Source organism: Homarus americanus, unplaced genomic scaffold, assembly GCF_018991925.1.
Source record: "Homarus americanus isolate GMGI-L3 unplaced genomic scaffold, GMGI_Hamer_2.0 scaffold31037, whole genome shotgun sequence".
Classification (NCBI taxonomy): Eukaryota; Metazoa; Arthropoda; class Malacostraca; order Decapoda; family Nephropidae; genus Homarus; species Homarus americanus.
The window spans coordinates 4,220,959-4,293,047 of record NW_024722227.1 but is presented as its reverse complement, the minus strand read 5'-3'; the positions used below and the strand labels follow the sequence as shown (position 1 = coordinate 4,293,047).

General features: G+C 40.2%; 3 protein-coding genes across 4 annotated transcripts in view; 2 read left to right on the top strand and 1 right to left on the bottom strand.

The window, feature by feature from the left end:
• The window catches only part of LOC121862318, a 144,174-nt gene extending 141,423 nt beyond the window's left edge, over window positions 1–2,751 (bottom strand). For both annotated transcript variants that reach the window (XM_042360484.1, XM_042360485.1), the window contains exon 1: window positions 2,289–2,751. The gene's annotated coding sequence lies outside the window, so the exon portion shown is untranslated. The remainder of the gene's footprint in view (window positions 1–2,288) is intronic.
• Window positions 2,752–10,381: 7,630 nt separating this feature from the next.
• LOC121862317 (2-oxoglutarate and iron-dependent oxygenase domain-containing protein 2-like) lies at window positions 10,382–23,591 on the top strand. The gene is made up of 7 exons (XM_042360481.1): window positions 10,382–10,424; window positions 14,023–14,070; window positions 17,796–17,906; window positions 19,508–19,729; window positions 19,937–20,122; window positions 21,871–22,046; window positions 22,172–23,591. Exons 3-7 carry the CDS (start codon window positions 17,853–17,855, stop codon window positions 22,317–22,319), a joined length of 786 nt encoding a protein of 261 aa, XP_042216415.1. The 5' UTR covers window positions 10,382–10,424; window positions 14,023–14,070; window positions 17,796–17,852; the 3' UTR covers window positions 22,320–23,591.
• Window positions 23,592–35,063: 11,472 nt separating this feature from the next.
• On the top strand, window positions 35,064–71,548 carry LOC121862316 (protein mesh-like). Its single transcript, XM_042360480.1, is given in 22 exon segments — window positions 35,064–35,578; window positions 44,215–44,292; window positions 44,828–45,063; window positions 47,659–47,849; window positions 51,391–51,574; window positions 52,197–52,334; window positions 52,570–52,738; window positions 53,044–53,301; window positions 53,949–54,142; window positions 55,241–55,386; window positions 56,977–57,115; window positions 57,447–57,593; window positions 57,919–58,050; window positions 58,240–58,387; window positions 58,760–58,948; window positions 59,157–59,294; window positions 60,453–60,589; window positions 61,019–61,151; window positions 62,036–62,171; window positions 63,330–63,481; window positions 63,744–63,926; window positions 70,060–71,548. Coding segments are annotated over 22 exon segments (3,942 nt in total). The 5' UTR covers window positions 35,064–35,415; the 3' UTR covers window positions 70,611–71,548.
• The last annotated feature ends 541 nt before the right edge of the window (window positions 71,549–72,089 follow it).

Below are 72,089 nucleotides of genomic sequence, written 5' to 3'. Positions count from 1 at the left end.
TAATACTTAATGCTGTACTAGTACTAAAAATAACAATCTAAATCATAGAATACATTTCTAAATCTAAATAACATAATTATCCTGACAGATTGGTAATTTCCATTTCAGATATAGATGCATGCAATAGTGTAAATAATTTCTGGGTAGGAATGATGAGTTTAGCAGGGGGGGGGGGGTAGAGGTTGATGGTGGCAATACGCCGTCAGCCAGAGCCAATATTTAAACGTCAGGACAGTGCCAACGATGTGAGGGGTGGCGGCGAGCATCAGGTGGTCGGGGGAGGGGAGCGGCAGAACAGTACTGTGTTCCCTAGGTTCATTGGTCTGAATATTAGTTTACATTAAGCTGGGTTACGTTATGTTAGTCTGAAAAATTTAAGTTGTGACACGTTAGTTTAGGTTACGTATCGCTCATTAAAATTAGTCTTTTTGGCTATGCTAGTTTAGGTTAGGGTTACGTTACGTCAGTTAATTCAGTTGGGTAGTTTAGCTTACGTTACGTTAGATTTGGTGAGTTGTTAACAGTTAAGGTTAGAAGTTGTGACCAATATACCGTCTTAAGATAAAGTCATATCTGGTGAAGCATGGAAAGATTGACAAGGAACGTAAGAGATAGATGATGTTGGACGTAAAGGAGGTAATGAATAAACGAGAGATCTAATACTGAGAAGAGGGAACTAATGTGAGTTACTGGGAGGGAAAGACGGAATAGGTAAATCAGAATGAATGGTGTGGGGGGGAGGGGTTAAGGACGAAGCCATTGACGTGTGAACGAGGTTAGCAATGACAGGCAGAAGAATCTTGGCAGTGTGTGAGATAACAAGGAGGAGCACGTAGCCTAGGCTATAAACACACGAGATATATCTGGGTGGTAGCTATACACCTTATTAAATACAACGTCAATATATGAATATTCCTGGTGTCCAAAAACACTGTATTTACATACACTATTTAGTTTATTTAATTTTATACGTGAAGACCTAGATATGTTTTCGTTATAGAATCTTAAATATGTCATAGGCGAACAATTGTACGCATAAGAGTTGATACATTTCTTTCTCATTAAGTACAACGACTACGTTTCATAAGAACGAGCGAAGGATGATACTGAAATACTTATTTAGCCAGAAAACATACAGATACAGAGTGGATAATAATACAATATTAACATGGCTGAGCCAGTTGAGAGCCTGAGCTCTCTTGAAGTCACCTGATATATACTGTACATTTATCTCAAGGAAGTATTATGTAACATTTAGCATGGTGTTAATAAGAACATATCAGAATGTTACCACGGTTATCACTTTGTTATTTATTTATTATATTCATTTATTTATACATTTTTATTATAAGTATATTCAGTATATTCAGTATATATATATATTTACAGTGGGGTTGATATACAATAATATGATAAGGGAGGGAAGCAATACAATCTGGGTTGCATTAAGGTGGAACAAGAGGTCAGCTGTCAGTATTATGTCCTGTCGGCAAATAATAATTGCAATGGTAATTTCTGCCTATATAAATGACAATTTCTGATATAATTGCTTTGGTAGAACAATAAAGGTAGGAATATAAAGTAGATATGACAAAAATATTAATACTTAGACATTAGATATATTTTTTAGAGATGATTTACAGGAAGGGAGCGTAGTCTTTGCTCGGATGGGTGGGGGTAAGTTGTTCCACACCTTCCCACCATATTTTATTGAGGTCTGGGACTGAGAGGAGCGCGTGGGGGGTGGTCTTAGTAGCTACGGGTGTCTTAAGTTGTATCTCTGATTATTCTGGAACTGGAAATAAATATTGTCAATCAAGCGATTGACAGATTTGTAAACAAATAGACCTTCTGTCTGTTTTATCTTCACACACGTGTTATTACTGGGCAAGGCTGTAGTTTCTGGGGATAAGTTATGACTTCACTTCATTAACATAAACAAAACTACCCTAACCTTAATTAATCCAAACTTACAGACACAGGGGTCAGCTGCCTCACGGAGTTGCATAGTATACCTCTCAAATGTGGGGGCGATGATGAAGCTTTCCACATCATGAGATACGGTACACACTTTACACCTAATCTACCCCTTTGGGCGAGCTGGCTGGGAAAGCGTAATGATGCAGCGCTTCTTAAGAATTACGTAACTAATCTAACCCCTGAGGAACCGGGCGAAAACTGATTATTGCAACATTTCCTTACAATGTATGAGAGGACGAAGCAATTTCTACCAACAACTGAGTGAGAATAAAGCCTGTCCTAGCCAGGATGGCCAAGGTAGTACTCACCGGTGTCCTTGACTGCTAGACCACCAGTGTGGCGGAGGGTGTAGTCGAGGGCGGCATCCAAGTCGTCCCCATAGAAGAGCCTCACCACCACCACCCAGCGGGAAGTACGCCTCACCACACAGCTGTTTTCCATCACCACTACCACCTTACCACACCTCAGTTACCGCCTCGCCAACTCACGGCGTACGTCACCACCGCTTCCTGAGTCATCACCACATAACTACTGAAGGGTCCACTGAGCCGTGTTTACACATGTTAACTGTGGGAATGTTTTCGTGTAAACCTTGTTCGAGGTTTCGACGCAGTTGTAGCCACAGCCGAGTGAGGCCGCGGCACAGATGATGATACAGCCACTACAGCACCACTAGCAGCAGGTGCAACAGACCCTCGAGATGGTAAATCTACTGGAGGAGCGTCGTGCGGCCGCCACCACCGCTACCACACTAGTGAGCAAGTAACCGCGTGCCGCGTGGTGTGCCAGACACTATTGGCACAGCTGGGGAGCCAACGAGGGTTGTCACCTAGTCAATTACCACTCTCGCAACACTACTTCCATTAACTAGCTATTTTCTATCAATGTTTGTTATAGTAAATGATAAAACGAGGTCATTAATCACGAAGTCAGAAGTAACGGGGTAGACGACACAATAGGCACTGAACATACAACCTCGGTACAAAATGGGGTCAACTCCCTGAGAGACGGACACAACATGTGCTGTGGCTAGTGAGTGCAACATTGGTAAGCATAAGCATTAATTATCGTTATTACAATGACGTTTATTACAATGGCAGGAATGGCAGACCTCCCTGTGATTCAAAGAGTTAACGCCTTCCAAGTACTACCCTAGAGGTCCATTACAACTCTGGGGTATTATCATGAGACTTGCAGCCATGCCATAATTATTTAGGCGGACTTTCAGGCCTAGACAAGTCTTCTGAAAGACTTTCGTTTAGATCGTCGGGTGCTTAAAACACTTTGCAAACTATTGTCTCTATTTCAATAACATTTATAATTATAGTAACATCAATACTGATAGTAAATAGTAATAGAAATGATAGTAATAAAACAATAAAGTAAGTATAACACCATAATAATGATGATAACACTGATAATAATAACCACCACCAACAATAATGGCAGTAATAATAACAATAATTACTTTATCACAGTTGCACGTCACGGACAGTTCAACTGCATGCTGATACAAATTAAATTCTCGTATATAAGCTCAGTCTTGTGACACTATAACGAAGAAGCTGTTAACTCGGAATTCGCCACAACACCACCAACAGTAACACTCCCTCACCCCCCAAGTTCACTCTAAGTGATTATGTCATGTATGATGTTTGAATCATTTACGAAACACATGAAGCAGTTCTTCAAGTTAGAATTCTCGTCAGTTGAGTAAAAATTACATCTCTCCTCCTGATAACTTTTAATATTATCTCTATCTCTACTGTTATCTTTTCTGTTTATATTAATTTATTGCTTAATTTGTTTCCCTAACATACGAGTATATTGTTTGTCACTGTGGTAAATATTACCATGGTCATGAAACAGTCCATATTCATAAAGAATCGTACAATTCCTTTTAATTACAGATATACGAATGTACCAATATTGTAAATTTAAACTTAAAGTATAAAAACGTCAAATCATAATCCAAAATTAAACTTAAAATCTACGTTAAATCGAAACCTTCAGCCAAAATTATGGTAACAAAATATTTTTCAACACTTTACCTTAACTTTACCTGGTTGAGGTTGCTGGTGTAATTGTGATGCTGTTATTATAATTATTTTTGTTAGCTTAAGTCAACCTCTTACGAGGAATATTCAATTATAACAACGAATGAGAATCTGGAAGCAGGCGCAAATGTATTACGAGTTATCGGAGGCGACCACAGAACCCGTGGCTCTACTAGGTTATAAACAGTCATCACCTCGGGCGGGATATTTGTGGCCGGCGTTATATAACCTCACCGACCAACACCTTCCTTAGAGTGAGAGTCGATTATGTTATCCAGGAAGTGGTTGAGGATGTGGGGCCAGAGTCACACAAGTTCCTACGATGAAAAATCCTCGTAAGTGAAGATACTGTATAAGAATACACCTACCTGAACGACTTCAGCTATGAAACAAAATTGAGGTACATAAATATGATTACACTATGATTCCACATAAGTTAGATGCGTTTACTTTGCACCAGTTAGGGGGAAAATTTAAAGTAAGGAATAGTTTTAAAACATCGTCTACCGTAATTTATTTGGTGTAAAGTAAACATATCTATACTGCAGTTAAAGTAGTGTCGGCGTAATTTTAGCTTAACCGGTTAAGTGCACTATTACTTCTTTGGTTACTAGGAAACTTAATTTAACGGTAAGTCTCCCCTACAACACTCCTATGGCCAATACTGGAGGAGTAAGTGCCAAAATGTTACATCAGATCAATAATTGTAGTGTTAAAACCCCAATCACTTACATTTATTCATTTTTAATAGTTGCTGTGTACTGTAATAACGGACTAATTGAACGTGCACAAAGAACTTAGTTGTTGAAGTTCAGAAATATGTAAAAACAAGGAACAACCTCCGTTTAGTATTCACTCTCCTTACATCCACCTTCAGTTGTCTGACTCACACTGAGGTACCGTAACTTAACATAAAACAACATTAATAATAATATGGTAACTGTATTTCGGAGTTAACTTCTTATATAACAAAGGTGCAGTACATCGTCCATTTTCGAGCTTATTATAATTACCAATGCTGTTTTCGAATATATTTTGTTTTCATCTTGTTTCCTGTTTCTCCTAAAAGTACGATTTAAACAAGTGGCGACTTGTATGCGCTAGCCCCAAGTTAAGCACGCGATGTGTTCCCGAACCTCAACCTCTTGTTAAAAAGTGTTTTTTGTCTTCTAGTCGCTCGGGTGTGTGTGGGGGGGGGGGATTATAATGCCGCTGCCAAATTTCCAAACTTCAAGAATATTTGTCTACTGTAAAAAAAAATATGTAGTTCACTAAGACAGACCACTGACACGATACCCTAATATAATTTCGATACATCCATTCCAGTGATATAACAATAAAGGACGCATATATTTCTCTATATAAACTAAAAATGTACTGAAACCTCACAAAACGTTAGTCCTATGGTGAACATTAAATCGATAACATTTTCCTTCCACTGTGTGGAAAAGATAAACGAAACATGTAATAAAGCTCAAAAATTAGAATATGATTTAACTGTCGGGGATACGTAATTTACAATTAGTTTTAACTTAATGTTAATGTACGTTTGAAAATCTACAATATTTTGACGTATCCATTTAACAGTAGCAAGCTCCACTGGCTATCATGTTCATTATCTTCTAAAAAAATCATAAGGGATTTTGAGAGTATGTTGTAATATACACTATAGATAACAGGTATCCCTTACCGGAACAGTGGCATCTGATTGACTGATTCGCTTTCCTTGAGACGAGGCGCAATCAAAACAAGCCTCACGAGATTTTTTTTCTCTAGTACACCAATCATTTTGCCTTGCCACTCGCACTCAATGGTTAGCAAACCATACGCCGTTGTTCCACTAATGGATCCTTATTGTTTGCGTAGACAACCACGGGACCAAATTATAGCCCAGCTTCCTTAAGCCATTTTACTTAAAACGCCGCAGAGGAACAAGACACGTAGAAGAAATTTATATCATAAATTTAAATTTTTCATGACTAGTGTAGTTACTAATCAAGTAATATGTTTAAAGACATTAGTTGTTGAAGCACAGCAATTACATTATAGAATCAGCGTCAAGAGACAAAACCACGCACAGCAGATTACCTGACCAATCACACGTTCAAACAGACGGAGAAAGATTTAACGACAGCATACCAACAAGTTATTACCAACGCAGTAGTGTAAACTTTCCGTTCTGTTATTAACATTCTGAGACTACAAGCCTAACATTACGTGCGGTTTGTCGCTGGTTGACGAGCACACTGCCAAGCTTATGACGTACAGGATGACACGCGCCAATATGGCAAAACTATAAATATGAATCTTCCCCTCCCACGCCACTAAACTAGGGTCCCCTCACGCCACAAGGGGGGCACGTGATGCACATCTCACGCCCATGTACACATACCAGTGTCCCCGTCTCACTCTTGCCTCATAAGAAACACGTGCAGGCGCTCACACTCCACCTACAGTATATACTTACTGTACAGTACATCAATCCATCCGAGTACAGTCCTCATCTGAGGGATGGCAGCCAAATAACTAAAATTAAGCAGTTGTCTTTCCGCCTGTGATAAGCCGCGGGGCGTGATTTTCATACACAATAGTAAAAGGGTCATTGTCAAAGGCAAATTTAAATTATCATAAGTTTACTCTCAGTGAAACTTAGCAAACCCAGGCACGTTGAGGCTATCAGACATTTGGCCACACGTTGTTTATAAAGGCTCAGGTGTTCAGGCCCTCAGGGGTTGTTGACTGAGTACGTTCCAATGATCCATCCCGCTTGCATCAAAGGCTTTCTGATCAAGCACTTTTATTGTAATACCATGTACAGTTATTTTATTCTTCAACATTCTGTATAATGTAAAGGAGTTTTGCGTTGAAATATATTACTGATTAATGTTAATAAGATACATTACTTGTTTAATAAAACACATTCTGTTGTTTTCCTGATTATTTTTACTCTAAGTTAGGTTAGCTAAGAACAGTGGACTGATGACGACCCTTAAAACAAAAAAACCTTACAAGAAGTTAGTTTTAGTCACAAAGTATGTTTCGTCGTAATTTAGTTCTCTGATTTTTAAGCCCATAAACTAATTCAACGTATACAGTACACTAGTGTATACGTTGAATTAGTTTATGGGCTTAAAGACTACTGAAGACTATTAAAATTACAGAATTCTGTTGTGGTATATTCAGTAATATATAAAGAACATTTGTATTGTAGCTGCCATTCTCCAGACGGTGGGATATACAACCCTCACCTGAAACTAATATTTACAGAACACAAAATTCCACTAACCAAAATGGAGGAGTAACTTGATCTCGTCGTTTGGAAGATGTGCGAACCCCTGAAGCCTTACCAGACTCGTGTGGGGGACCAAGCTCGTAATTAGCGGCTAGGGAACTGATTATCCACTCTTCGCTAGGCTTTTATGTCTGGTTCTCGCATTGCTTTACCGTACCAAACTTAAGGCCGTTATTTGTTCATTGCGTGTTTGTTTCAACCTAATTCAACCTAAGATAAGAAGAGTCGGCGACACATTTTTCCTTAAGTTTTCGAATTTCAGTGCTGGCAAGTTGGTTGAGTTTTTGTATCAAGTGGTATGACGAAATACGAGTGATATTCAATTGCGTATAACAGTCAATTTGTCGTATCTTTTCATTCATAAACAAAATATTTGCAGATCTGCAAACGACTTCTTTCTGTTAGAACCAACCGCAATCCTGCAAACTGTGTAACAGTCCTGCATATATTCATTAACACTAACCAGATATTCCTATATATCTCATTTTTTTAATGTTGGCAATTAGGGTATTTACTAGTAATTTTGAACGCGCGCTTAATACCGCCCACCTTAAGTTGTACGTACTGCACTGTACAGTACATACACATGACAGGGGCGGATCCAGGAATATCAAAAGGGAGGGGTCCAAGAAGATTTTTTTTATAATCTAGCCAATATCATGGACATTTTTAGGCCATTTTGAAGCCATCTGCACGTGATATTAGGAGATATTCTGAGGTCCATAGTAACTACCTTTTACTTTACAAAAACGCCTGAGTACAATACTGCATTAAAGAAAAAAATATTGGAATATTCTGATGAAAAGGGGGAGGAGGGGGTCCGGACCTCCTTGGATGACTACATCTTCTAATGAGTTTTCCGTCCCCTGGGCCTATTCAATTAAAATGAAAAGTGTATCCTAAGATAGCGGAATCCTTACGCTGGAGCGTCTCAGATTAAGCTAGAGTTAGGGAAGTTTTTAACATGTTCAGAGAATATCTACGGTAACACATTTAAACTGTGCATTAATATATGTTGCAGTACAGTATAATTTAAAAAAATACCTTAATTTATGGTAATATGAACGTAATTAAATGAAAGTGTGGTTGAATACTGCACAACACATATATTCTACAAGTAAACGCTAAGGAGTCATATACAGGTGGACTCCGCAACACGGCATACACGTGGAGTACAAAGACCGTCAGTGGACATGGTCACTTGAGCACAACACGGGCCACAAGTCCAGTACTATTCACATGGCATTTGTAAACTTCTACTCACAAAACAATAGCTTTGAACATTGCAGTTCACAACACAGTCAGTTATCCATTGCAGCTCACATGACACAATCAGCTGAACAGTACAGCTCACAAGTGAATACAGTCACCTGTACACTATGGAACACCACCACTGAAAACCGTATGTCGAGTTGCCTGTTCACGGAATATTCGTACGTTTACTAATCCTATATAATTAATTCACTTATTGCCTGCATACTTTTTAATGTATGCAATAAGGTCCAAATGGTTACACGTATCAAGTGTGAAAGTATAGAGTTAGGATATCCAAGGAAAATATTGGTTTTTAAAGGCATATATTTTTCCTATTTGTTAATCAACCAGCGAGGGACTATACTTCCGCCAACGGTCGGTGTTCCTCACATTAAGCTGACCTTTGGTTTGGCGACTGCCTCCTCCCCCCCCCCCCCTAACAAATACAGCATTTTTTCCTCGTGCCTAATTTAACAATAAACAGAAAAATCTGTGATTAACGATAAACCGTTTTGTCTGATTTATTTGGATGGCCAACACGTCTTTTTAGTGATACCATGTGATGTCATTAAACACTTCTATTAACAATTGGATGATAGGTTATACTGGCAATATTTATATATTTCGTATAAGTTAATAAAACCTTAAAATATAACCTATTGATTGTATACTGTGGTTGAAGTCACGATGAATAAATTGCTTATTGCTTCTGTATTTGCATTTTTGTTATAGGGGAAAGTAACAGATTGACATTTTCAGATTATATAGTTTTAGTTTAATAAATTTATTGGCAGAGCTTGTAGTTGGTGATCGTTTGAAATTGCTGCTACAATTCTGAATATTTCTAAGCAAACCTTTCTCGGAAATAATGTGTTTATAATAAAGTTCTGCATGGAAGATAAAGTTTCAAATCTCACCCCGCCACATGAGCGGCCATGTGTTCAGATTTTTTTTACACATCTGTTTACAGTAAATACATTAATAAATCATTCATATTGACCTATATGATAAGTTTTGTAAGGAATTTAAAAATTATTATATATATATATATATATATATATATATATATATATATATATATATATATATAATATTAATAATAATAATAATAATAATAATAATAATAATAATAATAATAATAATAATACGAGAAAATTATCATCAACGCACTCAAACAAGATCACGTGTTGTAATGTAAATAAACATCGTTGCCCCAAATCCACGCTCGAACCCTCAAATTCAAAACCCTCTTAAGAGACAGTTGAACTATATATTTTTGAGAAATTTAATTATTTTTCTGGTGCTTTAGCACTTTCTGTAAGTTATTATTATAATTATTTACATTTAAAATAAAAAAATTCGACTGAACTTATTTTGTTTTTACTACACCTAAAGTCCAGTTGAATTTGTATAGTTTCATATGATGTATATAAAGATGATAATAAAAAATTATACAGATATAATATAAAAATAGAAAAGCCAACCTCATTTATATGATTATAATAATATCACTAAGGGGATTGCGTTTCAGGGGTTCGGTGAGTTAACTGATGTAAACAAACTTCTCGCCTAGAATTAACCTCATGACATAACAGTTGTTGATCACTAAGCAATATGTTAAGGACGCAGTTCTGTATTTGCAAATGCTTCTTTACGAATAACATGTTCTTAAAGGATTATAATTTGCATGTAATATACCGTGACAAAGCTCAGTTCATACAAGAATACGCACAGGTATGTGAACTTTTTGAGTGGTTTTACCGTAAAAAATTTCGGTTAATATATAGGACTAATCCGCCGTATCATCTCACGTCCAGAAATGCCTCAAATTTCACCATATAGTAAGTTTTTTCTGTTTAATATACCGAGGAAGTTTGGTAAGGTTAGGTAGGTTAGGTCTGTTCTTCATAACCACAAATGTTAAGTAGCGTTTGTTTTTAAAATATCAAATTTTTAACATATTTCCACAAACTACAACAGTGTCCACTATAATATAACAATGAAAATCTGGCATTTTTATAATTGTTTTCAATCAATTTCGCCCGCGGGTTAGTCCTATATAATTACCGATTTTTTTCTTGTTATTTTTTTTTATGAAAAGTAAAGGTTTAGACCCAGGACAGGCGTTTTTGTGTGTGTTTGTGGAGAGGTGGGGGGGAGGGGGCAATATTGTACCTGGTTGGCAATTCAGTACAATTCTTTAGTTAGATAAAGGTAGGTATTGAGGTCGCCATCCTATCAATGGTTTGACCAAATTTGTATTTTAGGCTCACATGCTTAACGCCTTCTCTTCAGGGACGCCACTTTTAATATTGAATTTGGCTAATGCCACACAGTTTGGTATTATTTCACTTGTCGCCACTAAACGAATCTCGGGAATTGTATAGTTCCAATCAGTAATTTTGACAATTCTAAGACACTTTTCTTCAATGGCATTTCTGGCGCTAATTATGTATACGCGAGGTATTTTAACATTATATTACATATGTTCATACGTGGTGGTACACACCCAGAACATCGAATGACTGTGGAGCCCTCCCGGTTAGGTTAGATTCAAAACTTTTTTCCGATATTTGGGTAAAATTTTTCTTTAGGACATGAGTCTTTAGGGGTTGACCAATATGTTTTTTCAGTTTATTTTAGTGTGTTTTAAACGAATCTGACCATTTTGAGCGGAAATTGCTCGTTTTTGCCCCTCCTCCCCCAACAATAACGAAGGAGAGCCTGGGAAATCGGGGTTTTTGAGTGGGGGGGTAAAACAATAATGAATCGTCTAACCTAACCTAACCCCTAGCCGGGAGCTCTGCCTTCGGACCCCCGGTAGGCCTAGCTTAAACTAAACTAAATGTTTCAGTAGTGAAAAAATTTGGGGCGTGCCATGTCCAAAAGTTGGAAGTGGAAGGACCAGGGATATGTAAGAATTGGATAGAATGGTCGTCTTTCTCGTAAAACTCAGCAATAAACTTAAAATAATCGTAGGAGCACAAATGACAACCAACCTCCATGGCCATTGGCAGACTGGTCAATGAAATTACCGAGGCTTCATCCTTTGAAAAAAATCAAATGTGATTGGTCGAAAAAAATCAAATGTGATTGGTCGAAAAAAATTTGCATGATGATATCAGTAACATCTCCTCACAGACGAAGGCTGAAAACTACGTAAAATGAATTAATTCAATTGTGTCACTATTATCCATATATATATATATATATATATATATATATATATATATATATATATATATATATATATATATATATATATATATATATATATATATATATATATATATATATATATATATATATATACGCTTCAAAATGCTCAGAATAGCGAAATCTAAATGTTTCAGTAGTTTATAACTTTGAGGCACGCTATGTCCTAAAGTAAAATAATGCCGATTTTTTACCATGATTTTATAGCAAATTTCTAGATTCTGAGATGGGAAGGGGGCTTATCTCAGAAACTATTAATTTGCACCAGAAATGAAGGTCAAATTCGTCCATAAAACATAAAAAAAGAAATAGTTTCAACTTCAGAGGAGACTATACAATGAGTTAATAGTGATTGGTAATCTTGTATATTTTTTAACTCTATATTTGCCCAATTGTCAGTTAGGTAGGGTTTTTTAACAACACTGGAAGGAGTTGATAGAATTGAATGAAACTTTGTGGAAACATTAATTACAATCTATTAAATAGATAAATGGAAACGAAAATCCATTTAGTGTGGATAGGTTTTAAAGGGTGTTTCTCGTAAGTTAGGCTGGGATCGGTTTGTTAGGTCAAGTTCTAATAGGTTTGAGCATTTTCGCTTCCATTTATCTATTTAATACCCTATAGATTGTAAATAACATTTCCACAAATGTCATCCAATTCTATCAACTTCTGGTGTTCTAAAAAAAATAAATAAAACTACCTAACCGACAATCGAACAAATTTTTAATGGGCATAAAATTTAATGACATAAAATTATGCTTGCCTTTTTCTATATTCAATAAGACTGGGAACTTTCCAAAGTACCAGATGCTACTACATTACTGTATATAATTTGTGTTCATAAAACGAACCTAACTAACCTACGTAACCTAATTGAACCTAGGTAGGTAGTATTATGTTTAAATGAAGCTTATGTTAAGGTAGGTAAGGTTAGGAAAGTTAATTTAGTTCATTTTATGAATGATAGATTATATAATATAGAAGTACAATATTTGATAATGTACTTTGGATAGTTCCCTCTCTCGCTGAATGTCAATTAAAGCACTCTTGATTTTACAGCAGTTAATTAGAAGATTACTATACTTATGGTTTTTCCTTGACATATTCAATAAAACATACATTTCATTAAATACAAAGACAATCTAGTGATAACTAAATAAAACTGGGTAATGACTTGGAAATTGTCTACCACAAAAACTTCTAAAAAGTATAGGTTTTTCTAGTGTATTTTATGGTCTTTAATGGAACCTGGCCTTCATTTCTGTTTTAAATGAGCCATTATGGAGATATGCTCCCCCCCCAACAACAATTTTTGTTCATACAAAGTGCACAGGGCTTTGAAATAGAGGGAAACGGGCAAAATTGTTGGGGAAAAAAAATGACAAAATCCTCCAAAATCCTACCTTAATTATATCAAATGCTGCAGGATAAAGTGATGCTACTTGTAGGTTCTTTATCCAACTGAGTATCCTTAAATGCAGAAACGCTGAAGCCACAATATGGAGATTTTGGGGGTAACTTATTCGGAGTGAGAGTTGTGAACTCTTGAAATATTCTGCCAGAGAGCGTTGTGACGGTACTGAGTGTGAGCTGTTTCAAAAGCAGACTTGACCAACACTGGAGCAGGTTCAAATGCATTCAGGAGCCGGTGCATGCCCAGTACTTGCCAACAGTGCGTAACAAAGACGTGACCGATCACCCAAGCAGCTAACGAGCTGATCAGTGGTGAAGAGGATTAATGTTAAGTACTCTAAGTAAAAACAGGTGCATTTTCCAGTAATTCCGAGAAAATTTTTCCGGTACCCGAAAAATTCCGGGGATGAGAGAATTTTTTCCTGTTTTGAGAGAGTCATTTCATTACCCCGAAATCTCTCATTCCTGAAGCGTTTTGCACTGATTATTGTTTTGACTCAAAGATATCACTGCTGTTTATACTTGTTTTTTGTTTTTATTCTTTTTAGACATTTTTTTTGCATAAGTGTTCACCTATGCCAGATTACTTTTATAAAAAAGGTGCCTTTCCCATTAAAAGATCTGAGATTACTTTAAATTACTTGATTTTAATGATTGCATGTACTGTATTGTACTGTACTGTATGTTATATTTTTGGGCTTTGCTAAACTATTCCATTATAGATTGTATTTTTGCTACTGCTTCAGATTCTTATACAGTATGACTCTGTGGTATCAAAGGTATAAGTGAATTTATTGTTTTTGACAGGTTCTGCAGTCTAAAGGATGCCAAGACCCTGAGAGTATCATCCCCAAGGTTAGTGCTCTATAGGATTTTGTTTTTAATACTAAATTGTAAACATATTTCTCTGTTCAGCTATCTATCTACTGGTGTTACTCTCTCTCTGCCACTAAATAAGAAGAAAGGTGGTAATGAAATTTTGTAGGACACTAAACTAGATTTATAGAAAAACTTGTGTTAATAATAGTAATAGCTGGTCTTTTGTTTCTCAAAAGCACCAGTTCTTCTAAAGAATTCACGAGTGCTTGAAACACTACAAAGTCAAGGACCTGAGAATAAAAAGAAATACTTTGTACTACAAAAAAAAAATACAAAAAGTGACAGTTCATCTTGTATTATCCATATACTGTATCCTTAAGTTGTACACTATAATTATTCAGACATCTAGACGGTCCGTCCTTAGTAACGATCTTCAAGAGTGAAGTGCTTCCCCATCTGGAGTACTGTCACCCCGTCTGGTCCCCGAGATATGCTAGGGACTGTCAGTTGGTTGAAAATGTTCAAAGGAGGGCCACCAGACTGGTACCTGCACTTCGGTACCTCAACTACCCTGAGAGATTGGAGCGCCTGAACTTGCCTAGCTTATACTACAGACGGGCAAGGGGTGACTTAATTGAGGTATATAATCATCTCAAGGGGCACTACTCAGTCGAGTGTCCTTACCTGGAGCTGGCTGACGCTCGCCCCACAAGGGGTCACAGCTCAAGTTTGAAGAAGTCACAAGCCCAGAAAACTGTAAGGGGTAACTTTTTCGGAGTGAGAGTTGTGAACTATTGGAATAATCTGCCAGAAAGTGTTGTGATGGCACCAAGTGTGAGCTCTTTCAAGACCAGACTTGACAAGCACTGGAGCAGGTTCCAATACATTCAGGAGCCAGTGCATGCTCAGTACTTGCCAACAGTGCGTAACAGAGACGTGACAAATCACCCAAGTGTCTAACGAGCTGATCAGTGGTGAAGAGGATAAAAATAAAAAAGTAAAAAACAAAGGTCTAAAATTGTTTCTTAAATTAAAGGCCTCCAAAGAAGTTAGTTGCTTCATTGATGCAGGCAACCAATGTACAATCTGGGTGCTGTATAGGAAAAGGATCAGGCAGCAAAAGAACATTCCCGTAACGCTCTAGGCTCCTCAAGGTGTGAAGGATCATCACTACAATGTGAAATAATTTTGGAATGTGTGGTCAGTGTATTTAATAGATTGGCCAGATACTTTGGTTCACCAAATATAAGTGTCTTTAAAAGTCATTAGACAGTTTGAACTCTGTCCTAGCTTTATTGGAAGCCAATACAGTACAATGGGTTAGTAGGAGTCCTCAGTGAGAGAGCAAAAATAAGCCTGGCAACCCTGTTCAACACTGTCTGAATTTTCTTTGGTAAATTATTAGGTAGGCAGACCCATAAACTGTTACAATGGTCAAGCAGACAAAATAAATGAATGTACCTGTAATAGTGTCACAAGACACAGTCTACCCAAAAACTCTTTCACAACATGCTGTACAGTAAAGTATAGATTTAGAATATGAAAGTTGCAATACTTAACCACTGAATTGGTTATGTTCTTTAAAATTCAGTTTTGAGTTAAAGTACACTCCAAGATTATGATGAACAGAATTGACAGGACTGGGTTTAAAGAGCCAAAATCATCTGTGCTGTCACCCCACCCTTTTCCTTGGATAACAATAATCTTCAATTTGCCATCATTCAAATTAATTTTTTTCCTAGCCATCAAGGATTTCATTATCCTCAATATCCTTGACATTTATAATTTTCACATAAAGATGTGTTTCATTGGCATATAAATGGTATGCAACAACATGAGCATCGAGCTTAGATGTAAGACTGCTGGTATAGACTGTAAACAGAATTGGTTCCAAAACTGATTCCTGTAGGACTCCAAACTGCAAAGAGACAGGGTCTGAAATGGTTCCACCAACCATCACACATTGAGATCACTCTGACAAAAAAGACTCAAGCAGTGAGAGTGCATCATCACGGACACCAAACAACCAAAGATCCTAAAGTAAAAGATGATGAGCCACAGTGTCAAAGGATGCAGAGAGAGTGAGCAAGACCAGGAGGAAGGACTTTCTTGTGCAAGTGTTTATTACCAAATCATTATGAATTCTACATAAGGCAGTTTCAGTTGAATGGTGGGGGAGCTGGTGGTAGAGCGGTACCATTCTTGCCTCGCAAGCAAGATGTCACGGGTTCGATTCCCGGGCCGGCGGAAGTTGTTTGGACACTCTTCCTAGTTCCCTTGGTCCCTGTTCACCTAGCAGCAAAGTAGGTACCTGCTGTAAATCGGAAGTAGCGATTTCATATTCAGGGACAAGTTGTTGGAGCTTCCAATAACTTTCTTAGACATAAACCATTGACTCTTCAGGATTCTATGCCCTTAACTCATGAGACATAAGGCAAGCATGAACTTAGCATGCTTCCCTGTTGGGCGCTGTAAACGCTTCTGCGCTTCACCTTACACAAGGATGTAGGGGGGTGCCCAATAAATGGAAAAAAAAAAAGTTGAATGGTGCTTCCTATAGGATGACAGGACAAGAAGGATCATTCCATTTCTCTCTAACAGTGGAAGTAACTGATCTAGCATAGCACACTCTATGATCTTTGATAAGAATGAGAGATTGGAGACCGGGAGGTAATTTGACATACAGTCTGTACTGTATTTTCAGTATCAAGACCAGATTTCTCATAAAAGGGGATGCAATAAAGCCTGTTTCTCAGATGTCACAAAATTATCCTCTGCAAAGCATTAATTTATGATTCTACAAATAAGGTGTGCAGCATGTTTATAAGCAAATGATGCCTTAGATACATTAAGAAGACAAAAAATCTAATTCAAATCCTTGATATAATGCAGAATGTTGTTCACCCTTACAGGACAAAACGATGAAAGAGTGAAGTGTAACTCTATTGAAATTCCACTGAAAATTCCTCCACATTGATGGAATGATTCATAACTGGTCACACTCTTAATGAAGCCTTGTCAAGGAGATGCCCTTCCATATTTTATCACTTTCATACATAATTCCTCACTCTCATGGACTTTAAAAATTTCTCTGCCATACTCCTGGATATCAAACTTTATTTCACTGACCTACTCCAAGACCTCGTATATTCCACTGATATACTCCTAGACCTCTTAGTATATTCCTGACACCCATAGACCTCAAAGTATACATGCTATCCTCTGACAAATTCAAAGTATTATAAGTATTACAGTATAATTATAATAATGATAATAATTAATACTACTAATAATAATATTTATAGAGTAAAGTCGTCATACAGGTTTACAATTGGATAAGCATGTAGATAAACTGTGCAGTTATGCAGTACAGCATATGGTGCATGTAGGCTGTGGGAGTAGTATACAGTTTCCTGTGTGCAGAGACAGTGCAGGTAAACAACAATAGTAAACAGTAAGGCAACTTGACCAAGGATAGCCAACAATGCTGTCAGCTGCTTATTTCTGGAAGGGTCCTTTGCTTAGGCTTATTCTTGGTGTCTAATCAGTAATAATAAGTCTACACGAGTACAGTATTAGTGAAAATTTATTTTATAGAATTCAACAAGCCTTACATTCCTTCTGGACTATCCACTGATATGCTCCTAGACCCACTAACATAATGCCTCAAGGTCTAGGCTCATCCATCTTGTACAGTATTTATATGTAGCCAGCCTATACAGTAATTAAAAGTTTGCAATATGAGCATTTTACATTTTCAGTTGGAAGCTGAATCTCTTCGACGTAGACAGCTTCATGATGAAAGCTGGAAACGTCGCATGCAAGTGGCTAAAGATTACAAGCCTTTACACCCAGAGATATTCACATTGCAGGTTTGTGGGTAAATCTTGTCATTTACGGAGTAGGATTAAGTTTAAGAAAATTTGCCTATACAGTATACGTATCATAAGTTTTGTTTTGGGAAATTTATGAGTAAAATTTAACATTCTTTTTATGCTCTGACTATGGTAAAAAATATTAACTACTGCAAAAAAAATTTAGCTCAAGTCTCACAAACGAAAAATCAATAAATTTATACTGTACAGCATCTGTTTTGTTAATAGTTGTACAATCTCCAACGTATTCGCAAATTGTTTCACACCGTTATACCTCATCAGTACATTTACTGCTCCCCACTCTTACAGGGCTTGAAATTTGCACCTCCCTCATCTTCCCCAGGCAGGGCTTGAGTTGAGGCAGAATGAGCCAATACACTTTTTTTTTTTTTTACTTTTTTTTTTAATAAATCATTCCTGTTGTTAAAATATTCAGGGGAATGAGTTCTAATTGATATTACTTCTCCAATTTTGAAGTCTTTACAAAATTAGGTAATTTTGTGCATAATCTACATAAATATGTTCGAATCGTGTAAGAGGGCTCTGGTAGTAGCGATGAAATAAATAGAAATACTGTTTACTGAACTTAAGAATTTGAACTACAGTACAGTATTGTATCTACTTCAACATGTAAACCAGGTACTGTACAGGGGGCCCCCGGGTTGCAAATGGGTTCTCTTCCTGAGGACATTCTTAGTCGAAAATGTACCCAAGTACATGCCATACTTACAGAACAATGTTTAAAATTCCACTACAGTAAAACCTCGATTAACCGTCGGTTAATAACCGACCACATATGTGGGAAAGGGGTCGACGGATAATCCAAAAGGTCGGTTAATAGTACATAAAGTCTACGGAAATAAAACATACATTTTCAAAGTACCTTTCCCTAACCTACCTCATTTGCCATTCATATTTCAATAGAATTTGCCTTAAAACATTAACCACTTTAGCAAATAAATATGAACCAGCACAGAAACCGTGAATAAAAAATGGAAAAGTCAAAGGACATGTCATCACAAAAATTGTGACCAAGTCCCAGGTTGCTGATCTGACTTTCTGCCTCATTTACACACAATTGCAGAGTCTCAGTTGACAACACAACATACATTCAGGTACATTGTGTCTCACTCCTGATTTTTTTCATTTTGCATCTCTTTATGGTCTTTTATTATTAATATTATTACATTATCCCCCCCAGGCCCCGATGTGGGTCAGTGACCTGTGCCCGGGTGGGCTAATCCCCGTAAAAAAACAATTTTTTTTTTTTTTTTTAGGGGTTCGGGATTGACAGTTAATCCGAAAGTCGGTTAATCGAGGTATTACTGTATATCAAAGCCTAAGTCATTATATACATCTAAAATCACTTAACTTAAGAGAAAAGAAGAAATAGAATGACAAAATATAGTACTGTACACTATAAATGAAAGTAAAAAAATAAGTCATCAGGTAAATAAAATACTATAAATTTAAAGTTTAGCCTCGTTTGTATTGGCAGGCATTCCTAAGTCGGGGACCCCCCTTACAGATTAGCTTTAGCTAGTGTTATACACCATGAAAATCTTTCTTTAATGATGAAAATGGTACATTTCTTACAGCCATCATTCTTGGATGCCAAGTTTCATGAAATAGTCCAACTTGCTCAAGACCCAGAACAAACCTCAGAGGACATCATCAAATATATGAAAAATCACCAGAATCGTATATTTTCCTTTCCTGTTTTCACTACAGAATTTTGTAAACTTTTTCTTGAAGAGATTGTGAATTTTGAGGAGTCTCCACTTCCAAAAGGCCGGCCTAATACCATGAATCAGTATGGGGTATGTACACAGTGATGGAAGTACTTTATGGTACATTTATGACATCACTGATTTTGCTTTTATACTTTTTTATTTAGTTAGTATTTATAAATTCTGTAATTATATAAACATTTAGATGTGGACAAATAAGATTAATACGGATTAATTGCAAAAATCATATACTGTACTCCTTTTTTGTGTACAGGGATAATTAATTTGTTCTTTCAGATTAGCTTAGAGGAACTTGGTTTTGATAGATTTATATCAAGCCTTCGCTCAACATACCTCACCCCCCTCACCACACTTCTCTTCCCAGACTGGGGTGGTGATAGTCTGGACTCCCACAAGTCCTTCATTGTCACATACAAAGAAGGCAAAGATGTGGACCTAACTTACCACTTTGACAATGCAGAGGTAATTTATTTTTCACTAGTACTGTACTGCAAGTGATAGTATTTCCTCAATTGAGCCAAATATATTACTGTATGTTCTATGATGTTATGTGATTCAAGAATGCTTCAAAATCTTTGAAGGTGATCATTTTATACTATAGAATATAGTTCAAATGACAATAAAAAAAACAAAAAGTAGCAAAGAAGATCATTTTCAGTCACTGTTTAATCATATTTTCTGTATATTTGTATACTGTATCATATTATCCATTTACAGTATAATCTATAGTGCTACCCTCCACTCCTCAAAGAAGCTCCCCACTTAGAGGATGACTAATGACCATGTCAGAAGAGCCTCAAAGCTTCCCCCCCACCATGTACGTTGCATTTTATTCCTGTTTCCTCTCATTGTCTCGGTAACATATTGTACCTCCTTTCTCCATCATGGTGTTGGCTGTCTCCCTCTACCTAACATGCATATTGCATTACCCCAGTACACCTTCTATTCTACTTCTCTTTTTTATCTTTCTCACTTGTACAGTGGGAAACAATATGAGAGCATGGACGATAAATTTTGGTATATGAGGGCTGTCACTACTCACACGTGATAGCCACCCCACCCACCCACCCCAAAAAAAAAAAAATGACGGATATCATGGTCATTTTGAGGCAATGTGCACTTGATATTAGGAGAGCTTCTGAGGTCAATCGTAATTACATTTTGCTATACAAAAATGCCTGAATACAAATCTGCATGAAAGAAAAAGTATTGGAATTTTCTGATGAAAAGGAGGGGGAACTCCCCCCAAACTGCCCCTGAGTACTTAGGTATACTGTACAAAACTTTAGTGGCTCTGTAGCTCAGTGATAGAGCAGTTGCCTCAAGAATGGTCATGAGTGGATTTGGAAAATTGTGCTTCTTACTTGTATACACAGAAATAAATAAGTACTGTACATTCTTTGCCAATAAGGGAACAATGCTTTCTTGAAAATACATCTTGCTAAATGGGTGGGATAACCCTCTAGCTGCTGAATTGCCAAATTGGTATGCTAGTAATGTAAATGAATTTAACACTCTTGGGGTTTGTCATACGCAAAATTGTGTATGATATAAATTATCGCTTTATGGTATTCATACGTAAATTTGTGTATGATGTAAAAAAAAATTTTTTAATAATTTTATGTTTTCTTATGAGCTCTAGATATGTAATATGCATATTTGGCAACTATGTAGACATCACTCAAGGTTACCACACCGGTCTCCCTTTTGTGTTTAAAGGACTCAGGATATAACCTTGACCCACATTTCCCATGCATTTTCTTGTGGCTTGTGCTGATTTCTTGTGCATCACAGTGATTTAATTTATATTCGTAAGTGTTGTGAACGTTTTAAACCATGTCTCATGTTGCTGGCGAGGGTCGGGGGAATGTAAAACATGCAAAGAGATTGCATCACATGGTGATAGTGTGGTGTCTTCTGATGCCTTCTACTCGCGTTACATATAGAAATAATTACGTATTTTATTGTGATTACTTTTGTAAAACTGTTTGTAGATAATTTATTTATAATGCTAATGCAACAAATCCCAACTTTTTATTTCAAATATCAAGCTTTTTATGACTCATTATGTACAATTATCTCTCGTGTGGTGCAGTCAAGTGTGGTGAGGTGAGTAACAGGCCAGACCCCGAGCATCTCGCAGGAGAGCATCTATCTTAACCCAAGAGTGTTAAGATATTTGATTAATCAGTTGTTTTTCACTACCACAGATAACTCTGAATGTCTCACTTAACGAAGACTACAGTGATGGAGAGCTTTACTTTGGGCCTATGAGAACTGATGCTTCTTCTACAGTACGTTCAGGCTATTCACACCTGCTAGGTAGAGGACTACTTCATCGTGGTCAACAGCGTCATGGTGCACTGCCAATATCAGAGGGTGTAAGGTAAGAACTATTTCTGTGCTCTTTCTCTCTCTCTTTACATTTTAGCTTCCAATTTATTAGGGAAGTTCTTAAAAGTCTTATTCTAACTCAAGTAACTCATCTATATTTATTTTTTCCTTTGACAGATATAATCTCATAATATGGATGCGATCATCTCAAATCAGAAATGAATTGTGCCCAATGTGTGATGAGAAGCCAACTTTGGTGCCCGTCAAGAATGGGTATGGTGATGGATTTAGTATGAATACAGTGGATGTCTGCTCTACTGTTTAAAGCTAATGGTCTTCCCTAATATATGAATACTGCATGTGTTGCAGCTCCAGCTCACTTTGTTGGGAATCAAATAAGATGGATAGGTAAACTAACATAAGTTTTTGTTAATGTCAGGCTATAAAGGTAATGAAGTGCAATACTTTTACTTTGTGATTTTAATTGGATGGAGGTGCACTGAAAATTAATGTGTCTTCCATAGTTATGAAAGTTTTGGAATCACTTTTTTTCATGGGTTAATGTTTGGTGACTTGCAAGTGTTGAATATGTTACAGTATTCACTTTGACTGAATATGCAATACAATGTGTATGTCAATTCTTACACCTCTTGATGTATGGTACATTATATACAGTATAGTATATTTCAGTTGTACAGGTTATTGGTAAATACCGTATCTTTATTTACTTTTGTATTGCATAATCAGACAGTTCCAAATTCAGGTACTGTATTATATACCATATATTGAGTTAACAATTATTATACAGTAAATTTTCAACTCAATGAACTGGAATGGCATCTCTTAACAGTGATTACTGTACTCTTTATACGGCTTCTTCATCTTTAAACTTTTTCTGTTTACTTAGGGTCACAGAAATGTGTTCTTCTTTGCCACTATAATACTTTTTTCAGTCCTTATGTTAAACTCACTTCCTCTTACATACATGCATACAGTAAACCCTTGGTAATTCGGCATTTGATAACTCAGAATTTCATATAACTGCCATGGATATGGTATTGGAATGTATTAGTATAACTTGGGGAATGCCAAGAGATATAAAATTATCTGGGAAAATCTCAGCATATCTGGCTCTATGCATCTGTGTCACCTAGTATAGTGCTTTATTTTTCACCTTCAGTGCTGGTAAGTGTTACCTTTTTACATTTAGTAATTACATGTACACATATATGGGTCGATAATTTTTTATTGTTGTAATTTTGTTGGAGGGTGAAAGTGCCTCGATAAGTCGGAATTTGGGATAACTCAGCAAGGTCAGAGCCCCATATGTGCCAAGTTATCGAGGTTTTACTGTACTGTACATCATCCTTCAATCACCATATTACTGTTCCTCACACTGCTTTTATATTTATCTATTCTTTCCAAATTTCACAGCTTCATAACATAACTTTTTTTTCTTTTTGTTGCCAAGTGGTTTTTCAGGATACATATAACATGCTGCTGGCTTTGTGAAGAAACACAGATGAGCCAATTAATATCTTGTGGAAGAGAAGCACCATGGATAGATAGATAGAGAATCAATAAAAGTGAATGAAGAGAGAGCCTATGTTTTCCCTTGAATCCAGCTACCCTGCATCATATCAGTACTGTACTGTACACGTAAATTGTTTCCAGGAGTGAAAAATATATGCTGTATTAAGGAGTTATGTTCATATACTGTATGTGTATTCCTGTGATATTGTTTTTGAATGCACAAATATACTACAGTATCGTGAACTAAAATATTTATAACTGAGCCTGTGTTACCAAATTATATACAGCTAGACCCCGACTTACGACGGGGTTAGGGACCCAAATCCAGGTCATAAGTCCGAATGGTCGTAAGTCCGACATAGATAAAAAAAAAAATTTAAATAAAATTTCTACAATGAAATACAGTACAGTAAAAGTAATAAATAATGAGGAATGGATACAGTACAGTGAAAGTAATAAATAATGAGGAATGGATAGTGTGACTGAGCACTTACCTTTAATGTAGTCAGCTGAATGCACATGGGGCCCCCATAATTTTCTAATTATACATGGAGACTACATTAACTGGAAACATTTCGGTATAGAAAATGCGTGTGTCATTTGGGAAAAAAAATTAAAAAAAAAATGGTCACAACTGCGGCGGTCGTAAGTCCCGACAGTCGTAAGTCGAAGCAGTCGTAAGTCGGGGTCTAGCTCTATACAGTAATATAAAAACAGAAAAAAGAGAAATAGAAAATACCAAATATTATATACAATATAAGAAAATAACTCTTACACACATTTTGATTCTTGATCCGGTAGAATGATATAAATACCCCATGCCTCGCCGTGAAGGTCAGACACTGAACTCACTACTCATCAACCAGCCAGCCTTTGCCGTGATAGGACCTCTCTCCAGACCCTTCACCGCCAAAGCTAGCCATTGTCTCAAACTGCTGACTCACTAACCGTCACCTGACGCCACTCGCCACCACTTTAATACTCGGGAAGTTTGCTCCAAACAACTCCTTTTCTGTGTCTCCCCAATGATCAGAAGCAGCCCAGATTAGGTGCTCTGTAACGGCTTCCTGCAGCGGACCTGGGCCACGATCCCACCGGTGTTACCTACACCAGTGGCTATTATTCCTCTCTTCTTCCTTCTTTTTCACTCTGGCCTGGAGACCTGCACCTAAAGGTGTATTTGTCCTAGGGTCCCCCTGTAACTGTTCACCTCCCTCCCAGGAGCTTGTGAACACGAAAGGGGGCAGGAGCAGTACCCATCCCTCCGCTGAGCCTTCCTAGTTAACCGTGATCATGCGGGTCGACCTAGGAAGGAGGTCGCAATCCTGAATCCCCACCCCGACCCTTATTAGGTACACTAGCTCACGTCTGTAAGTGAGCATTCATTAACACTAGGGAAGTAGAGTCCCCTGACGGTGCTTCCAGGAGTCGCGAGAACCACTCAACGACCACTCGACCAACAAGTGGCGGTGGGGGGTTGTTGTAATTCCTGTGACAAACTCCTCTCCTGGAACAGGTAGGTCTCCAACCTCACTCCACGCAACGGTGGCCTGTCCACCACGTACTCTCCGAAATGAGGACCCCTTCATCGCCTTTTGCCTGACTGAGAATGATGTAGACTTACTCCTATCGAGAGAGAGCACAAGACAACTAAAGTCTGCAAAATTTGAAGTTGCAGTCCCTCCACAACTCTGAGCAAGGAAGTCAATTGTAGTCAAACGACTAGATAAAGCTATCACCGAAGAAGCAAGTTAACAGCAATTGGTATCTGACATAGAACATAGAAACCAATGGGCATAGAACATAGAAACCAATGGTCCAAGGTGGAGGAAGTGGTCAAGCTGCCCAGACTGCCATCCATGCTCAAAATAAGATTCACAGAAATAGCCATGGCCCAAAGAGCAATCCAGGACTTTGTCTCTCCTACTACCATGTCAGCAGCAGCCAGGTGGAGCAGGAGGAGTTCTTCCCCCTTACTCCATGCTGGAACTGCTACCAATACTCACACACGGCTACAGACTGCCCTAACAAGGACACTAAGCACTGCTCAGAATGCGGGAACAAGGGGGCACACCTTTAGGGAGTGTAAAAACAAAGATACCCCCAAATGCCTAAACTGTGAAGATCACAGAACCCTGGCTACTCGCTGGCCCATACGAAAAGCAAGAGTTAACCAAAAGAAGGAGAGGGAGAAGACACGGGAACAGCAAAACAAGACATATTCAGCTGTGACAAAATTAACCAGAGAAACGACAAATGTCCTCGAAAAAGTCACCACACCATCCCCCCGCAAAGCAACCTATTTTGCTTCAACTTGAATATAGCCAGACCTGGAACTTTTGCCTAGGCAGCAAGGGACATGTTCGCCGCCAACAACCTGCCAGACATGGAACTCCCAAACGACGTGCCTTCTACCGAAATTTTCATCATATACAAACCAGAGAGCATTGCAAATCAAGAACAGACTATCTCAGACTTACAACCCGACCCAGCAAGCGAGGAGGAAACGTTGGATGACGAAAACGAAGATGAAACCACCACAATAACAGAACAAACCGCCAGATTTAGCACCCCAAAAAAGAATCAAGCAGGAACTATGGCACCACCACCACCTTCACCCAGAAAGACCACGGAGAACGAAGACCTAGGGTTTGAAACTGGTCTACGATTTTTCTCCACTACAGCTCCCCCCATAGTCTCGTCAGAAAGACTGTTGGCAGAAATAAAGCAGGGCAAGATAAAATACACATACTCAGACAAAAACCTAGATGACACACATATTGAAACACTAATCAAAAAAGGAAGAATCATCACAAGACACAACAGAATAGAGAGAGTTGATCAGTCAACATATAAAAAGATCAGCCTGGGCCCGCTGACGGACAGGAGGGGGGCCCCGGACAGGGGAACACCGGTCAGCAAAAATGGCGCAAACCAGCTCTAGGCACCAGCCTTCATAATAAACAAACTTAAAAAAACCAACACAATGTTTTAGCATGGATCTCACAGAGAGCAAGCGAACTATATAACACATACCGTAACATAGAGCCAGATATTATCCTCATAAATTCGCATGGTAAGAACTCAGAAAAATTAAAAATATTTAACTACACAGTCTACCAAAAAACATTCAAGACACAACATGATGGAATTGCCATAGCCACAAAACTAAACATACAACACAAAATACACGACTCATTTCAAGAAAACTTTCTGGCGATCGAAATTAACTGCCCAACAGGACCTATTATAATCGGTACCTGTTACCTCCCTCCGAGAAGACCCTCTTCCCACTAGCAGACATGCTCAAACTGATGAGAAGAAATATACCAGCATATTTTCTGGGTGACCTAAATGCACGACACTGCGTCTTTGGGCACCAGGATAACAATGCCGTAGGGCAGATTTTAAACACATTACTGAGTCACGGCGACGCAATACACCTTGGCCCGGAATTCCCCACATACATCAGAGCAGGTCAAATCGGACATCCAGACATGGTACTAACAAACCAGCATCACCATCTTAACCTGCAAATGGAACCCGGCCCAATAATCACCAGTGACCATCTCCCTATCGTAGCCACACTCTCCACGTCGCCAATACAGATCCCTGCCAGGATAAGATACAGCTACAGCTGGTCCAACTGGGAGGAATTCCAAAAGGAGCTAAACAATCACCAAATCACCAAACTAAACAACAAACACACTTCCCAAATAGACAACACACTAGAGATATGGTACGAAAACGTGAGCCAAGCAATGGAGCACCACATACCCACGACCACTCACCGTACATTACCACACCCTCAATGCTCACATCAATCAAGAATTCTACAGACACAATTCAGTAATTTATTAAAATTAATCATAGAACAAGGATGGACGCCAGAATACAGAAGACAATATTACACCATACACAAACAACTAAGAAACATGTCCAAAGAAGCATACGTGAATAACTGGGAGAAACCAATAACAGACACAGAAGCAATTGACCACAACCCGAAAGAATTCTGGCGGAAAATTAAACACCTAATGGGAATCTCCAGCAACGAATCAAACTACATTCTAAACAGCAACCAAATCAAATTAACTGAACCCAAAGAACAAGAACCTGAATTCAGGAAATATTGGAACAAAATATTTCAAATAAGCCAGGAAGACAACCTGAACTTCTGTATGAACACCGAGCGACAAGTAACCAATCACATGACACACACAACCCACATCTGGCAACCAAGTCCCAGCATAGACATAAACGCTCTGGACGATCTTTCCCCACTGATCAAACCAATCACCGCAGAGGAAATACACAAAACAATAAACAAGAACAAGGCCCCAGGCATCAGTAAAATAAACAAACCCATACTCCAGCATCTACCAATCAACATGATACTCCAACTCAGAAACATTTTTATTGTATCACTTGCCTCTGGTTACTATCCAAGGAAATTTAAAACAGCAAGCATCAGACTTATACCAAAACAAGGTAAATCCCCCACTCAAGTATCAAATTACAGACCAATCTCTCTTCTAGAAACACCGGGAAAAGCCCAAGAAAAAAATCATTAACCACCGACTGAGAATACACCTTGAACTTGAAGAGAAATACAACCCCAGGTCACTACGGAATTAGAAAACGCAGAGGAACCCATACAGCCTTAGCCCTAATTTACAAAAACAGCAAACGCAATGCACAACAGAGATCAGTGTAACGTAGTATTAAGGGACGTAGCAAAAACATTCGACAAGGTCTGGCACTTAGGGCTCAAATACAAAATTACTACCCAAGAACTTCCCAACAACTTAACCTCCTTTCTTTGTAACTTCCTTGACAACAGAGAGGCCAAAATTATCATTGGTAACCACATAGGCCCAAGCATCAAGTTATACAGCGGAGTACTACAGGGAAGTAACCTCTCGCCAACACTGCACTATATACACGGCAGACATGCCACCTCCTACACACGGAGAATACATAGCTTATGCTGATGACGTCACCCAAATCATCCGACATCCAGGCAAGGGCAAACAGATGATGTCACGAAAAACAGCTCACGCCATCGAGCAAATCAACGAATATGAAAAAAAGTGGAAAATACAAACCAATACACAGAAACTAAAGATCATACACATTGCCAAAATAAACCCAGCACCAATCACAGTCAACAACATACCTATACAATACTCCAACGAAGGCAAAATTCTGGGACTCACAATAACAAGAACAGGTATAGCAAAACACATAACACAACGCAAAACGCTTGCCCAATCACAACTCCCAAAAATACAAAGAATTAGCAAAATGGACACCAAAATTCAACTACACCTAATCAAAGCACTTGTCCGCCCCACCTGGAGTATCCACCAATACCACTCAGCACAATCAACAAAACCAGCCAACTTAAACTTCAATCAGTGCAAAACAAAGCTATCCGTAGAGCATCAAAGCAACTCCACCCATACACCACCAAAATACAAGAACTTCACGAATTATACAATATCGAACCACTGAACACAAGTACACACAGCCAAGCCCAGAGAATCTGGAGCAAACTTGAAGAGTTGGAAGGCCCAATATTCTCCCAGTTAAACTTTACTTTTACTTTTATCCTCTTCACCACTGATCAGCTCGTTAGCCGCTTGGGCGATCGGTCACGTCTCTGATTACTTTTCCTTTTCTTTTATCCTCTTCACCAAAAGATCGGATCGTTAGCCGCTTGGGCGATCGGTCACGTCTCTGTTGCGCACTGTTGGCAAGTACTGGGCATGCACCAGCTCCTGAATGTACCTGAACCTGCTCCAGTGTTGGTCAAGTCTGGTCTTGAAAGAGCTCACACTCAGTGCCGTCACAACACTTTCTGGTGGATTGTTCCAAGAGTTCACAACTCTCACTCCGAAAAAGTTTGCCCTCACAGTTTTCTGAACTTGCGGCTTCTTCAATCTTGAGCTGTGACCCCTTGTGGGGCGAGCGTCCGCCAGCTCCAAGTAAGGACACTCGACTGAGTAGTGCCCCTTGAGATGCTTATACACCTTGACCGTCTGTAGTATAAGCTAAGCAAGTTCAGGCGCTCCAATCTCTCAGGGTAGCTGAGGTGCCGAAGGGCAGGCACCAGTCTGGTGGCCATCCTTTGAACATTTTCAACCAACTGACAGTCCCTAGCATATCTCGGGGACCAGACGGGGTGTCAGTACTCCAGATGGGGAAGCACTTCACTCTTGAAGATCGTTACGAGGGACGGACCGTCTAGATATCTGAACGACCTTCTTATAAGACCCAATAATTGATTTGCCTGATTTACCTTCTTCTCGCAATGGCCCGAAAACTCCAGCTCATTGTCAACATACACACCTAGGTCCTTCTCACATTCAGTCTCAAATAGTGCAGTTTCTTCATCCCGCTGGGACATATGAAACGCCTCCTTACCGTTGGTATGCCCCAGGTGAATCTTAGCAGCCATTTCTTCAACCATTCCTGGAGCCCACAGAGGTCCTTCTGCAGCTCTTCACAGTCCGCTTGGTTCTTCATTTCCCGAAATAACTTGGCGTCATCGGCAAACATTTGTATGGAGGAGTGTACAACGTCAGGCATGTCATTTATGAAACAAACAAACAACAGCGGGCCCAATACACTGCCCTGTGGTACCCCGCTTGTGACAGGTACGGATGATGATTTCGTGCGGTCATGTAGAAAGTCTTCTATCCACGCTAGGACATTTCCCCGAATTCCGTACCCTTCCAGTTTGATTTTCAGCCTTTCGTGGGGTACACTGTCGAAAGCCTTGGCAAAATCTAGGTAAATATTGTCGATATTACCACCCCGTTCCAGAATATGGGTCCAAATATCCAATACCTTGAGAAATTGTGTTAGGCAGGAGCGCCCCGGCATAAAACCGTGTTGGCATTCCTTTACAAGGTTGTTTCGTAGTAGATGTTCCATCGCGGCATCTCTGATAATACTCTCAAGTCAGGCTCACTGGTCTATAGTTATTCGTGGAGTGACGATTGCCCTTCTTGAAGATAGGACTCACATAAGCCACTTTCCATTCACTGGGGACCTTTCGTTCATCCAGGCATTTACAAAACAGGATCTTCAGGGGCTCAGCAAGCTCGTTGCTCAACTCTCTTAGCACTCTAGGATGCACCCTGTCAGGGCCGGGACTCTTATGGACCTTTAGCTTTGACAGTTTATTTCTAATACCCTCTTCTGTGAACACAATGTGGGTCAGTGCTGTGTCGAACCGGCTGGTGGCCCAAGAGCCTCCATGTTAACATAGAACAAGACCCACTTTACACATATATGTGAACAAATAACACCACCACTTAACAAACGTAAATTAACACCCATTACACTAATGAATGCCTAGCTAGCTTAGCTTCCCCTCCACCTGCCTCCCTTGAGCGGGCAGGCGTCTGCTGTGTGTGGCCACCACCCCAACATATCAACTCGTCTCAGCTAGGTGGAGAGCCCACCTGCTCTCACCCCCTACTACTTTACTTCCCGTTTCTATGCTTTCCTTCTCTCATTCCTCTCCTCTCCCAGGGCAAAGTCATTTGCCACTTTACTTCATTATCATCATCATCATCATCATCATCATCATGAAGGTCAGACAACACCACGCTCTTAAGCAGAGAAGACCTCCTCTAAAGAAGCTCCCCACAGCAGCAACTTCCTAGTACCAGACTGTTCTGTACATATAATATACAGTATATATAGAAAACGCCATTGTGAGTTTCCTTTCTCACCTCCGTCCTTGGTGCGAGATCTCCTACATGTACATATGCATGTGAGCCTAACAAAGAGAAAATAGACAAACACAAAGAGTAATTAGACAACTGACCACATACACTACGCTACAGTATAACCTTGGTCAGTTAATTTATTATTGTATATGCACTGTAACTTAATCAGCATCATCAGGTGGCAGATAGTAGAATATCTTCCAACAAGATAATTGTGTTCACAGTGGTGCTCGTGAGCTTGTGGAGCTCAACTAGTCTAACTACTGTACTGTACACTATCCCATCCTAGACTATATAAAAACATAAAATTTGCATTGCTTCATAGCATCAGTAGAGGGATACTTACAGTAGGTAATTATTAACGAGGTTACACTGATCATAAACTATAATTTTAAATATTTCAACTTATTTTGCTTAATTTTTGAGCCAATGTTATTTATGGGTGTGAAGCATGGGCTCAGGATGCAAGAGGAAGAAAAAACTGAAATTACTGAAGTGATGTGCTTGAGAGCAGCATGTGGGGTAAACAGTATGCAGAGAATACTGTACATAAGTACGGAGGAGAAATGCAAGCGAACGAAGGGATGGACAGAGAATGGATCAGAGTTCGCTCGGGTAGTATTGGTAATTGGGAGAATGGGAAATGATAGATTGATATAAACAATACAATATATAATACAGAGGTGTATGGTAGAAGTGAGGGAGACTGGCATCGAGAAAAGCAACAGTATGCGTTAATGGGTGGAAGCAAGGACTAGGGTGGAAGGTCCTGATGGGTGATGTTAGCTTATGTGAAGTGGCAAGGGTAAACTAGATTTTGGGGATTGTTGTGGCAGAGGAGTACTATACTATAGCAAAACACATGAACTGCAGCAGTATGAATGAATGGACTAATGAAGGACAAATGTGTATTTGCGTTCATTTCTGACCATCCTCCAGTGATCTTGGAAAAAAGGCTTGAATGAGAATATCTGTTTGAGGTGAGTTATCATCGTCCACAGGAACATAACAATACAGATTCATCGTTAGAAAAGAACGTGACTAGATTCATATTACTATTACAGAAAATGACAAGCATCAACAACCTCGTTATGGCAGTGGGACGTTTCGTGCTCAAGATGTTTCATATATATATATATATATATATATATATATATATATATATATATATATATATATATATATATATATATATATATATATACAAAAACTTAAGAACATTACATATTGTTTACTGGGGAGCAGCACCTGTGAACCCCTAGTCACACCTATTTCCATCAAGGATAGTGAGGTTTCGTCATATGTGACTCATGACTTACAAGAGATATTGTATACTTCAACTGAGTGTGCCCACCGGACCCTCCCGTGTCACTCTTGACATTGACTCATACTTGGTGACACAATTGATTCAGGGTTTGTGAAAGACGAAATGTAAGATGCTTGGAATGCAGCATACCCGGATATTACACTGCGAATAATGAAAGATTTGCAGTAAATATTGTTCAATAATATATAATCACATTAGGTTAGGTTTGGTTGGTTGGGTTATATGCAGTCCTACATGATATTACGGTCTTAACCTTTGCATTTTGAGCGGTACTGTTTTACACTGACGGGTCATGATGATGAGGAAAAATCTAAATTACTATCGTGAGTGTACAACCATTTTCATTGTATTATGAAGGGCCACGGAAATATAATCTAAATTATCTAAGTAAGAAAATATAATTTGTTTCAGGTTATATTAACAGACCGCTGAACTGCAATATTATCGAATAGTCAAGGTGTGAACCCAGATAATCTGGGTACAGGAGAGTCTGAAATTTAAAGATATAAAATAGATGGCTGCCATTGCCAAAATGTCCTGAAAATTACACCTGATTTCTACTGTCATAAAATACATCCCCTCATGTACAGTCCTTGATTCCCATGAGTATTAGTTATGTCTGGTGTACAGTATAAGGTTAAATTTTCTCTGTAATACTGCACAGGTGTCTACAAAGTCCTGTTCCGGTTTTAAAACGATTACACCAATCAGTAAAAATATATAATTATACATTTTTGGGAGGCATATCATTGTTGATACAATGATTTTTTTCTTTTCTTTATCTGCAGTTTGTAATTTGAGTGTTCGGTTATTAACGATTGAAGGTTGAATGAAGATGGCGACTACACAGGATACAGCTCAGTATGTCCTCTGTTTTTTCAGCGGAATTACCGTCGTCAATATGATAAGGATCTTCCCTCCAAACCCAGCATTAGGAGGTGGTTTCACAAGTTTCAGGAGACAGGAAGTGACAACTCGAAGTTGACCCTAGAAAATTTATTCGCCGTACTTCAAGTGAACTGCAGCTACTTGTACCAAGATCAACGGTACACAAAGTAGCACACAATACTGTAGATTGCACTAGTACGCGTATAAAGCGCAAATAGTCCAAGTTTTCCTACCTGATGATAAGTCTCGGCGCTGTGTTGACATATTGCATGCTGGACTCTACTGATGAGAGTAACGAGTATACAATATACGTAAAAGGATGTTCTCTGGTGAAGTCACATCTCACGTGTCTTGTCGAGTAAATCCTCATGATGTGCGAAAATAGAGGACTGAAAACTCACATGAGTTTCGTAAACTTAATATTTGGTGTCTATCTTGAATGTTGGACATGACGTGATCCTACCAGTTGGAAGAGTTCCAACCATTCGTTCTTTTTTAGCATGTTAAGAAGAACTCTTCAGACCCAAGATGCTGATAGCGGAAATCTTCGTACAAGGTTAACCGATGGCAAGAGTGAAGAAATAAATATTGGCCAGCACGTAGACAATGAGGAGTATCAGTAAGATCTGCCGCGATCCACTAACTGCACACATGTTAAGGTGCACTGAAGAAAAAACAAACATTATTCTAACTATTTTCGTTTTGTTGTAATAAACTCTTAAGACTCGAACAGGACTTTGTCATGTACAGACGTATTACAACAGACATTCTTGATTGTCGATATTCTGAAGATTCATATTAGTTTCTATTGTCGGAAATTCCAGATCAATCGTTAACATATGAATTGCTGTACGAGTACTTTGATATTTCAGTTGAACAGTTTAAAAACTGTGAATATGAAACCAGTTGTAACTTAGTGGGCAACTCGGCACAAACGATGAGGCGTGTAAGTACAGTACGTAAATCTATGGCTCAATTTGGGCTCTCCAAGGTACAAGGTCTTTTTTTTTTTTCGAACGGGTTGTTAATATCGACAATATATACCTAGATTTTACCAAGGCTTTCGACTGCAGGTGGCTGGGGGCCCCGAGCGAGGCTAGAGGCTGACGTACTCCGCCAGGAATCACACGTTCGAAGGTACCATCCAGTTTCAAAACTTACGAAGTGCCCAAGACCTCTGTCACGTCTCTGATGGCTGCTATACAGCGAATATGGCAGTACCTTAATAGTGTGTGTGTGTTAGATATTAGGTGCGCTATGTTGACTTAAAAGATATCTCTAATATGTTATATCGCGTTTTAGTGTAGTTTGCAGCCATAAGGATCGAGAAGCAGCTGTGATAAGGTTTTGTTATCAATACATCGTAGTTAAGGCGCATGACGGTGCACATTAACCTCGTGGTTTCTGTAAAATATTTAAAATTAGTATTTCTGTACACGAAGCTAATTTCCTATCGCTTTCTCACACATAACAATTAAAGTTAATATATCCGTCTCTAGGAAAATCGTTGCATCATTTATAAAGTACGTGTTGTTACCTAGCCTGTACTAGTCCCCGTTGATAAGATAACTCGATAAGTGAGAGGGAACAACAGTAACGTTCACCACTACTTTGCCTCACTCAAGTGCACGGTCTTCGCCAACCCGCGCGCCAGTGTATTTATCGACTAGCTTACCACATTGCAGCCTAGGACCATGGACGCCAGGATAGGGTGAAGGAGGAGAGGAAGACGCTAACAATTTAAAGAAAAGAAAAGTGTTTGTTTGTTTGTTTGTTTGCGAGGGATATAAATTAAACCGTAACTGGGGAAATTTGTGAGACTCCAAGGGGGTTGTAAGTTCTTCTGGTGGACTTGTGAGACTTTTTGAGTGGCGGCGGGTGGTTACTGGAGTGCCAGAAAGTAAGGTGCCTCAGGGCGGTGCTGGAAGATGTGGTGGAAATGGACCTTGGCGTTGGCACTGCTGCTGGCAATGTTTGCCGTGGCGCGGGCGGACGAGGACAAGAAACAAGACAAAGTCGATGAAGTCGAGTTACAACGGCAAGAAAAACTTGCAAAGGTCGCCAAGATTTTAGAAAAGGAGGGAAAGTATGGTAAGTGTTCACACAGCACTCCACAGGGCTGCCAACATAGTGTAATAGAAAGTATGATAGGTTCTAACAGTGTTTAACAGGGCTGCCAATTTGAGGGAAGTATGGTAAGTGCTCACACTGTGCTTCCTTAGGCTACCAACACGAGGGAAAGTATTGAAGGTTCCCACATCGTTCCCCAAAGGCAGCTAAATTGAAAATAAGTATTACAGGTGCCCACACACTACTCCTCAGGGCTGCCAACATGAAGGTGAGTATAGTAGCTGTTTAAAAAATGCCCCACAGGGCTGCCAACATGATGGCAAAGGATAGGGAGTATGGTAAATATTCCATAATGGTTTAATATACGAGATATCCACTACCTATACGCAAAGGTAATTATTTGACACACTTCTTACAGTGTTCAGCTATATCGGGAGGGTTAATGACTGCAGGAAAAAACAACGTCGCTAAATGTTCATAAGGGGGGGGGGTGAGAAATGCTTAAGTTAACGGTATCCCGACCCAAGACTGTAAACAGGAGTATAAGGAGACTACGGTAGGTACTCTGTCACCAATTGTCAGACAAAAGATATGGGGAAGATGGAAGCTCCCGATACAACGCTCCCAAGATTAACAGATTCCGACAATTTAAACTCTGGAAATTGGACTGTCTCAATTAAGTGTTTAATTCTTAAAAGTATGAAGTATGTGCCCAGGGATATTACTGTAACTAATAAAATAGTTATGAAGTATGAACAGCAATAGAAAGGCAAAGGTACTAAGAGATTTGACACTTGAATGTCTGTTCCACGAAATTTCTGGACTAAGAGAGTATTGGTTAAGATAGGTCACTCAGTTACTCATGCCGCATTAAGTAATTACAAGCTATATTCATGGCAAGATGGATAATTATGTAAGATAGATACAGAGAGCATTCTCAATAGTATAAAAAACTACAGATCATTATCATGACTGCTTATGGAGACTATCCCACAGGGCACTAGTCATGCATTCATGTACCACTAGACAATGTCACCCTATGAGATAAATACAGTGAAATGAAACAAGACAATGTCTATTTTACAGTAAAATATTAATAATATAAAACTATAATTAGTATTCAGTTAACTATTAGATCTCCGAGTACACCTTCATGTTCACATCTACAGTATTTGTTCGCTCTACGTATGTACAGTATGTCAACGGGTAGGGTCATCAACTACAACAAACGTACTTATTGTTTTTAATTTAGATTGAGGTGCTTCAACTCCCAGGGTTATTAAGAACTCTGCTTAAGTATTATTTATTTTTACTACAAACAACTTAAAAAATCGGTCGGTACACTTACATGTTGTATTAATGTAATCAGGCTTTCAACGGCCAGGATCGTTTAAGCACAGGACACCTTAGTTTTAGTTTCTGCACTAGAGAGCAACTTTTAAAAATCGAGGGCGCTAGGCTTATGGTGTGTGTGTCTGCATCTTGGGATATTAAGTTTAGCTACACTCAGACGATGAACCTACGTAAACAAAATGAAGGGAGCCTGTGTCAAACATTATACATTAATATTAATTCAACCTCGAAGTTAAATATAAAACGGCTATACAACATTACATAGCATCAGTGCACATATCTCTCTTGCAAGGGAGATTCATCAAAAGGTCATTACTGTACCAGATATCTTCATATTACTAGTGACGGTATACTGAACGAACTAGCCAGAGAGGATAAAGTAGAAATATCACTCGCCTCTTAATATCCTTGAAAAATTATATCATCAATCAGTCAATGTCTTAGTGATACTGGCGAAGGGCAGGGGTACACAGACAAGATAAAGCTGATATTACACGAACCTTTCTGCGTCACTCATGTCATTATTATCTAGAAAGTGATGGCTTAAGCTGCCATCTTTCAGGGATTGAAACGTCCTCAAAGGGGTACACCATCGTCACAAAATAATTAAACCACAATATCCTCAAGGTGTCAAAGCCTCATCCTCTTGACCCATCATCCTCAAAGGGTTAACAAGTACAAATGCTGTCAACCACTGCTTGGCTGACCAGTGAACAATGTTGATGACGCAGACTATATACTTTTACCGGAGCGTTTATAGAATCTCACAGTTAATCTGACCCGAATAACCAAGCGTACGGTGATCCAAATAACCTAAATGGATCTATTCTAACACATATAACCTTACCTTATCCACAACCTAACCTACCCAGACCCAAAATAACCTTGCCTTACTCCAAATGACTGTACTTGACCCAAATAACCTTACCTTACCCAAATGACCTAACCTAACCAGCCCCAAAGGATCAAATAATATTACCGATATCCACACATACAATTTCAAAAATGTTTATCATCAAAACACTACTCTTAACCCTTTTACTAACGCAAGACGATTTGTTTCCAGCTCAGAGGCGACCCCGTACACAAGGGGTTAATAGATTATCTCCACTAAGATGTAAATTTTTAAGGAAAAAATCGATTTATGCGTAGAATACACTTGTTACATCAACAAGTTAATACATGACAGCATTTGCTCTTGGTTTAGGCTACGGTAATTATGAAGATCAGTATCACGGTGGATTATACCTATTAGAGGTTGGTTTTTTTTAACCAATATTGCATAAGAAATTTTGGATTTTCTACATTTCCTTCCAAATAAAAATCGTAGATATATTCAGGAACCAGTGCATGCCCACTGCCCAGTACTTGCCAACAGTGCCTAACAGAGACGTGATCGACAGCCCAAGTGGATAACGAGCCGATCAGTGGCGAAAAGGATAAAAGTAAAAAGTAATGATATCGCAGCCACCAGGGTGGAAATGGACCACGTTGTTGATCTTAAGTAATCTGTTTACTGCATAATAGTGGGAAAGTGCATCAGAGTAGAAAAACTTATTGGGTATAATGAAAACAAAATTATTCCTCTGCCTCCATTTCCTTGTTAACAAAATATTATCATACACACAAAATATTACAGTAAAATCGTCCAGAAATTTGGGTTTGTGGACTGTTGATCTGACGAGCGAGTCAGGATGATGAAGAGCTATCACTACACCTGCTCCCCTGGTCAAGGTGCGGTGTTCCTGCTTCTGTTCGGCATGTTCAATGCGAGAAAAGAACCACGAACAAATCCTCAGACCATGTATTTACCTATTAATGACAGTAGATGGCAAGAACCAACCGATACCGAACCTAAGCTAACTTAGTCAAAACTACACTAGAGTTAAATTTTATTGATTTATGTCGTATCCAAAATGCGTTTCGCTTGTGGAACTTTTCATCATTATAAATTTTGCCCTTAGGAGTGGCATTCTAGTCTGTTGGTGCCATTGTAAAAGAAAGAAAACTTTAATACAATGCAATGATAGACAGAATGTGGTCCACCACCAAGAATGTCTTTCATGTTTACTTATCTAGAACACGTCCTTTGTATTTATCTAACGCCCCCAAAAAAAAACTATCCACGCTTACATGTTAATTACTGGTATAAGTAAGCGTTTCCATTGCAAGGGTCTATGAGAACCGCTAAGAAACCCATTCGTTCTTGTTGATCAAGAGAACTTGTCCTTCAGGCGTATTTGTCGAGAAACTTATCCTGCTGGTTTATGTGAGGTACAATATTATCAACTAATGTTTCTAAATGTGATGTTCGACCCCGCCAATGTTTTAAAGACCAATAAAGGCCACAACTCCGACAAAAAAAAGTTGGAAAACTAATAAATCGACTCCTGTCAAGATATTTCTGACGCGAAAAAAAAAATCATTAAGATCAGCAAAGCCTTTTTATGGTGAGGGCCTAATAAGACTATGTTCCTTTAGGCTTGTACCTAAATAACTCGCTTATATAATGATGTCATTACTATAGCGCGTTTTTTCCCAGCTGAGAAAAAAAAGCACTATAACTCTTCGAAGGCTTATCGCCACCATTCATATACAAAATTAAATAAAAATAAATCCCTAGGCCGTTTTCTTTACAGCTCTTGATACATCATTGATAATTTGTCATACGAAACCAGTAGAGGATCTTCATCGATAGGTTTTTTTTTTACCCGAAACATCCGAAATTAATTAACCATAAAAACAGATTTGTAGTTATTTTTATTTTCCCGTTCATCAACTGCCAGGGTTATTAGTACTATCTACATGTATTAGTGTCTACAACAAACAACACGTAAGAAATAAAAAAGTTCCATTAATTATTCATTAAATAGTAGGCGAGGCTTATCGTTGTCTTAGTGAGCGCGTAGCGTTCCCAGCCCGATGGTGTATATGGTGTTATCTTTGTTGTCGCGTTATCAGTGAGTATCTCGCAGGTGACAGTGATCCTTCCCACCGGCGCACATACGCACACACACAACTATTACCCAGAACACACACAAAATTATATGCAACCGCAATTATGCCGAACAGTGTCTACAAGCCTTTCGCACCGAGGAAAGCAGCGTTGGCTGGTGTTTAAATAACACTTCAAAAAATAATGAAAGCTCATTTGTTGAACTTCGTTACAATAAGTATATATGAGATTTTATTAAATATTTCATTAAAATTATTAAAATTTGTTGCATCACACTAGCATGCAAATTGCACATCTGACATACTGTACTAAGTGAGGTCACGATGATAAGTTTTATTAGGCACATTGAACGACTTCTGAAATGTATATACAAATAGCGTAGAAACTAAAAGAAACACACCCATGGCAACACCCAACTTCGATCATGTTGAGGTTGAAAAAAAATTCGAGGCGAGTTGGACGTGGGAGTGAGGGAACACTAGGCTTGAGCCCCTTAGGTTATCGCTGTAATCATCCGTTGATAGCGATAAGATAACTAGTCCTAAGTGGTGCTCTGACTCACATATGATTTCCGTTACACCTATTTGAATTTCAAGCTCACCAGTCACCATGTTTAAGTAAAAAAAAAAATTTGCATTATAAATAAAAACATCGTTTCGCTGGCCACTGACAGTTTAACTGTACTGTATTTGCCCCGGAGAAGGTAGAAAGGACCTGTTATTTCCAGTTATTGGCAGGCCACTTTTTACCTTCGTTCTACAGTATATATGGTCTCCCTTATATTTTGAACGACTCTATCCTGCATTAGAGGGGATTCAGAAATATTCAACTTCTCTCTAAGTTCAGCTTAAGTGTCATAAATTTCAATCCTCATAATAAAAACGTATTTACGTACCCAAAAATCATTTTTTTATGTAAATCTAATAGCTAAGCACAAGTGTGATATCACCAGAGGAAATAACCAGTAACACCATTGTCATAAATCGCATTTTATAATTTAAAACCCCATTAAAGGCAACTTATACAGCTCTACATTAAGAACAGCCATTCAAATAATGTAACCAATAGTAACTAATTCATTTGTTTTAAAATAAAAACAAATTTCAGTCGAATGAAAGGTGTACTGTATTGGTTAATTGAATATTCAGACAGTGCGAGTTGGCCCAAATATGTAGCCAGGGTTATCAACACCCCAGGTACAGCAACCTATTTGTCTGCTTTTCGACTTTCTTACCACACCCCGGCAAGACACTGCCCGGCTTTACTTTCTGCAATACAACGTCTGACAGGCTTACGCTATACTAACTTGGTAATTTACGTTGAAGTAATTTTCATTCTCTGCTAGGTACACCTTGTAAACACATTGATAGTCTGATAGTCTACTACATGTTTTATGCATGTCAATCGTTCTCAGCGCCAGAAAACTCAAATTGGCGCCGAATTCAACCCCTATATTACATTAAGAAACTTTACTGTTATTTTTCTATTTTATAATGTATGTTTAATAAAAAATTAAACCTACTGCCTAATATTTTCATTCAAAGACTAATTCAGAAAGTGCTCATTGAAAACCCAAATAGACAAGAACTGGGTCAAGATTCTTGAAGATTCACACGTTAACTTTTCCTCTTAACTGGAAATATAAAAAAAAAAGTATTTATCGAGCTTACTCAAAGTTAAGCACAAAATTACGGTAACTTCCAAAATGGCAACAGATTTAGAGGTTCTTACGTTAACTTGGTACTGTTGTTTAATCGTAAGGAAGGACTCATATCATCCTATCTAAGAGTTTGAGTTATCGTACTTGTTTCTTTAATCAATGGCACTTAATGTTTTGCTTATATATTCGATGATTAAATTTCATTATACGTGTTAGTGGACAGTGTTCATAAGAATGAAAAATCAATGTTAGAAGATCAGTTGTTATAATGGCTTACTGCACCTCAACAATTAAGTTTTTTGGGCGCGTATTCTTCGTACATACACTACCATCCACAACCAGAAATCAAGATACATGTCCGATTAAGGGGTTCAGTGTTCAAAGTTGGCCTTGTATTATAACCAGATTGTGAAAAGATGATTCTATGGGTGGGTTAAGTAGTGTAATTTGTTGCTCGGGTCAAAATCGTCATACGTGGCGTGGCAAGCTGAGTCAAGAATATAACTTGGAAATTGTAATGATAATGTTATCTTTATTAGCCCCGCCTACACTCAGATACGCGAAGCTTGCACTACGCCTTTCTGCTGACGGTACTGAACTGGTGTTATGATAACACTGACTTTGCTATAATATGGGTATAACTACGACTAATAATATAAAAGGATATTAGTCTATATATACATCATAACAAAATGTTGACAACACGACCAGTTAACGTGGATACCTGTTGGTACTGTATATAAATGCTGAATTATGAATTGAGACATGAATAAGGCTTATGGCAGTGAGCACACAATGAAGACATGTTTAGGCTTGGTGTATTATGAGTAAAGTGACTGGGCTTGTTGGTTAAGAACACTAAAGGTAGGATTCCATTCACGCGTTAGCGCCAAAAATAGATCATATTGAAATGTACACGGTTGTTACCACTAGCACGGTTGAGTTAGCGTGATGCGTTTGTAGTACATTTCAATCGGTCCTGTAACGATTGAAAACGCAACTGCATGGAAGCGGACGAGGGAATCCCACTGTGACGTCACTAGTTCCTGTTTCATATACATGCCCTCTTTACCCAGGAAAATATTCTTTGAATTTTTCTTCATCCAAACTTAGCTCTTTTACCAAAGTATTGTAGGCTCCATATTTGGACCGATTCAGCAGCAATTTATGCATCCACCATCTATGTTTCTTTGACCGTTTTCCCTTAGCATCACGCATGATCTTATACAAAACCAGGATAATTAATAGTAAATCATCCTGTTCATATAAATAGCGTCGTAGCTTCGATGCACCGGAAGCCATCTTTCCTGTCCTGTTCCCGCTAAGACAGAATATGCAACTGCAAATGGAAATGGGAGTCCGTTTTCCAAGGCAATTTAACGCAAAAGCATACTTCAAACGCATACCACAAATGCATATACGGAATCCTTGCTTAAGGCTTAATTTGTTAATCTTAGCATAGCAAGATCACATCGGCGCATCATCTCTTAAAAAAATAACAGTGCATAGTTTGATTTTTAGTGTTCAGGAGGTAGAATCTTTCCGGGGATTTCAATGCAGTCAGAAGTGATCTACTGTGCTCTAACTGGCAGTGTGTGACTGGGAGCGTAAGGATTTGCCGATGGTTTTATTTATAAAAAACTGATAAGCAGTTTTATTTTTTAACTAAATTAACCCTATTTTGAACAGCGTTAGCCTACACGTTGAACTAGTGTATTCAAGTGCAAGACCACCAAGAGTCAGTAAAATCGATGCATTTCTGAAATACATCTTATGTTAAATAAATGCACCTACTGTACAACTAAAGCATAATAGAAATTACCGATAATAATCACACGACACCTATAGTTTAGTGTCGTGCTCCCCCCTTCCCCTCCAAAAAAATTGAGGTGAAATCTGGAATCCTTTTATATAGCCCTATTTTTATTATTATTAAACTATCGAAAACTTGAAATAAAGGATATGACCCAGTCTCACCGAGTATAATGAAAAAAATACAGTACTGCAATTAAAAACTAGAAAGGATTGAACAAACTTAAAAATCACCTTTGAACAGAATGTGCTACAATCTTCAGATAAAATTTTTGTTTTATTGGAAAAATAAAGTGTTCATTCTATTATAAGTTTCAGCTCCATATTCTTATGGTTTATTTACTGGTCCAGAAATTAATTCAGTGAATGACCTAATCTAACACATGCATTAATGAATCGCTAAGACAAACTAGTTCCTATCTTATTCCCTTACACGCCAAACTTTGCAAGTCATAGCTTGTAGTGTTGGATGCTCTTGTCTTGTTCAGTCAGTCTCCATTTATCAGTTAACCATATATTAATATTTTAATAATTTGTTTGTTATCATCATTTGCTATTTGGTCTCTTTAGTTTCCAGTTTCTTATGTCCTGCCACAACCCTAAAATTGCATTGCCATTTAATGCCAGTCTTAAATTATAACATTCATATTTCTTGCCCACGTCCGATGTTTCGATTTTTTACATAATCTTAAGTAGTTATCCCTATTTATTGCGTCTTAAGCTGCAATTACTATTAACTTGCCAGTTTTAAGTTGCAACAGAATTCTCGCATCAATCTTAAATTGTCTTCATTTGCCTGATATAAGTTATATGACCACACACTCCTTCCTCCTAATCTAATACATCACCCTAACTTTACCTTCTTTCCTCCGCCAGATCCGATGCGTTCCAGAGTAGCGCCGCCAGATTTTATACCATCGTCAGGAAGCAGCAGTAGAGCCAAACGTGATTTAGGTTCGTAATGCTTCATCTTCCATGTTTCCCCTTCATTCATATCCTTACTTGTAACATTTTATTTTTACACATTAATTTTATTAATAATTTTGTATAATTTGAATGTATATAATTTGTATTTTTTAAATTAAATCTACGTTCTCAAAAACGGCCTAACGTTTGCTTTATTTTGCCTTGCCTCTTAAGCAAGGTAATTCAAACTACAAGTATATAACTTGGCAAGCAAACTTTGTGCTATTAAGCGTCTCATCTCCCTGCCATTCCCCTCACAATAACATGATCCTCATTAACTAACTATACACCAAGACCTAGAACTCTTGTACAGTATGTTGGTAAGTTAAATTTTCCTTTTAATTGGAGATTGAGAATATACTTTAAGTGGCTGACTTCAAACTAAACCATTACGAGGGTGTATTAAGGCGTTATCTTGCCTAGGTGTGCTTTTAACTCCAGCTAAGGGAAAAGTTAAAGCACAGAATCTTTATAAATCCACATCTGACCATCTTTCAAAGCCTGCCATCATCACCCTATGCAGATCCAATGATGTCCCGGATGGCGCCGCGTCAGTACGGTAAGGAGAATGCCCCTTACGTCATCAGTGCAGAACGCCTGGCAACGATCCGCGCCGAACTCACGTACCCGTTTTTCGACACGGACATCTACGGCGGCACTGGCGATCTAGAGACGAACGTCAACTCACAGAACACCCAGGTCAACAAGCAGCTCACCTTCCTCCTGCCTTTCTTCGGCTTCGGGCTCAACTACACCTGGGTGAGTGAAGCTTTTTTGGGGGGGGCGGGAGGGGATACTAATATGTGGGTATAGAAAATTTTCTTCAGGAAGGATATTGACCTAAACCTACCTTATCTTACTAATACAGGTATTAACACACACACACACACACACACACACACACACACACACACAATAATTTGTTAGGTACGAAATTTGACTGGTCTTACTGAAGCGGCCAACATTTAATATTTCCCATTTTTTTACATTATTACTTCGCGTGGTAATTATCAAGATGATCGACGCCATTTTAACTATCAGACTTTCATGGTTCTTGCAATCATCGAGTTCGTACAAAAAATTGAGGAGGGGGGGCAGAAAAAAGTTTTAATGGGTTTTAATACCGGTTGAAATATTATAAAAGACTACTGTCATAGTCATTAAATAAGTTAAGAATCACTACAGTACTGGGCGTTTTATGCTTAGCCCATACCATCCGTGTATCAAAATATTTAGTGTTTCTTAACAAAACTCGGGTGAGAAGACCTTCGGGAGGGTATCATCACACTGGGCAAAATTTTATCATTCCCCAGAAGATAGCGATACCATCATACCCAAGTCAAGAGTTTCCGCAGGAAAACGGCATGCTTTCTGATTCAACTCAAGCTATTATAATATTTAATGTTGAATTGTAACGGTAAAATTATAAATTTATAAAAAAACAATTTTATTAAAAAAAAAAATTATTGGTACCAGCGAAAAGCTCACCCTTGTACTATATTTAAAGTCATTTGACATTTGTTTCATGCACACCACACACAACCATGAATTGTGAAGCTACCTGATTTTTTTGCTGGTAAGAGATGCTGAAGCCACTCCCGTTTTCTCACTCCTGACTTCTTCATCTACATGAATAGCAAATGAATTCTGACTGCTTTTCTCGCGAAACATGGCAGATACCAACTGGACGTGTAACCATTTTTATTGTAATTTTGATATGAGCGACGGCGGAATGAGAACGAGGTGGTAAATGCTAGTGTGATTTGGACTGAGGTATTTTGACGCAGGACTGAAAAACTGCAGAAATTTTGCTCAGTGTTATAAGTTGATACACCCCACAAATCGTGGTAAATGTTACTTTTAGTCCTATAATCTTCTAGCGACTCAAAAATATATTTTCCCTTTGTATTTTACTATGTTTTGGATGAATTTGACCTTCGAAACTGTCGCAACTCAACATTTTTTTAGTTATGACTCCCCCTACCCCAACAATAATGGGGGAACCCGTGGGAACCAGGGGTTTTGGGTGGGGGGGAAACTAAGAAACGAGTGATTTGCGCCAGTTTCGAAGGTCAAAATCATTCAAAACACAGCAAAACATAGGAAAAACATATTTTTCATCACTAAAATATGCATCCTAATCTAGCCTAATCTAGTTAGCCCCAGGTCACACTGCCTAACCTTGTCTGGTCACTAAAATATGGGCGGGTGGTATAAATTCTGAAATGGCAAATTGTGATTGTTCGTGGGCGGAGCTGTCCTGCACATGCGCAACTGGATTTCTGAAGATGACAGCGGGTCACCCGTTAATGGCGATATGGCAAGGTTAATTTCCTAACCAAAACTTTCGAGCGCCATATCTTCTTTATTATGCATTTGTTACTAAAATATCATAGAAGAAAATTGTCTTAGAATTTTCTGTAGATTTCACTAATATTGCCAGATTTATCGTAAGGAATTGTAGGACTAAAGTTAACAAGTACCCAAATCGTCACCGAGTGATCAAACTGATTTTGCAGGGCGCGTAATCAACTGATGATTTCCCGTGACCTAAAGCCTATAGAAACTTACCTCAGCTTATTCAGGAATGTTTAGACCTGCGGCAGCATCCAGAAAATTTATAGAGGCGTTCAGGAAGGTGTTTAATGAGATACTCCGCCTAGCAACCATCACAGTCCATTTGTTTTAACTCAACTGTTGTGTGTCGTGTTGTACCAGCATTCTGCAGCTGCACGTGAAGCTCGATGCCTCCAAATATTTTTAGATCTAAAACCAAATTATTATCTAAATATTTATTCGGTTTTTATAATTATGGTGTTAATTTGCACTTGAAAGTACGTTTGTATTTGTTTATATTTTCTCGTAGTTCGTGTTAAGAAATGCAGTCGTAACGAATATCCGCAAGGCGTCCGGTATTGTTATGATCCTCAAACTGATTTATCGTGAGTCTTGAATTTTATTGATTCTACCATATTCTTTTCACGGTGAATGTTACTTTCTGTATGTATGGTAAGTTGCTTTTTTACCCTCAAATTTCTCAAAGATTAATTTTAACAGTGGTGAGGTAGCCATTAATGCTTTAATATTTTACCCCGAAACGCAGTATTAATTTTATCTTGTCCTTGGGTGTTTTATACTCAGAAATACTTATACATAATATATGGTACAAACAAACAAATCCAAATATACATTACAGGTCAAAATAACAATTTCAGCTGCAATGAAGAAGGCTGGCGTTGACCGTGTACCTGAAGTACTCAAGTAACTTGATATGTATGTTTGTTTTGTAAATGTTGATCAACGGGTACCTGAACTAATTACTCAATAACTCTGTCATGTATATTTGTCGTGCAGGTATCACTCAACGGATACTTGGGGTTCTCGGACGCGCCCTTCAACTGGAAGCATTACCCCCTCAGCTTCCCTGTGCCACAGTGGCCGGACCGTCCTGATCCGTCTTTCATTGGACCCTTCTACTCTAAATGCAACATCGGACAACTGAGACCCCGCGACCTCGACACCAGACAGCCTGGATTGTATTGGAGGTGGGTCCTCACACACACACTGTGTTCATCCTGCTATCAGAAGCTGACCTTTCATTGCCCACTTCATTACTATTCGTACATATTAGAATCTTCTTTAGTGCCTTACAGGCCAGCTTTTGACGTATGAAAGATGAATGAGGAAGTTGCTATACACACATGGGTTTTAAGTATATTTTTATTAGTGTCGGGAATGCTTAATCTTGAAAAATGAATGGCTGTCATACGTGTAGGGGTGATTTGATCATTGTATATATGCGCAGTGTAACCATGCAAGCCAAACTGAAAATCATTGGGTTAGGTTAGGTCTAATTAATTAGATATATAAATATGTATATAGTAAAATCGTCATACAGGTCTACAATTGGTTTAGTTGTATATTGACATGGTAGGTATACAGTTCAGCATGCATTTAGGCAACCCAGGTTTATAGTGTTTTTTTATTGTAAACAGTGATTTTGTATACAGGTCCATAAAATGAGCACATTCTTTTATGGCCCCAAAGTTAGTTTTCCTACACAGTGCCTTCATCATACAGGTTGGCCTCACTTCCTGAAGCAACTGGGCTCGGTGGCACATAACATAAGAACATTAGAAAATAAGGAGTCTGCAATAGGCCGGTTGGCCTGTGCATGGTAACCGAAGTTTTTTTAAGATTTAGTGACAACCATATTTTGAAATAATTGATGCTGCTAAGTTTTTAATGCTTAATTTGTGTCTCGTTGATCTCCAAACATTTTTTTTGAGCACCTTTGAGAAATAACACCATCCATTGTTAATATCAGTAAAATGTAGTGCCTTAATTTTATCACCTAACTTGTATTATTTTACCATGGTGGAGTCTCAGCATAATTGTAATGATCTTCATTGAAGTTACTTTTGTGTTAGTTAAACATTGAGATACATTCATAAATATTCAATTCCGATGATGACTCATTTGTACAAACTTTGTCAATCCGACCTGAGTAATAAGAATGTCATGTACAGTGAATTGCGTCAACCTAAGCCATTATTGCCCGTGTCGACAAACAAGCTGGAATGCGGATCCTGAACATTATCAGCAGTGTGTGTGTGTGTGTGTAGGAGACGCCAGGCTGATATACACTACAGTAACGCTAGTTCCGGATTTACTTATCACAAGTGACCTGATGATAAGATAGCAGGTGGTTATCTTACAGTACATGTTTACCTCTGTTGAAATTTATATAAAATGTGGTGGCTCAAAAGTAAATTTTCAACCATGTTCTTTGTCTGCCACGACAAATACTCCTAATGTTTATGCATATGCTGTTAATTATCGAAATGCTTTTTTTTAGATTTCATTTATAAAGAATAAAACCCTTATTGCGCCACGGAATTCTGTTGAGTCCATTTTGTTATTTTAAGCGTTGATGTTCCAGATATCAGAAAATATAATGATACTGTCTTGTTATATTGAGTTATTGTGTTCTAATTATCTATGAACATTTTCATTTTCTACTGTACTGCAGGATGACCGAAACTAAATGACATAACTCTTAACCCTGGCAGCTGAGGCACCTTGAACAGAAGTTGCAGCCGGTCTCATAACGTCTTATAAGTCTAACTTAGTGCGCTAGCAGAGAGTTAAGAGCGCCAGCGGAGACTTAGTGACTTAAATATGTTAGTGCAGCCAGGCCGTGGTGTTCACTTAGGAATGATATCCTTCAAGCCCCAATAACGTTATCCTGTCTATGGTACTTACCGTGGAGCTCGTGAAGACTAGGCACGTCAGCGTATTTCACCTCATGATTAAACACCTTAATGCTAACAGAATGGTTAGGTTAGGTTATAATAGGTTATGCTAGATTCAGTTATGGTAGCATTAGGGGGATTACTCTGAAGGTAAAATAATATGGGGTGCCTAATCTTCACGTGATCCATTAGCGGAAGTGTTGCTTGACTGTGGGTTCCCCCAAATTAGTGTGTGTGTCTTTGTAAATGTATTTCCGTGTCATTGTAAGTGTATGTCCGTGTCATTGTAGTTGTATGTCTATGCCATTGTAAGTGTATGTCCGTATCATTGTAGGTGTATGTCTGTCATTGTAAGTGTATGTCCGTATCATTGTAAGTGTATGTCCGAATCATTGTAAGTGTATGTCCGAATCATTGTAGGTGTATGTCTGTCATTGTAGGTGCATGTCCGTGTCATTGTAGCTGTATGTCTGTCATTGTAAGTATGTCCGTATCATTGTAAATGTATGTCCGTATCATTGTAAATGTATGTCCGTATCATTGTAGGTGTATGTCTGTCATTGTAAGTGTATGTCCGTGTCATTGTAAGTGTATGTCTGTCATTGTAGGTGCATGTACGTGTCATTGTAGGTGTATGTACGTGTCATTGTATGTGTATGTCTGTCATTGTAGGTGTATGTACGTGTCGTTGTAGGTGTATGGCTGTCATTGTAGGTGTATGTACGTGTCATTGTAGGTGTATGTACGTGTCATTGTAAGTGCATGTCCGTATCATTAAGTGTATGTCTGTATCATTGTAAGTGTATGTCTGTCATTGTAGTTATGTGTACGTGTCATTGTAAGTGTATGTACGAGTATGTGTCATTGTAAGTGTATGTACGAGTATGTGTCATTGTAAGTGTATGTACGAGTATGTGTCATTGTAAGTATGTACGAGTATGTGTCATTGTAAGTGTATGTACGAGTATGTGTCATTGTAATTGTATGTACGAGTATGTGTCATTGTAAGTGTATGTACGAGTATGTGTCATTGTAGTTGTATGTACCGTACGTGTCATTGTAGTTGTATGTACCGTACGTGTCATTGTAGTTGTATGTACCGTACGTGTCATTGTAGTTGTATGTACCGTACGTGTCATTGTAGTTGTATGTACCGTACGTGTCATTGTAGTTGTATGTACCGTACGTGTCATTGTAGTTGTATGTACGTGTCATTGTAGTTGTATGTACCGTACGTGTCATTGTAGTTGTATGTACCGTACGTGTCATTGTAGTTGTATGTACCGTACGTGTCATTGTAGTTGTATGTACCGTACGTGTCATTGTAGTTGTATGTACCGTACGTGTCATTGTAGTTGTATGTACGTGTCATTGTAGTTGTATGTACCGTACGTGTCATGGTATAGGACGTGGCTCCAGGGTGTGTGTAGTGTAGTGTGAGCAACTCGGTGCCGTGTTATCAAACACCTCCTTGATAATACTCTCCACACCACATCCTCTCTCTCTCTCTCTCTCTCTCTCTCTATCATCCTCTTGTCTCCCTCACCTACCATTCCTTATTTCCCTCCTTCCCCCCTCTTCGTTTCCCCCCTTCCTCCCTTTTCTTTTCTCTTTTTCTCTCTTCTTTCCTCCCTCCCTTACCTCCCTTTTCTCCTCCCCACCTATTTTCCTCTCCTTCTTTCTTCCTCCCTCCTACCCCTCCTTCCCTCCCTCCTCCTCCCTCCTCCCTGCTCCCCCCGCTTCCTCCTTTTCCTCCCTCCTCCTTCCTCTCTTTCACTTCTCCCTTCCTCCCTCCATTTCTCTATCTCACTTCCTCCTTCACTACTGGCAGGTTGGAGCGTGACCTTCCCTCCCGCGAGGACCAGTTCGGAGTTGAGATCCGTGAGCGGGTCAAGTGGGATATCCGTGAGGGTATTGTAGGCGCCACCATCTTCAAGCCGAAACACGTCATTATCGTCACCTGGAAGAATGTCACCTTTGCCGGTGGTTCCGTCAACACTGATGCTAAATATGTCGTAAGTTTGTGTGTATGGGTGTTAATATGTCGTAAGTTAGTGTGTTTGAGTGTTAATATGTCGTAAGTTAGTGTGTTTGAGTGTTGTTGTCGTAAGTTAGTGTGTCTGAGTGTTAATATGTCGTAAGCTAGTGTGTCTGAGTGTTAATATGTCGTATTTTAGTGTTGAATATATTTCCATCTTGAGGTTTTCTTTTCATGGCTGACCAATTTGTTTTACGTTATTGGGACCACGTAAAGATTAGCCACCCCAGCTCATGTCACCTGATGATGATGAAGCTAACCTAACCTGACCTGATTTAACCTAATCTAGTTCTGACCTAACCTTGTATAATATTAATTATGACATCACCTGATCTAAGATAACGTAACCTAATTTAATATAATCTTTCATAACCAAACCTAATCTACCCAAACCAAACCTAACCTAACCTGACCTATATAATCTAAACTATCCTAACTTAACCTCCCAGATAGCATTTGGGTGTTCAATATTTAGGTGAAACAGGTGAAATAAGCTAGCGTGTCTAGTCTTCAGGTAATCCATTTATTGTGGTGGCATGTTTATTGTCGTTGAGTTTCATACCCACGTTGTTTATAGTGCTCTCTCTCTCCCCCTCCAGACCAACACCTTCCAACTGGTGGTGGTCACGGACGAGATCAGGACTTACTGTCTCTTTAACTATGCCTACATGAAGTGGACCTCCCATACCGAAGCTGGCGGCTCTACTGACGAGGGACAAGGTGGAACCCCTGCTTATGTGAGTACCTGTGTGTGTGTGTACCTTAGTTTCTCATGTTCCTGGATTGATGAGAATTTCTGGTTCTTTCTCTTTCTCCCCTTCCTTCCCTCCTCTATAACACGTCTCTCTCTCTCTCCCTCCTTCCTTCCCCTAACACGTCTCTCTCTCTCTCTCTCTCTTACGCCTATAATACCTCAATAAACTTAAGCAAGCCGCAGACACGAGCCCATCAGTAACACTCCCTCTTCCCCAGGTCGGGTTCAACGCCGGGAACGGGACCCGCGCCTACGAATACACTCCCTACAGCCAGCAGCTCTACATCCGTGACCTCGCGACCTCCGGCAATGCCACTGGCCTCCCAGGGCGACATATCTTCCGGATTGACGAGAAGATCCTCTCCGGCTGCTGCAGGAGGGAGGAACGTGAGTCCTGATGAAATATCCGTAGAGTCATTGTAAATACAGAACCTAACCTAACCAAGGAGGTTAAGTAAATTGTAATGATGATGTTGGCTAGTAAATTGTTATTGTTATAGAGTTATTATTTGTTTTTATCATTGTTGTCATGACTATGATCATTGTTGTTTTTATTAGTACTATCATTTATTATTATTATTATTATTATCAGCAGCATTATATTATGAGTCCGTTAGTTATTGTCGTATTAACGAAACTTTAACCCAAAACTCCCCATAAAATAAAATTAAAGTGCCTCTCCCGACCCACAGAACTGAAGGTGTACCCGCTGACGTTCTCACCCGAGCAAGGCAACATGCTGGGAGGTACTCTAGTCAACCTGACGGGGCCCTGCTTCAGTGAGAGCTACCGCCTCACCTGCCAGTTCGATACCACCACTGTCGAGGGCCACGTGCTCGACACCAATCGGGCCTCCTGTATCGTGCCTCAGCTCCTCGTCTCAGGCTACGTCGACTTTTCCATCTCCATCAACAGTGGACCTTACTACTGGAAGGGCAAGTTCTTCGTCGGTGAGTAAGATGGTGGACGTTATAGCAGGGGAAGGGTACTGCAAGGTGTGTGTGTGTGTCTCTGTGTGTGTGTGTGTGTGTGTGTCTGGGAAATGATACAGATGAACTATCTAGATGTTGGCTGAGGAACATTACAGCCGAGCACACCCGCTACAGCAGCCGTAGAATACATAGCAGTGAATGATAGAGAGATTGTGAAGGCTTTTGATTCCAGTTACCAGCACACATCATATCGAGGAAGGACTCACAGGAGGGAGAGAGAAAAGGATTAAACAAAAATTGTAGGAACAACAGGACATAAGTTTTCCATTTATATGTTGTAGGTTGTGAAAGTGTGGCTCAGAAAATTAAAAAAAAAAAGGTTATTGCATTAATGATTATAGATGTACAAAAAAAGTGATAAGCGTGGTAACATTCTAATATGTATTTACTACCATAATGTTACATGTAGCAATTCCAGATGATATTAAATGTTTATATAATAATTCCTTGAGATAAATGTACAGTATACTGTATGTCAGGTGCTACGAAGAGGGCCCAGGCTATCACTTGACTCAACCATGTGAATATTGTTCTTATTATTGTATCCACTCTGTATCTGTATTTTTCTAGTGAAATAAACTGTTTCATTATTACTATCATGCCAGAGACACCACTGACGTCGCCTGAGGGAGTATGGTTCAGGGATGACAACTACCAACAACACTCACCCGAAACCATGGAGATCAGTTGGCTGGCAGGTAACTTGACCATGAACAGAGACGCGCCTGTCGTAATGTCCCTCTGGGGTTACCGAGAGATCACCGTGCAGCCAGAACTCATCTACATCGACATCCTTGTGGTGAGTCTCGTTCGGCTGGGTGTTGAGAGAGACTTTATGATCATATGATTCTCCTATAAACTATCTTAGCCGGCACGATGGTTTGGGTGTATTTATGTCAGGCATGGGACGATTAAATTTAATTTAACTATTAAGTTAATTTTATTTTTTGTCCAGTTAAGTTAAGTTAACCTGATTTTTTTAACATTAACTATTTAGGTTAAGATTTTTTCGATTAAGTTAAGTTAAGTTAACTAGTCTGTGTCAAATTTGCTTTGGGGAATTTTCATGTGGATTAAATAACTTGATATTCTGTAAATGTTTTCCAGAAGTGTCAATGAATACTGTAGTTTGAATACCTGAATAGTGAGGCAGTCTGTCACACCAGTTCCTTGGTATGAATAAGTCTTGAGACAAAATAATTATAAATTCTTGACTTTTTTTATTTTTTACTCAACAGTTTTTCACATTTAAATAATTCTATTATTTCAGTATGCAGAACCAAGTTAGAATTTCTTACTTGAAAAATTATATCATGATAAGATAAGAATTCTGCATATCAAATAAATAATAATCATTAAAAGTTTAAACTCAGAACTTTTTCATCACATACTTATTACACTTTATAATGCTAAATATATTGGATACTCTCTGGGCTGGTGTGTTGTATATTACAGTTTTTATTATTTTTTCTAGGGATTTAATTGATAATATAATTAATCGAAGTTAAACAATTAATTTACCAAATTTTCGATTAAATTAAGTTAAACTGTTATTTCAAAAGTTAACTAGTTTAGCTAAATTAATTTATTGCCCCATGCCTGAATTGTATGTATGTTTAATATACCAGTTACACCAGCATAATATCTACTTTACCACTGCACTTCATCCACCTCACCCCCATCCTCTCATTCGTTCTCACCACCGCCATTTCCCTTCTTAGTACTGTACCACCCATTCTCACCACCATCTTCCTTCTCACCCCCCATTCACCATCACCTCCCTCTCACCATCACCTCCCTCACCATCACCTCCCCTCACCATCACCTCACCTCCCCCCTCACCATCACCTCCCCTCTCACCACCACCCTCTCACCACTCACTACATTTGACCAACAGGACGGGGTGCCCAACACAGGATCGTACACCCTCACCCCGACCGACTACGCCAACAACAACAACTACAACCAGCTGGACCTGGAGATGGGTCTTCTCATGATCAACCTCACCACCCCGGAGCCTCAGTTCGGGCTCAAACAATCCACGTAAGTCCCCCATTGAGAACCTTGGTGTTGGTTGGTGATGTGAGAACTCTTACTGACTCTTCCATGACATCGTTTACTGTGTCAGATTGTGGACGAAACTTCTGCTTCTGTATATCCAACTCTTAATTCGGTCCTATTAATAAGAAGACTTAGCACGATAACTCAAGGATTTTCATTAATTATTGAAGTAGATGTTATTTCCCGCCTCAGAAACTTTGTTTTTAGAAGTATAAAGACGAGTATAGGATATAGTTACAGCTCTGTAGCTGCCATATAATATTATGAAATAATGTCTTTTGTTTTAGTAAACTTTTTTTTATTAATTTTATGTAGTTACACTTTTTAGCATATGACGCAAGAAAGACATCACACACATTTATCACTGTGCTATACAGTGTCTCAAAAAAGACATGTATATAATGTCTTTGGATTACCCTATACTCGAACCAGCTACCCTTTGGAAGCGAGACGAGTGCTGTATCCACTTCCCCACCTCACACATGGGGGATCCCAATAATCATAATCCATTTTCTTCTATAATTTGTAATAATAATCCACCCGGGTTTATAGGTTTAACTTCAGAGGGTCATAGTAGTATACCCAGGTTTACACTTAAAAGATCCAAGGTTGTATTTACAGTATACTAGGTTATAGGCTTAATTTCAAAGGTTCAAAGTTGCATATCAAGGTTAAATTCAGGGGTTGTATTGCAGGGAGGTGTATTGAACGGTGATTGTTTTACAGTATGTGGTTCACTGGGTGGTTATGCTCCAGTATAGTATGTGGTTGACTGGGTGGTTATGCTCCAGTATAGTATGTGGTTGACTGGGTGGTTATGCTCCAGTATAGTATGTGGTTGACTAGGATGGTTACGCTCCAGTATAGTATGTGGTTGACTGGGATGGTTATGTTATAGTATAGTATGTGGTTGACTGGGATGATTATGTTATAGTATAGTATGTGGTTGACTGGGATGGTTATGCTCCAGTATAGTATGTGGTTGACTGGGATGATTATGTTATAGTATAGTATGTGGTTGACTGGGAAGGTTATGTTATAGTATAGTATGTGGTTGACTGGGATGGTTATGTTATAGTATAGTATGTGGTTGACTGGGATGGTTATGTTATAGTATAGTATGTGGTTGACTGGGTGGTTATGTCCAGTATAGTATGTGGTTGACTGGGATGGTTATGTTATAGTATAGTATGTGGTTGACTGGGATGGTTATGTTATAGTATAGTATGTGGTTGACTGGGATGGTTATGTTATAGTAGAGTATGTGGTGGGTATGGTTATGCTCCAGTATAGTATGTGGTTGACTGGGATGGTTATGTTATAGTATAGTATGTGGTTGACTGGGATGGTTATGTTATAGTATAGTATGTGGTTGACTGGGATGGTTATGTTATAGTATAGTATGTGGTGGGTATGGTTATGCTCCAGTATAGTATGTGGTTGACTGGGATGGTTATGTTATAGTATAGTATGTGGTTGACTGGGATGGTTATGTTATAGTATAGTATGTGGTTGACTGGGATGGTTATGTTATAGTAGAGTATGTGGTTGACTGGGATGGTTATGTTACAGGGTGGTGTGGTCACGTCCCATTCCGTTGGCCTGGTACTTCCATTTCCAGTGGGAGCGACTCTACGGCACCAATTGGCAGGTGGCCATGTGTGACAGGTGGATCGAGAACGACAGGAACCTCAGGAACTTTGCTTACGAGGTGAGTCAAGCACATTCCCTACCTGGACAAAATTCCCGTCGGATTATCTTCCACTGGACAAAATCCCTGTCACATAATCTTCCACTGGACAAAATCCGTCAGATTAATTTCCACTGGACAAAATCCTTGTCATATAACCTTATATTGGACGAAATTCCTGTCAGCTAATCTTCTATTACACAAAATGCCTGTCAGATTATCCTCCACTGGACAAAATCTCCATAACATAATCTTCCACTGGACAGACTCCCCGAAAGACAATTTAGCACTGGACAGAACCCCCCTGTGTGTGTGTGTCTGTGTGAAAGTCTAATCTCATCTCCCGCAACAGGTGGAACGCTGCCCGTGCCTCCTAAAGCAGGCAGTGGCAGACAGGGGAAGGTTCCTTCCAGACTTCTCGTGTGACCGTGACGGCAACACTGAGTGCGAATACCACTTCGGCGCCATCCACTGTGTCCGTACCGCCCTTCCCAAGTACGTCCTCTCTCCCTCACCTCTCAGTCTAGTTCTGTCTCTCGCAGCAGTCAGTCTAGTTCTGTCTCTCACACATATCAGTTTAGCCTCTATCTCTCCGTTAGAAGTCAGTCTCGTTCTGTTTCTCACTCAAAAGTCAATATGATTTCTCTCTCACTCTTCAATCTACACACACACACACACACACACACACACATATATATATATATATATATATATATATATATATATATATATATATATCAGTGTGCATATAAGAAAAATCCCCCAATTAGTAACACACACAACTCCTGTCCATGACCCCTGTATGACCTGTTGTTGACCCACAGTAAGGACGGGCAGGTCAACAGTGTTGCTACGATCGTGACGGCTACCTCATGATGACTGCTGACAAGATGTGGGGCGGCAACCCTCACCGAGCACATAATCTCGGCAAGACGCCCTTCAACGAGGCCAACAAGGTGAGGTGTTTCCTCTCTCTCTCTCTCTCTCTCTCTCTCTCTCTCTCTCTCTCTCTCTCTTATAAGTCAGTTAATTATCTGTCTGTCATAAAGTCAGTTAAGTACGTATCTCTCACTTACAAGTCAGTTTAGAGGGTGTCTTAGGTCACACTGTTGCTAACTTCCCTGCTGACACTCCTTCTCTGGTAGGTACCGAGTATGTCTCACTGGTACCATGACGTCATCCCCTTCTACACGTGTTGCAAGTGGCAGGGTGAACAGTCCCCCGGCTGTGTCACCTACAGGTTCGAGCGACGCGCCTCCCAGGACTGTGTCGGCTACCAACCTCCTACTGCTGGTGAGTCTCTCTCTCTCTCTCTCTCTCTCTCTCTCTCTCTCTCTGTAGTAGTTAATAATGCACATTTCAAGAATCAGAGTTGACGTAAATGATTCCTCCACTTCCTTGTTATCTCCTCATCTCTTCTCCACCTCTTTTCTACTCCTTCCTCTCACCTTTATGGTTTCTTCCTCATCTCTCCCTAAGTACTTCCTCTCACCTCTCACCTATTTCCCTCTCCTTCCTCCCACTTTTCACCACTCTTTCTTCACCTCTCCTTCCCATCCTTCATCTCTCCCTCCCTTTCCTCACCCCTCATCTCTCCCTCCCTTTCTTCACCTCCCCCTCCCCCTCCCTTTCCTCACCTCTCACCTTTCCCTCCTTCCCTCACAGCCACGGTGTTCGGTGACCCTCACATCTACACCTTCGACGACCTGCCCTACACGTTCAACGGGAAGGGGGAATTCGTGCTGGTGAGGGTCGACTCTCTCCGTCACGTGCTTGATGTTCAGGGCCGCTTCGAGCAGATCTCCAAGAACTACCTTGGCGAGTCTAAAGGCTCCATGCTCACAGCTGTTGCAGGTGTGTGTGTGTGTGTGTGTCTGTGTGTGTGTGTGTGTATGTATGTGTGTGTGTGTGTGTTTACAAAGATGATGTCAATTTCATATAGGGAGCAGAGTGGTTGGATATACCTTCCCACTCCCTCCCTTGCCTCGTCCCCACCCTAACACAAACCCCTAAAGCTAGTCTCATCTCAACGCTAACCTCACCTGACCTCCCTCCCGAACAGCTCGAGACAACATATCATCAGTAGTGGAGGTTCGTCAACGCCCCACAGACGCTATCTGGCGCTACCACTTGGACGTGATCGTGGACGGACAGAGGGTGTACTTCGACAGGTACTCTCAGAAGATCCAGCAGTTCAGAGGTACAGTCCGTCCGTCCCAGCCTCCCATGACCTGTTTCTGAGTCACAGTACTAATCTTTCTCTTAGTGACATAGATCATACTTATTTTGGAACTGTACCAAAATACTAGTTGTATATGAGCTACTGTATACTGTATATAACATCAAACAATCAACATATTTTTTTTAATATTTACAAATAAGTTTAGGCACACAGCGTCGCCCTTATCGAGACCAGATTTGTAGGAGAAAATAAAAGAGGTTACAGACAGTGGAAGACTTTTTTTTAAGAAATTCAAATTTTAATTGAAGAGAAAAACTTTAATTAAGAAGGTAAGGCGATACATTGTTTAGTAATAATGGTTAATAGGTCAGTAGCAACTTCACAACGACCCACCCTCGAGTTGTCAACACCCACGTAAATCTCTGACGCAGTTGCTTGTGGAGTACCGTGTGCCCTATACTAACGGCCGGGGTGGGAACTGAAGCAACCAGCTCTTGGGAGTAGAAAATGAAGTAATATGTGTAGATTAGGTGAACTAACATACCAGAGAGGAGAGAATGAGTCAAGTTTTGAAGTAAGAAATGAAGTAGTAAGGATAATTGCCATAGACTCAACACCGTCAAGTAAAAGGTCGAAGGGATAGTCTCTCTCCAGATATGAGAACACTACACTATCTCTTATGTGTGGGTGCAGTTGTTAACCGAGGGAAATCTTCGAAATCGGGACAAGATTTCCACATTTTGGGGGCAGATTTAGTTATTTAAATTATGTGCAGTTCCAAATTAGATTAAAGATTACAACGATGCTGATGCCAAATATTTAAGTTGAAGCCACTAATATGATAAATTATATTTTACAATGTTTCCATGTATATTTATTGTCTTCGGTGGAGGAATTAAAAAAAATGCATATAAGAAGATAGGAAAGTCATAAGGAGTTTATAAATATACTTTACACACCTTCTATAGAGTTTTATACACACTTACCATAGAGTTTTATACACACCTTCCATAGAGTTTTATACACACCTTCCATAGAGTTTTATACACACCTTCCATAGAGTTTTATACACACCTTCCATAGAGTTTTATACACACCTTCCATAGAGTTTTATACACACCTTCCATGAGACATAACTGATCTCTCTTGTTGACCTACCGTGTTATGGGGGAGCAGAATGCGTGGTGTACACTCCTAGCAACATCCTCAACCAGAGCCACGTCATCATCATGTTTGCCTCCGGGGCGGGCGTCGAGGTTATGGAGAATATGGGATTCCTCGGCACCAGGATATACCTACCTCTGAGCTTTGCGGTGAGTGAGGGGTGAGAGAGAAAGAGAGAGTGAGAAAGAAGTAGAAAAAGACCGAGAAAGAGGGAGAAAGAAGAAGTTAAAGTGGGAATGAGAGAGAGAAGAGAGGATGTAAAGAGAATGAGAGAAGGGGAGAGAAGGAAGTAGAGAGGGGAGAGAAGGAAGCAAAGTGAGAATGAAAGAGAGAGGGAGAGATATGAAGTGAGAATGAGAGAGAGATGGAACAAATTTTTACAGTGTTGACGTTGGCCACAAATTCTTGCAGTAGAAGGGAGGGAGAGACAAAGAAGGGAAATTTGAAATAAAGAGAGTGAGAGAAAGAGAGAGAGAAAGACAGAGAAGTCATCGATATCACAGTGAACCATTAACTATGAATTTAAGTCCATATTAACAGTATTACACCACTAAGGTCCTCTCCCTCGCCCCCTGCAGAACATAACACGGGGACTCTTCGGTAATTGGACGTTTGATCCTGCAGACGACTTCGTGCTGCCTGACGGTTCTGAGGGCCCCAGCGTAGACAGTAACAACCTTGAGCTCATCCACAAGCAGTTTGCCATGAATTGTGAGTCTACAGGAGTCTACAGGCGTCTACAGTGCTCCTCTTTCTTGTGTGTTAACCTTAGTGTAGTGATGCTCGATAAATGTGTGTGGAGGAGGTTAGTCATTCCTGTACAGTGTGCTTCTTCTTTTTCGCGGATAACAGCTAGATTATTGTGCACCCTTACTTATCCGGTGAGCCATAGAACAAAAGGATTACAGGGCAGAGGTCAGTAAGGATCTTTGTCATAACTCACTGGTCAGGTTCTTGTGGCATTGAACATTAAAGAGTATTTGCCGTCCGTAGTGTGTCACAAGTTTTATGTACTGAGTGACTTACTGTACCTACCTTAAAATGTGGATACAGTCTTAAGGTATCAGGTTTTCTCATCCTCAACAGTAAGGTGATGTGCCATTGTACACTTTGTAGACCTGTCCCTTCCTGTCCCTTCACTATTCATTCATGCTACCACTATACTCTGTTGATGCATAGATGGAATGATCACTACGCAAGCCATAACCCCTTAAGACACACTGCCCTTCACACCACACCAACACTAGTACCCCCCACTCACACCACACCAACACTAGTACCCCCCACTCACACCACACAACACTAGTACCCCCCACTCACACCACACCAACACTAGTACCCCCCACTCACACCACACAACACTAGTACCCCCACTCACACCACACCAACACTAGTACCCCCACCCACACCACACCAACACTAGTACCCTCCTCACACCACACCACCCACACACCACACCAACACTAGTACCCCCACTCACACCACACCAACACTGGTACCCCCACTCACACCACACCAACACTAGTACCCCACTCACACCACACCAACACTAGTACCCCCACTCACACCTCATCACCTCTACCTCTCCTCCACAGGGGTGCTGGACGACAAGGAGTCTCCGTATGTAGGGAAGAGTCTGTTCTTCCACGAGAGTTCCCGCTCCAGCAACTACTACTACGACTTTGAGTTTATACCACAATGGAATTCCCATCCAGATCTCTCCCCCAACGCGTATGTATAGATTGTGTGTGTGTGTGTGTGTGTGTGTGTGTGTGTAATAATAATAATAATATTTAACGGTTTATTGAAAAAGTCGGCAGCCCGAAGGCTGAAAATAAACATTGGACAAAAATGACTTATCACATACAAACACATGGGGTGGGTGGGTCGTTTAACAAAAACTTTCATGACTGCAAGAAGAAGGAACATGAATTGAACATATAAATTATTATAGTTTACATTTAATGGCCCCGGTCTGGACTGGTCATGGAGACACCAGGTGGTGTGGTGTTCACGTGGTGCAGTAACTCGTCCTCGGGTGTTCATATGAAGGACCTCACGTGGTCATGGGGACACCGGGTGGTGTGGGGTGGTGTCACAGTACCCCATCCTACTGGGTGGTGTTGTGTTATTTCTAAGTCAGGTGTGAAGCCGACCCACTGTTGTTCCCAGGGTGGACTGATTAGCACCTCCTTGTCAGAAGATGGCGGTCAGTTCCCAGGGGTGCTTATCTCACTGGTGGGTCACGGTTCTCACTGGTACTGTATAGTGCTGAATTCACTGGCTTAAACACTGTTCATCATTGTTCAACACTGGTCCCACTTCTTTCCGAAACGAAATTGTCACTTTTGATTATGTTGATATCCCGGTGGTGAGGATGGGTCGGGGAGAGGGACTTGGGGAATGGGCCGAACATTGGCCAAGGGTGAGAGCTGCTCAGCAGGAGCAGCGCCTAAATAGGTCTTGACCCTACGGTGGTCAGGGATGTGTGTGTGTGTGTGTGCAAGTGAGTTCGTGTTACTTTGTGTACATTTTGTACTATATATATATATAGTCAGAGTGACATATATCATTAAGTGCTCTACAAATATTTTTCAATCTTAATATAAATTTTTTAACACAGTTGTCTGACATCAGTATTTCCTTTGGACACAACAAGACCCGTGATGATCCTTCTGAGAACATGTGTCTCACTCACTCCCTCCTCCCCTCCCTGGACCTTTATTTGTTCATCTACACCTCTTATACCCTTCCTTCTTCATCCCTCATCTATCCTCCTCATACAGCTGTCGCCGCTCGACTTTCACTCTCCTCTTCCTCCTCACCTTATCTTCACTCCCACCCCACCTCCTCAACTCATCTTCTCTTACCTCCCCCTCCCTCCCGCAGGACAACACCCATGGCTGACATAGATCGGGTGTGTGGTGACTCTTACCAATGCTACTACGACTACGTGGTCACGCTCAGGAGGGACTTCGCCGTCATGACCAAGTACTACCAGGACCAGTTCGTCAACATCAAGAAAGAGGGACTCACAAATGGTAAGTCACTCTGTTTGGTGGGGGGGGAGATGAAAGCGTGAATTGATGGGGTGTGGTGTGGAGGTTGATGGGATGTGGAGGTGGAGGTTGATGGGGTGTGGTGTGGAGGTTGATGGGATGTGGAGGTGGAGGTTGATGGGGTGTGGAGACGTGGAATGATGGGGATGGGGAAGGGACAATGACTTACTGTAAGTTTCCCATCTAATGTGCTAGTAGTGATATCGTTACCCATTTGTTTACTAATAGTGACTCACCCCCCCAGTGGTGTCGTGTGGAGCACTGCCAACACCTCCTAATGGGCGTAAATCAACGTTTAACTTCCTGAGTGGCGCTGAGGTGAAGTTCGACTGTGACCCGGGCTACGTGTTGCTTGGTGAGCAGCGCCGTTGGTGCTACGCCTCCGGGGACTGGAACTGGCCTGAGGATGGCGAGGCTTTGTGTGTCAGTAAGTGTTGCCGCCTCTCATTACTGTGTGTCTGACCCATTTGTTTACCTCATACAATTTGGTTTAGATTAATGGGGAGAGACAGACATAGAGATTGAGTGATAGATAGAAATACATGTACAGTAATATCGTCTTGCTAGTTTACAATTGGTTCAGCAAGTATATAGAAAATGCAGGTATACAGTTTAGCTTGTGTGTAGATAACGTAAGTATACAGTATACCATTTCCATTGAAGTACTTACAGTAGATAGTGAAGGTATACAAACAACGGTAAATAGCAAGGCAATTCTACACACACACACACACACTCTCTCTCTCTCTTCTACTACTACTTTGCTGTCACTCGGAATCGAGTATGACGATCATCCAGCTATGGTAAAATTATATGAGTTATTAGGATGTCACGTTCGTTGGTGAGCTCTGAGGTGACTATAGAGGCCGATACGGTACCGGCAGGGCAGTCAACAGATGTTGTACGTGTGGAGGGCTATATCTAGTGCGGGAGGGGCGACGGCAGCGTGCTTCCAGCGTTGGCGCTTGTGTGCCTCGGTATGCAGTCGGGAAAACTCGAAAGTATTAACACCTTCTTGTGTGGTAGTCCACCAAGCATTACGGTATGGAATAATCGTCTCCCAGGTGGGGTAGGGTACGATTCAGCGCCGCCGTTTCAGCGCCGCCGTTTCAGCGCCAGCCCATTTCAGCGCCAGACTATTCAGCGCCGAGACCTTTCAGCGCCTGTGCGTTCCGTTCAACATCTCTGTGGGAAACAATTGTTGTCTTCTCCCAGTTCCTCTCCGGTATGGACGACCAACCTAACCTAACCTAACCTAACCTAACCTAACCACGTTAATGAAAGACAGATAGCTTCTGAGTTGAACGGAACGCACAGGCGCTGAAAGGTCTCGGCGCTGAATAGTCTGGCGCTGAAATGGGCTGGCGCTGAAACGGCGGCGCTGAAACGGCGGCGCTGAATTGGCGGCGCTGAATTGGGCCATCCCCTCCTGTATGTGACCCATGTCTCGCTACCATATAGCAGGGTGGGCAGGACCACTGCTCAATATACATGCAATTTTGTAGATAATTTCAGTTCCCTACAGCTGAAGACACGAGTACAGAGTCTGCCAACGGCTTGAGATGCACATCTGATTCGATATTAAATCTCTTCATCGATGTCTGCGGTGGTGGACAGGTGGGGGTCCGTGATACCGAAAGTGGGTAACATTTGAGAGAGTAATACTATTAAGGTGGATGGATGGTGGAGGTGTGGCTGAACCAGAGGCAGGCTGAAAGAGAATCTGAGTCTTACATACATTCACCTCAAGGCCGAAGTGTGCATACGCGTTCAGTGTGAGCAACAAGGGTGAGGTCGTCTGCCTACTGAAGTTCAGTAATGGAAGCTGCAGACACCTTTGTTCCTGCCTGGAGTCGTCTTATGTTGAAAAGACCCTTCATCCGGTACTGGATGTCCTCCCCGCCGGCTAAATTGGCACTGACACGAGTAAGGAAGGCAGCCAAGAAAATGGAAAACAGAGTTGGTGCCAGTACACATCCTTGTTTTACCCCCGTTTGGATGGGGAAGAACTCAGACTGGGTGCCATTGTGCAGGACACTGCCGTTCATGCCACCGTGGAGTTGTCTGACAATGACAATGAATTTTGGTGGGCAACCAAAACGGCTGAGGGTCCGCCAGAGGGCTTCCCTGTTCACCGAGTCGAAGGCCTTGGTTTGGTCGATGAAGGCCATGAACAGGTCATGATGCTATTCTCTGCATTTTTCCTATATCTGGCAGGCAGCAAAGATCATGTCAGGGGTGCCACGTGATGGTCTAAAGCCACACTGAGATTCTGGGAGGAAGTTTTCCGCCTCGGGAAGAAGTCTGTTTAGGAGGACTTGGCCGATAATCTTGCCAGCTATTGACAGCAGCGAGATCCAGTGCTAGTTGCCACAGTCTGACCGGTCTCCCTTGTTCTTATAAATATTGACGATGGAGATGTCTTTAAGAGCTTGGAGGATTTCCTCCTTCCCCATATATTCTCCAGGAGAGAGTGGAGGCGGCTGGTAAGCAGAGGTTCTCACTGGGATTCCATCAGGCCCTGAGGCTTTGTTTTTCTTTATCTGTTTGATGGCAGTTGCTACCTCATGGAGAATAGCTGAGGTGGGTCAGCTCAGGATACTGAAGGACCAGCTGGGTAGTCGGGATATCCACATCGGTATTTCGGTTAAGCAGCTAATGGTAGTGCTCTTTCCAGCACTGAAGGATGCCTTCTTTGTCTTTAATTAGGTAGTTACCATAGAATGAGCGGAAGGGGGCTGCACCATGAGTGATTGCCCTATAAAATGTTTTAGTGGAATTGATAAATTTGCGCATCTTGTGTTGATCTGCACGTTTTTGTATTTCACATGCTTTATTTTTTAACCAGTCGTTCTTTAGTTTGCGAAGTTAGTGCTGGGCCGCTGCTTTCTTCTTGCAGAAGGTATCAGCTTTGGTGTGAGGCTGAGGGTTGTCCTACAAGTCAGTTAAAGTAGACCCTTTTTCATCAACGAGTATATTGATTTCCGGGTCATTTTCATCAAACCAGTCCTGGTGTATTCTTTCGATCTGGCCAAGGGTCTCTGCAGGTTTTTGTCAAGACAGTTTCGAGAATACCACATTCGGCACTTGGACCTGGGTTGTTTGTTGCTAGGTTGTTTATCAGCCCGTGTTCGAGCTGCTCTCTGAAAGCATGTGCTTGTGCTACCACTGGATCCTCCAGACACTGAGTATTAAAATATTAAAACCTCTTCTGGAGGCTTGTTGCCTTCGCTGTTTTTGGGGCGACGTGAAGTGAGAGCTTGGCTTGACGAGCTGATGATCAGTGTCACAGTGATCTGAGCCATTCTTGGCTCGGGTGATGAGGACATCTTGGTGATCTCTTTCTCTGATAAGGATGTAGTCAATGAGATGCCAGTGTTTGGATCGTGGGTGTTACCACGAACCCTTGAACTTGTCGGCCTGCCTATACAAGGTATTGGTGATAGTGAGGTTGTGTGCAGCACATTTGCTGAGGAGGAGTTGGCCGTTGGGACTACACATGCCTAGTCCATTTCTCCCTATGATTCCCTGCCAAATATCTGCATCTCTGCCAACTCTGGCATTGAAGTCACCAAGAAGCACAAACTTATCTTCTCTCGGGATACAGGTTTGCACTCAGTCAAGGTGAGCATAAAGGGCTTCCTTGATGTCATCCTCTGCATCCAATGTTGGGGCGTATGCACTGATGAAGAAGGCATGACATGATTGATTCAGTGGCACTTGTTGATCCCAACAAGCATTTCAGTTAGGCTGTGTAGGATTCATTGGCGGATGGCGAATCCAACTCCATAAATGCAGTTTCTCTCCGCAGCAGGCTTACCCTTCCAGAAGAAGGTATAGTCAGACCCACATTCTGTGAGTCGACCTTCGTCTGGGAGCCGGGACTCACGATGTTATACCTAGCCAGCTCTTTTGCCACAAGGGTGATTCTTCTTTCAGGATGCTCATTTGTGCCAGTATCCAGAAGGGTCCTGACATTCCATGCAGTGACCATAAGAGGTTATATAGTTTCTTTTTGTTTTGATCTGTGATTGTGATTGTGTTTTCGATCGCATAAGGATGACCTTACTGGGTGCAGTTGCCCAGTCAGGTTGGTTCTTTAGGCAGGCTATGTTTAGGGCACCTTCTCTAGCCCCCTCCCCATGTTAGGTGAGCAGAGTGGCTCCTCGAAAGGGCTGCTCAGTCGCATGAACAGGACCAGATTGCACTGCTACCTAGATCCCAGTGCATAAACGACTATCTTATCTATGCTGCCCACGTGCAGAGTTGTGACGAGAGACTTCCAGCAGTCATCTCTGCCTGTCCCCGTCGCCACTCGTCTGTCGCCATAGAACTTTTGGGAGTATAGGGGTTTTGATGATGGTGAGAAGTATGATGATCTGGATGATGGCTGAGCATGAGTTGATTTATGTGGTGAGGCAGGAGCGCAGGCTGCAACCACACATCTTGGCTCTCCCTTTTCCTCATCCAATGGTGCAAGTGTTGCAACGACTGGGGAGAGGGAGGATTGCAATGGACTGTCGATTGCCCAGTTTGTTGGGTTTTGCCTTAGTAGCCTGTCCATCATGCATTGCCCTCGTCCACCGGTGTAGTCGTTGGGTTTCCATGGTGGTCACCTCTTCCGCCTACACCGCCGTTGGGGTCTTGTTGGAGCTCTGTAAGCATGTCTGCCTGATGCCGGGCTCCGCCTTAGATTTATCGTTCGGGGTTTACTCCCGTAGCCTTATACCTACCAAGGTTAATCTGCAAGGCAGCGGGGTAGTGGTTGGTAGGCGCCAGGACTTGTCCACATGCTTGTGGGACTATGCGCCGTCTCTTTGGAGCCCATTGCTGCTCCGAGATCCCCTACTGGTCTAGCCTGGGCCCACGAGGCACCCAGTTACCATGTTGACAAGAGGAGGCACAGCAGGAGTCTTGATGGTGAAGAGGCTGCTTACTGGCAGGGAAAGACTTATGCAAGTTGCTTCCCTGCTCGCCACGAGGGCTAGCCAGCGGCAGTAGCTGAAAGTGAGAGGAAGCAAGCAGTGCTTACACCTTAACACTAACATATTGTTGCCACACTAGATGCATTACACCACCCTGTGCACACACACACACACACCTGAGCTTATATAGTTATGGATACAGGCAGTAAGTAGTAGGCAGCTACCAAACAGGGAGGTACTACCGCCTAGGAAGATATTGGAAGCATAATGTATTGTCTAATGGTAGACTCTGCTGCCATATGGCATCACGAATATTGTGACCAAGTCCCAGGTTGCTAATCTGACTTTCTGCCTCATTTACACACAATTGTAGGGTCTCAATTGTTTCTCCAACTATTGACAACACAACATACATAATATATTACTGTATATTGTTTCTCACTTTTGATCTTTTTTTCAGTTTTGTATTTAATTATGATTATTATGACAGTGTTATTATTATTATCATTATTATATTATTATTTTATTTTCAATTTTGTATTTTGTATTAAAAAATTTATTTATGAATTATTATTATTATTATTATTATTATTATTATTATTATTATTAATTATTATTATTATTATTATTATTATTATTATTATTATTATTATTATTATTATTATTAGTATTATTATTATTATTATTATTATTATTATTATTATCATTATTATGAGTGTTATTAATAGTACAGAGTATTATATTTTCGCCCCCCAGGCCCCGATGTGGGTCAGTGACCTGTGCCCGGGTGGGCTCATCCCCGTAAAAAAAAATGTAGAGCTGTTTCTTGGCCACCTAATTATATGTTTAGTCATAAGTTAATAACAACTTATTGATATATGTGTACATATGTATATACCTGAGCCAGACCTGTGTATCTGGTGCAAATCGTCCGCGCCCGAGCCTCTCCTTCCACTACCACTTCCCTGGGTCACCGCTACACCCTCTTCGTCCATAACCGAGTTAAGATCTGAACCCTACCACCGACGTCCTGAACTCATTGGATAATAACGTAGTCATATTCATTATTAATGATACACGGTTTTTCTTATATTTTTATGTTATTTATATTAGTTATCACTATTTTTATCTACATTTATAAAGTTAACAAACTTTGGGAGATGATCTAGGGAAGTTAAAACGCCTGTATCCCAAGTGTAGGTAATGTTAGGGTACTTGTTTTTAGATGTTGATAAGATTGATCATAGCTCATGTAAATGTGAGGTTTGAGAAAAATCAGGCGTCCTTGCTAAGAAAGGCGGCTCTGTTATTTCCTCGGTGGTTCGATAGTGGATCTTAGACTTGATCGATTTAAAGTATTTTGTTTTGAGACAACCGTAAATGTGTGTGGCCTTCATAACTGTGTACCACAACCCCTGCAGGTGTTCATAATACCTACTTCCGAAAATCTTGGGTGAGTAAATTTTTCAGCTGTACGCTACGGTAATGATTTACTTCGACAAAAGTCAAGATATATCTCCTGGTGGCGTTTAGAGGTAATCGTTGTGTGACGCGGTGATGTGGGCGTGCGAGGGGCGGCGCGGGCGCGGACAGCCAAGTCAGCAACTGATGGAGTACCCCTCCTTCCTCCTGCAGCTGAGGCGGAGTACCTGATGATGCAGCAGGGGATAACTGCCGGTACCGTGCTGGCCGTCCTCTTGCCAGTCCTCTTCGCCCTCTTCTGTTTCGCCTCCTACCAGCGCTCCAAGTCTCGCCAAGGCTCACGCCCTCGCCCCCCCTCCCCGCGCCTCGCCAAACCTCCCGCCCCACGCCCGGTCATATCACATCCTATCCCCACCAAGGACCTTGACTACTACCCCGTCACCACCACTGAAGATCCTATCACCTGGAAGGCAGGACCAACTGACCTGAAACTTCTTAGTGAAGCTCCCCTGGGCAGAGCTGACGAATACAGCACCACAGAAACAGCAGCGTCCTCCATTACCGCCTCCGTCAGCGACTCCGGCAGTTACATCTACGCTGACTCTCCCACTCGCCTCGACCCCCTGGGCTGCAGACCCATGAGAGTTCCCAAGAGTTTTGACGGCGACTACAGCACCCACGAGCCTCTCAACGACAAACCTGTCGTCTTCCAGAATGTGTTGTGGGACCTGGATGACAATCCGTCCAAGGAGTCGAGTGTATAGCGTCACACTGTCACCTGTTACCGTGGCGCTACAATAGTTTATACATTAGCTGGTAACGATCTGCCGAGGGGTAAAGAGGGAATCTGGTGGGAGGATGTTTGACCGAAGTGTTCTGTTAAAGGCTACAGGTCAAGGTTGCCTCGTCAGGGTATGCAACCAACCCATTAAGACTAAGCTTGTCAGTCTTAATGGACCCGCTGGGACCCATTTTACCAGTCAACGTTTAATTATGCCACAACAAATTACCTCTTTATCCTGAATTTTTGTTTTTCATGTCGGACTTTCGTTAAGCTGTGTTAAACAATAATGAATTCTAGTTCATATCATCGTGTCTCATACTAAGATTTAAGAGGACACACACCAATAGACGGACGCTAGCTAGTCTAAGTTATTCTGTTGAGCCAGATAAACAACTTGCCTTACCATCAGAGAACATCGTACGACCACAACGGTTCGTCATACTAGGGAACTTGATCCTTTAATTCCGCAAATTCTGGCAGTAAATGTTTTTACTTTAATAAGAGTATACCAGGATATGTTTACACCTCAGGGTGTATTCATGTGGGCGCTTGTCCGTCCGTCCGTCCCTCCGTTCGTACAAACCTGAATAGGCCCTCTTGCGTCCCACCCGGAGTTGTTAGTAGGATTGTGTTATTATTACCCAGTGTAGAGCAGTGGAATTTATAAGGGTTTTTATATGCGTCTTTGGATTTATCTGCTAAGAGTTTTCAAGCCATTTTCTTCTGTTTTTCGTCACCCTACCGAGGCTCCGTCGGCTGAGTCCCTAAACCAAAGATCCCCTCTGGCTCTGAGGATGGGACAGTACAATACAGTGCAGTATACTGTACTGTAGCTTGAGTATTTGGCCCAGTCAACGGATCTGTAATTGTTTAGCAAGTACCGAGCCGACAATTTTCTTGTCGGGGAACACCACTCACTTTATATATATATATATATATATATATATATATATATATATATATATATATATATATATATATATATATATATATATATATATATATATATATATATATATATATATATATATATATATATGTGTGTGTGTGTGTGTGTAAAAGTTTATTTTAATGTCGTTTATTACCACGTAACTTTACTCAGTTTTAATATGATTCTATTCTATTTTATTAATGATTATTCCAACTTCTTATCTGTATGACTACATTTATGCACACAATGTAATACTGTATATGTAAAAAGCAAAATGAGAAATAAAAATACGGCACTAATACAGTGTTTTAGCCCGCCACTGCCTCGGCTTTTATGATTAATTTTATGTTTTCCTCATGTTATTTTGTTGTAATGATCTCTGACCTTCACTGCTTGAGAAAATGTCCCAGAAATTGAACAACAACTAAACTAACCCAAAGTAACGATTTTTTAAAGACCTTCAATAATAAAAGCCCAACTGAACCTTAATAATAATAATAATAATAATCAGAGATTTTAGAGAACCAC

Bases quoted from the DNA above. Each gene is read 5' to 3' on its own strand.
- LOC121862317 (XM_042360481.1), top strand. From the start codon at position 17,853: ATGCAAGTGGCTAAAGATTACAAGCCTTTACACCCAGAGATATTCACA. The intron at 19,730-19,936 runs GTATGTACACAG...TTGTTCTTTCAG, and splicing joins ATACCATGAATCAGTATGGG to ATTAGCTTAGAGGAACTTGG. The intron at 22,047-22,171 runs GTAAGAACTATT...TTCCTTTGACAG, and splicing joins CCAATATCAGAGGGTGTAAG to ATATAATCTCATAATATGGA.